The following is a 67789-nucleotide window of genomic DNA, read 5'->3' as shown; positions in this document are numbered from 1 at the left end:
AAAGGCCTAGATGGTCAGCTCCCTGCTCAACTAGTGTATCCAGTAGCTCCCCCCCCCCCCCCCCCCTTGGGGCTTCTTGTAGGTGTGTATCCAGTAGCTCCCCCCCCCCCCCCCCCCCTTGAGGCTTCTTGTAGGGGAGACTGGGGTTGGTTGTCTCACGGGTTGGTTGTCAGAGTGCTAATTATTCCCAATCTAAATGGCGCTGTGTAATATATTTAAGGTTCAAATGTGTGAATTCTCTGAGCTTTCGTAGCATTAAGATCATCGTTAGAACCTTCTTACGATGTCTCTTTAGTAGTCAAAGTGTTTCCCAGAGCCTTTGTTAGTAACGTGTCTCTTTAAAACCAAATGGTCTAACGATGCACCGTTTTCTCTACGTGCTTGTTTGGGAAACACTTAAAAAATTGGCTCGTAAAATAACGATGCATTTGGTGCGATCATCGCAATGCTCAAGTTACATCACACCTGGGAAACGAGGCCCTGGGCAATTCATGTGAGCATGACAAAACATTGATGTGAGGGGAATTTATGTTTTTTTGTAAATGTTCGAACTACGAGAGAATCCATCAATTATGTTTGTTGAAAAGAAGAAAGGGAGAGCTGTATTTCAAACCTATTTTCTGACTTCCTAGGTCAAGACATGGGGGGTATACAGTATTGTATAGAGTATACTGCCAGTATACATTAAATGCCAAGATAGAAATGTCATGCTTTTCTTAAAGCATAAAATTCTGCATTTTGTTAGGAATATTGTTCAATCAAAGAAAGACTTGGCTATTGCTAAGATTCTGTTTGCTCTATTGCATCACTTCCTCTTCCCAAAAGAAAAACCCCATACTGTGTGACATCATCAGTATTGTGGAATAATACTGCCCCTGCGATGGGGCTGGTTGTCACAAGTGGACAGAGTGTGTTTGATGACTCAAAACTCCATGATGGAATAAGATATGAGGATAAAAAGGGTTCCCATTTCAACCCAAGACATTGGTTTCCTCAAAAGATATTACTGGTGATGAGAAATACACACCAGAGTAAAAAGTGACAACCAACCCCGGTCTGCCCTACTAATGTGCTGGGTGGACACAGCACCCCAAACACACAGACATTGGTTTCCTCATAAGATATACTGGTGATGAGAAATACACACCAGAGTAAAAAGTGACAACCAACCCCAGTCTCCCCTACTAATGTGCTGGGTGGACACGGCACCCCAAACACAGGGTGTATTCAGGTGGTGAAAATGTAATGTAAATGTAAAGGAATCTGTTACTTTATTGTAACTATTCCCTATTCATTTTATAACAGTTTTACTGAAGCCAGCTCAGCTGCTAAGCGTTTAACCTCAGAGTGTAATAAATGTTTGAGACAGCTATATCGCTGTCAGCAATATGAGTGGATAAGATGTTTGAAATGCTGTACTGGTGAAATGTGTCATAAGAATCCTACTGGACCGTTTTAGCCAACTGAAATGTGAGACAAATAAAAGCGCCTCCAGAATCTTTTTAATAGATCATACTGTAGATAAATAACACATTAGATTTAACGGTTTTATAAGCTGTTATTGAAAGCCTAAATGTGTCCGTTATAGCTTTCAAATATTCATTTAATATGGTTCCACAGGGGTGATAAATCAAATTAAGCAAAGCACGAGGTAACGGCCAACTCCGTCACAAGCATGAGGTGAGGAGACAGTTCAGATGTGTTTACAAGCTAAATAATATAAATAATAGGTGAACATATATATAAAGTTGTTGATGAAGATTAATGCCACTAAAATGGAACTAAAAAAGGTCAGATTAGATTTAATGAAAACTATTTTAGTTCTAGTGGGGTAATATGGACTCATATGAGGTTCAGTAGAAGTAACATTGGGATGAATCAAACTTTTGATATTGTCATAATTATTATTAATGACATCTCTCATTTACGTAAATTCAGTGAAATTCAATTCAGAGACAAATATGACATTAAAAAGTAATGTCATGGGAGTGTGGTGCTCCTGGAAGTGGGAGGTGCTAGTGAGACACAGACACACAGAGGTCTCTCCTACAATCCATGTCCTTCCCCAGAGTGGTCCATAATTAACTTTTGCCTGGTTGGCACTTCCAACCAGATATAAGGAGGCTGAGGCCCCAGCATCCATAAGTCAGAAACCTTCTTCCTCTGTGGTAAGACCTCTCCACCTCCTTAGATTTGTATATTTGTCTCATCTTTACTCAGCAACTGAGGCAGCAGCTAACTGCACTGTTTGAATTGACTTCTGCATGTCTCTTAAGATTTGACAATATGCAATCAAGTGTAATCCAGTAAAAAGGGCTTTATAAATACATGTAATTAATTGATTGACGGCCATTGGTTTAAAAAAAGTTTTTAATTAGTTTTTCTTTAAATGTGTATTACTTCAAATCTGTAAGTTCCTTTTATGTCCAAAAGTGGTGTTTGTAAATGAAGGGAGAGGACAAGATTTTAACAGGGTTTTCAGGGGTATTTATTTCAATATATGACAGAATGTGTAGTAAAGTGAGATGCCACTAGGAAAATAAAAGTTGGCAGCTGCACCTGTAGTTGAATTTGACATGGCATTAATTATTTAGTTAAATGTTTTTTTTTAGACGTTTGGGCATTAAAATGGTAAGGCTTTAGACTTGTGCTTTTTCACAACACCTTACGTTTCACAGGGTCCTCCAAGAAGTACACATTCATCTGTAGGAGGGGAAAAAGAAGGTGAGACATGGTTTGAGTCTTCGGAGAGATACCGCTCACTTAACTCTGTTGACTGGGGAGGAAGCACCACAGAGTCAATCATGTTTCTTGTTTTATCTCTTTCCTAGTTATCCGTCACCATGAGTACGGACGCTGAGATGCAAATCTACGGCAAGGCTGCCATATACCTTCGTAAGCCTGAGAGGGAAAGGATTGAGGCACAAACCGCACCCTTTGATTCAAAGAACTCCTGCTATGTGACAGACAAGGCGGAGCTGTACCTTAAGGGTCTGGTCACTGCCAGGGCCGACGGGAAGTGTACTGTAACAGTCACGAAACCTGACGGCACTAAGGATGTAAGTCTGATCTGAAAAGTATTCAAGTTCAAGTGTGTGTAATTACTGTTTCATGAAAAATCATCAAAATGATCAAAAACATTTCAATAGACAATATGTCATCAGTAACAACAGATAGATTAAACATTTATTTGTTTTTGTAAGCAGAATATTACCTTCAAACACATGATGTTTAAAACTGCTATTTAAAATTGGCATGGAATTTCTGATATTGACTCGTCAAGAATCACCAGTTATGTGTCAGTGGGTGATAACTAAGTAGTGGATTAAATGTTGGATTGAACTGTAATATTAATGAGCAAAAAGCGATCAGTCATGTCCACTTTGATCAAATCAAACTTTATTTGTCACATGCGCCGAATACAACAAGTGTTGACCTTAGCGTGAAATGCTTACTTACAAGCCCTTAACCAACAGTGCAGTACAAGAAGAACTAAGAAAATATTTCCCAACTAAACTAAAGTAAAACAAATAATAAAAAGTAACACAGTAAAATAACAAGGCTATATACAGGGGGTACCGGTAACGAGTCAATGTGCGAGAGTACAGGTTAGTCAAGCTATATGTATATGTAGGTAGGGGTGAAGGGACTTTGCATAGATAATAAACAGCGAGTAGCAGCAGTGTACAAAACAAATGGGGGGGGGGTTAATTTTGAATAATTGTTCAGCAGTCTTATGGCTTGGGGATAGAAACTGTTAAGGAGCCTTTTGGTCCTAGACTTGGCACTCCGGTACCGCTTGCCGTGCGGTAGTAGAGAAAACAGTCTATGACTTGGGAGACTGGAGTCAATTGTTTGGGCTTTCCTCTGACACCGCCTATTATATAGGTCCTGGATGGCAGGAAGCTTGGCCCCAGTGATGTACTGGGCTGTGATCTGTGTGTAATCTATATTCCTGACTATTTCAGGAAGGAAAAGAGTTCAAAGATGCAGACATCTTCGAGATGAATCCCCCTAAGTACGACAAGATTGAGGACATGGCCATGATGACCTACCTGAATGAAGCCTCTGTGTTGTATAACCTCAAAGAGCGTTATGCAGCATGGATGATCTATGTAAGAAACCTGCATATACAAACTCACACATACATGAACATAAGAAATTCACACATACAGCACATAAATGAACGGTAGAAACCAAAACATACTGTATCAATACAGTAGACCCACATCAGTATACCAAAGTACACCCACATCCTCACATAAATCCAGGTAAAAGTCCATCTGACTTTACTAATACCCTAATTTAATCACTTTCATCCAGACCTACTCTGGGCTCTTCTGTGCCACGGTGAACCCCTACAAGTGGCTGCCAGTGTACGACGCAGAGGTTGTCAACGCCTACAGAGGGAAGAAGAGGATGGAGGCTCCACCCCATATCTTCTCTGTCTCTGACAACGCCTTTCAGTTCATGATGATTGGTACGAGCTCTCATGGATGGATGGAGGAATGCATGGTTGGATGGATGGATGGAGGAATGCATGGTTGGTTGGATAGTTGGATGGATGTCCATTAAGTGCTTATGCATAGATGGATGGATGCCTCAATGGAAATTGAAATATGCTTCAGAGAGGTATCTACTATTTTCTAGTCTAGGTAATAACAGTTTGCTGGGAATATCTGATTTCACTACCCTTGAATGGAAAATGTTCCAAATTGAAATTCGTGATGATGCTATGAATTAAATAATGTCCCCTGAATGTTGCTTGAGTATGATAAGCAATGTGCTTTGTGGTTCCAGATAAGGAGAACCAGTCCGTCCTGATTACGTAAGTTGTTTACTAAAATGTCACTTGAGAAAGTGTTCCTATTATAATAAGTTGGCCCACTTGGTGTGATGAAATATATGACATTATGAATGGATTTGAGCATTAGGCTATGTGTAATAACGAGTCGATGAGTGGAACTATTTGTTAAAGACTTATGTCAGAACACAGGTTAAGAGTGTATTTTTCTATGCTATTTCTTAGTGAAAGCCAATCTGACACTCGGACATGTAACTAAAAGCCCTCTTTCTCTGTCATATAAACCAGTGGAGAATCCGGTGCAGGAAAGACTGTCAACACCAAGCGTGTCATCCAGTACTTTGCAACAATTGCAGTGTCTGGTGCCAAGAAGGAAGCAGAACCTGGCAAAATGCAGGTAAGTTGTTCTTATGTTTGCCTTTTTAACACATTTCAGTTTGGTTGGCTGTGTAAACTGTTTTTCCAGTGGTGAATCCTGTTTCAAGCTATTGAGAAAAACGAACTTTACCAGCTTACCAGTTTTTGAGCAACTTTTGTTTGTCTCAATCAGGGGTCTCTTGAGGATCAGATCATTGCAGCTAACCCTCTGCTGGAGTCTTACGGTAATGCCAAGACAGTGAGGAACGACAACTCGTCTCGCTTTGTAAGTATGAAGGGCATACTGTGGAAGTTACCTTATATTGGAAAAATATATTTCAGTAGTTCCCTTTTGTAATTCAGATTTAAGACGTTATTTTGATCACTGTTTTGTTGCATAAAATGTGACATTCAAACTTGTAGTGTATTAGAGGTTTTAAAATGTGAATTTTCCTCTTTAAAATGTCAGACTTAATTTGCTGTAATATTTTTGTTTTATCAACCCAACAAAACAATGTCCATTATTTGTAATCCACATCATAATTCACATTTCCTCTGCTGTAGCAAACTGGATCCTACAACTGTGTCAATAGACCCAACATCAATCCAACAAACTGTAACATTTAAAGAGGTCTATCAAAATAAAATAAAATGTTAAGATTAATTTGTTGGCCTATTTCTAACCCCCATGCTCTACTACAGGGTAAATTCATCAGGATTCACTTCCAAGGTGGTAAACTGGCTAAAGCTGACATTGAGACCTGTGAGTTGGTTTTGATTGTTTCTCAATGCTTTCCTAAATTCACACAGATCATTTTTGAAATGTATCTCTTGCTCTCTCTCTCTCTCTCTCGTTCTCGCTCTCCTCTTCCTCTTTGTGTCATTCACTCTCTCTCTCTCTCTTTCTCTCCCCATCTCTCTCTCCTTCTCTCTCAGACCTGCTAGAGAAGTCCAGAGTGTCCTTCCAGCTGCCCGATGAGAGAGGCTACCACATCTTCTTCCAGATGATGACAGGCCACAAACCTGAGCTAGTTGGTACGACAAAGTAGAGGTTCAGGGGAAATTATTCCCACCCCCATCTATGGAATATATAAAAAATATTCATAATACACAGTAATAATACTATTACAATGAGTACATCCAAGGTAACAAGGCATCTAGACATTTGGAAGGTCTTTGGGAAATATCTATCAAGTAATGCACTGTGATGCACTAGTCCACAAGTCTCAGTTCCCTCTTTATGCTTTTTATTATATACTACATGTATCCTTGAGTCCATCAATTGAGTAGAGGAGGGACAGATACTGTTTTTATTTTTGTATTTAACCTTTATTTAACTAGGCAAGTCAGTTAAGAATAAATTCTTATTTACAATGACAGCCTACCCAGGCCAAACACTAACCCCGGACGACGGTGGGCCAATTGTGTGCCGCCCTATGGGACTCCCAATCACGGCCGGTTGTGATACAGCCCAGAATTGAACCAGGGTCTGTAGCACTGAGATGCAGTACCTTAACCCACTGCGCCACCCACCCAAAAAACTGTAAAGGTAGGACAGCAGAATTCTAAGAGATTAACTGACAAGCTGTTCTCTGTTGTCCCCAGAAATGGCGCTCATCACCACTAACCCCTACGACTTCCCCATGTGCAGCCAGGGACAGATCACTGTGGCCAGCATCAATGACAATGAAGAGCTGGATGCCACAGATGTGAGTCAAACAAAGGATTAACCAAACTCTAGTTAGGCATGTGCCTCAAGGAACTCTTCATGCCTTCCACAAGAGAGCACCACTAAGTGCCCTGTGGAACTGTGAAATGTGTTGGCCAAGCGTAATCATGTGGAATCATGTGGAACAGAGAAGCCAGTCAAATCTATCTATCTCATTTGTTCTGCAGTGAGCAGCACAGACCTGTAGTGTAACTGAGCAAACTACCGTTCAGTTCATCTCTGTTGTACTTCCTCTTTAATATCAGGATGCCATTACAGTTCTGGGCTTCACTAACGATGAGAAGATTGGCATCTACAAGCTGACAGGAGCTGTATTGCACCATGGAAACTTGAAATTCAAGCAGAAGCAGCGTGAGGAGCAGGCTGAGCCAGACGGCACAGAGGGTGAGTCCCACTCATAGATATACAATATGTAGAGCATTAGTCCCATTCCCCAACATAGAAATAGAACACCCAAGACAGACAGTGCCACATGAAAGTCAGACAGGAGATCATTTTTCGAGAACAAATTCCAACCTCCAGAAATGTGGGTGAATCAAAACCTAACCCACAAAGAAGTTAACCAAACTATTTTGTCAGTGTGAAATCAGAAACAAGTGATCTTGTGTCCCTGAGTCTGTTGTTGTTGGTTCTCTCTCCAGTGGCTGATAAAATCGCCTACCTGCTGGGCCTGAACTCAGCTGAGATGTTGAAGGCTCTGTGCTACCCCAGAGTGAAGGTCGGCAACGAGTATGTGACCAAGGGACAGACTGTGCCTCAGGTAAGGCGGCCAAACACAGCATCTACCATTTTCTGAGCACTGGATTTATTTTGGGGACGAGTGCATTGCTTTTGTTTTTCCCAAGCTTGTTTCACCTTATCACGAGACATGGTCAATATCTCATGTATTAATTTGAGGTATTATCATTGCAGGTTAATAACTCAGTCAGTGCTCTGGCCAAGTCCATCTATGAGAGGATGTTCTTGTGGATGGTCATCCGTATCAATGAGATGTTGGACACCAAGAATCCAAGGCAGTTCTATATCGGTGTGCTTGACATTGCCGGGTTTGAGATCTTTGATGTGAGTATGAGACCAGAACAAGACAATTAGATGTGATTGAGATGGATTACAGTCTTGTATGATGAAATGATCCCTTTTAAAACTCCATCAACAGTACAACAGCATGGAGCAGCTGTGCATCAACTTCACCAATGAGAAACTGCAACAGTTTTTCAACCACACCATGTTCGTCCTGGAGCAAGAGGAGTACAAGAAGGAGGGAATCGTCTGGGCCTTCATTGACTTCGGCATGGACTTGGCTGCCTGCATTGAGCTTATTGAGAAGGTAAGATGTCTGTGAGGATTATAATCAACCATTATAATGGACCATAACAGCAAAGCTCATATGGAGCGTTGTGTGAAATATTATCACTGTGGTACAACGTATACAGTATTAAAATCACTGGGGAAGCCAATCGAGTCAAAAAAATCCATATAACAACCAATGTGTTGTGATAATTGCGTTGTTTGCTCTGTAACCTGATAGTTTATATGCTTTGACACTGTGATATATAGGCCTAAGGCCGAGACAATAAGAAGACACAGTGGCAGAATAAATTCAACCACATCTTTGTTTCATCACAAAACCGGAGAGCAACATCTGTCTTGTGGAGTCCACAAAGCATAATGCATGTAACAAACAGTTACATGACCTACAGCATGGTCAGTCAAGTACATCTTTCTGCCATTTTCGGACCACTAAACATCTATTGATTTAGGACCACAGAGTGTTACCGCAAGTCGCAAAGATAACAAGAGCTGCCTCCCTCCAATATTCCAGCGCCATTTCAACATCATCAAATCACCTATGCTTAGTCTAATAGTGACAAAAAAAAAAAAAACTATTTTCGTCCAATCAACGTAAGCTAAATATCATGTGGCTGTCCATGGTACTAATTTATGTGTTTGTGTGAGTAAGTAGAAAATATATGGAAACGCCATCCTCCTCTCTTTCATGTTGCAAAAAACGCTTAGATTTTTTTTTGTCCTAGGCTACCTGGCTAAAATGCTTGCTCGCTATTCTAACTTCCTTTCCTGGGCAACGATTAGCTAGTAAACATTAGCCTACTACATCTAGCTACATTTTGAACTTCCATCCTCTCAGACCAAAAGCACAATGTATTAATTTATGGTTGGGTCAGAATTGGTGTTAGAATCATTGGCCAGGACGGGGAATTAAGTAAAACTATGAGTACAAGTCCCTATCTCCATCCATGGCCAATTTAGGAAAGGGCCCATTTTAGCTAGCTATCCTCCAGAGGAAAACAACACAATGAGATGCAACAATTGAAGTTTTTCTTTCTGTCAATGACGGTTGGCTTGATTTGGTGTGAAGCCAAATCCAAACTGGCTTCACTTGACACATTTTTTGGTGCACCAGGACCATTCACAGATTAGCTAACTCAGTTTAGCTCAACTCTGATTCGCTGTTATTGTATACAAAAAAATAATCAAGGGAGGCAAAATGCTCTCTGGCTTCTTTCGCATTCAATGCCACAATATCATACTCTTTTTGACCAGACAGTATCAGATAAAAGGGCTACACATACAGAGACAGAGGGGCGCAGTTTTGCTTTACCTGGTGAGATATATTCAGCCTATTGCTAAGAGAGACGAAAGATACATTATATTATATGTCAATTTTTGGGGAAACCTCACTTCCCTTGGCACCCATTAATATACGCCACTGACTGTTGAGAACTCAATATGTTTCCTATTATGTGTCCCTAAAGGAATATAATCCTATAATAGCATGTTCACCAAATGAATAAATGTGATCCTAAAGGGAAATATCACTAATTTGATATACATCTCTTTTCGTAAAGCCATTGGGCATCTTCTCCATCCTTGAAGAGGAGTGCATGTTCCCCAAGTCTTCAGACACTACCTTCAAGGACAAGCTGTATGCCCAGCATCTTGGCAAAACAAATGCATTTGAGAAGCCCAAGCCTGCCAAAGGCAAGGCAGAGGCCCACTTCTCCCTGGTGCACTACGCCGGAACTGTGGACTACAACATCACTGGGTGGCTGGAGAAAAACAAGGATCCCCTGAACGACTCAGTTTGTCAGCTGTACCAGAAGTCCGGAGTCAAAATTCTGGCTGCCCTGTATCCTCCTCCCCCTCCTGAGGGTAAGACTAGCATCACGTCACAATATTTAACTAAATACAAGTTATTACTCAGACACAAATGTTCTTTAAAGTCTTTCAATGTATCACAATTTCTCAGGGTTTATCTCTGGGATGATTTACTAATACACTCGGTTAAATTAATAAAACAAAAGCTGTTATTTTAAACAATCTCATTGGCAGCATTTGCCTCTAGCTAAGTGTGAAGTTAACCAGAGATTCTCTGGTTTATAATTAGTGTGCTTGCTGAAGACAAGACCACTCTAGATTTCTTACAAAATCGTGTTATTATTCTATTTATTCCACCTGCTCCAGGAAATGTACTTTTCTAGTTATCTTTTACTTTTCCCCATTTTAACAGATAAAGCCAAGAAAGGAGGCAAGAAGAAGGGTGGTTCCATGCAGACAGTGTCCTCCCAGTTCAGGGTGAGCTTTTGAAATGTGCTTATTCAGTCCTTCAAAAGGTGCATCGATTATCATAAATGAGAACATGGTTTGTAACCCTCTTACAGGAGAACTTACATAAGCTGATGACCAACTTGAGGAGCACTCATCCTCACTTTGTGCGCTGCCTGATCCCCAACGAGTCAAAGACTCCAGGTACAGGAAATATTGAGTTAAATATGTTATCTTATCAGTACAGTACCAGTAACCTTAACAATCCCAATCTTTAACCTGTTTATGAGTATTAAAAGAGACTTGTTTTGTTTTACCAGGTCTGATGGAGAACTTCCTGGTTATCCACCAGCTCAGGTGTAATGGTGTACTGGAGGGTATCAGGATCTGCAGAAAGGGCTTCCCCAGCAGAATCATCTATGCTGACTTCAAGCAGAGGTACATATGCACAAGCACGCACACACACACGCACTCCAAGGGTTTTCCCAGCATCAGAATAGTCTTAACTTTTCCGTAATATAACCAACATATTACAACTTATGTTATGTTAAAAATGTCTCCTCATTCAGGTACAAAGTACTGAATGCCAGTGTCATCCCTGAGGGCCAGTTCATGGACAACAAGAAGGCTTCTGAGAAGCTGCTTGGGTCCATTGATGTGAATCACGAGGATTACAAGTTTGGACACACCAAGGTCAGTCAAAAACCCCCAGTAAAAGCTGACAACAAAACACAACTTCAAAAATAATTTAAACACGTACCATATAAAATGTCTCCAGTTGATCTATCCATCCTTTTGTTCTTTCTTCTTCATGTAACTAATGGAGAAGTTGGAAAAACATTGGACTGTTTATTTTTTCAAAGTCATTCATCACAAGTATAGAAGAAAAACTAAACTCATTACCATGTGCATTGTGTTATAGTGGTATGGCTGCAGGTATCTGTATATTATTAATCTACAACTGTACAATAACTAACAACTTAGAAACAACAGATCCCATGGTATGTTTGTAACCATTGCAGAGTTAATGTTGTTTAAATCAATCAAGTGGTGTTGTTCCCCTCTTTTGATTCAACCCTTTCTATCTGTCACCATCTGTGGTTCCATTGACCATGTTAACCTGTGTCTCAGGTGTTCTTCAAAGCCGGTCTGCTGGGTGTCCTGGAGGAGATGAGAGATGAGAAGCTGGCCACTCTGGTCGGCATGGTCCAGGCTCTCAGCCGTGGATTCCTCATGAGGAGAGAGTTTAGCAAGATGATGGAGAGGAGGTGAGGAATAGCAGACATCTTGGCAAAGCTTTCTGTCAACCACCTGTATCTAATGCATTATGATTACATACTGTATATGCTGTGAGTTGTTCAGAATGAGAAAGTACATCTTATAATGGTCTACTAAAGCTTTTGGGTTCATTCATTTAGTCCAGAAATGGATGTAGCAACTAAGGATTCTAGCTTTATAGCTGGAGTTTAGGATTTGGGTGTTCAATTGTCAATTACATTTGTGGAATTTACCCATTCATTCTTGAAGTATATAAAATGCCTCATGAGCTTATTAGAACTGTCAGTACTTGCATCTAGAGTGCTGTCTATGAATTTAAGAGGGGTTACATTTTCCTAGCCCCATTCCTCAGCTGTAAACAAACATTGGTGGGGGGGTGGGGTATTTTGTTGTTCTTCGAGTCACAGACTGTAGCTTTAAGCATGTCAATCACCATGCCACTCTATCCTTTCTGTCGACCAGAGAATCAGTTTACGCCATCCAGTACAACATCCGATCATTCATGAATGTGAAAACCTGGCCATGGATGAAGTTGTACTTCAAGATCAAGCCCCTGCTGCAGAGCGCTGAGACTGAGAAGGAGCTGGCCAACATGAAGGAGAACTATGACAAGATGACGACAGACCTGGCCAAGGCTCTGGCCACAAAGAAGCAAATGGAGGAGAAGTTGGTGGCCCTGACGCAGGAGAAGAACGACCTGGCACTCCAAATAGCATCTGTGGGTGAAAAAACAACCCTCATTACTGTCAAATTTACATTCACATGAATACACCTTTTTATTGCCAATGTTATATACTTTATATATCTCATGAATTTCAATTGATTTACTCTGACCTTCAATACACAAAGTGAGGCCTCTGATTTTGTTTATCCTGTTCTGAAAACAGGAAGGAGAGAGTCTGAACGATGCTGAGGAAAGGTGTGAGGGGCTCATCAAGAGCAAGATCCAGACTGAGGCCAAACTCAAAGAGACGACCGAGAGGCTGGAGGATGAGGAGGAGATCAATGCTGAGTTGACTGCCAAGAAGAGGAAGCTGGAGGATGAGTGCTCTGAGCTGAAGAAGGACATTGATGACCTGGAGCTCACCCTGGCCAAAGTGGAGAAGGAGAAGCACGCCACTGAAAACAAGGTCTTGTGTCTTACCATAGACAGTCTAACCAAACAATAATCACCTCAAAACATAGCTTAACAGAAATGTAATTCACGTTGTACAATAGTAGAATTTCAGTTGTGGGGTACTCCCAACATTCATTGCATGTTCTGCTCATTTATGACTTCCATTCAGTACACTGGCATGGTGAACACTGACATCTAGTGTTGAATATATAGTACAGTAATTGTTGATGCAGTTCTAATCTAAATGAATTGAATGCAATATATAACAAACTATATCTCCCCTTTATGGTGAAGTGACCAAAGACGAATTATGTTGTGGCCATTTCCAGGTTAAAAACCTGACAGAGGAGATGGCGTCTATGGATGAGAGTGTTGCCAAGCTGACCAAGGAGAAGAAAGCCCTCCAAGAGGCCCACCAGCAGACACTGGATGACCTGCAGGCAGAGGAGGACAAAGTCAACACTCTGACCAAGGCCAAGACCAAGCTGGAACAGCAAGTGGACGACGTGAGTGGAGTTTGACATTTTGGCCATGATAGCATGTAAGATGATATTATCTTAGGTTGTTTAGATTTTAACAATATATGTGTTTTTATCTTCTAGCTTGAGGGTTCTCTGGAGCAAGAGAAGAAGCTCCGTATGGACCTTGAGAGATCCAAGAGAAAGCTGGAGGGAGATCTGAAACTGGCCCAGGAGTCCATAATGGACCTGGAGAATGACAAGCAGCAGGCTGATGAGAAAATCAAGAAGTAAACGCAAACAAATGACTACAGTATTACCTGCTATAATGATTGTTCTTGACTAATACTTGTTATTATGAATTAGCATTTGATTCTTAATAGCAAAGTGAATGGTATGATCCTCTCCCTTTACACAATCGAACCAAAACCAACTCTGCAATCAACGTGTTTGTGTTTCTTAGGAAGGAGTTTGAGACCACCCAGCTCCTCAGCAAGGTTGAGGATGAGCAGTCTCTGGGAGCTCAGCTGCAGAAGAAGATCAAGGAACTCCAGGTACAGTACAGGATATAAGCTCCAGTACAGAAAAGCACAGATTTGAATCATTTCCTTTAAAAAAAATACACTTTTTCTGGAAGCAGACAGTTTTCCAGGTGGCTTCTGATGGCTGAGTAGGTTGGAAGATGGTGTTTCTTGTTGGTGCTTCTTACCATCCCTACCCAGCCCTCAATGACAATATCCATGTTAAAATGGCTTATATCCATCTAGAGTCCTCTGTCTAACTTCTTACCTTTGAGGGGTTGGCTCCTGCATGGGACACTGTCTACTGAATATATTCGTGTAACTGGCTTTTATTAAACACATTTATGCAAAATATACATACTAGTATTATTTTGTGAGGTTCAATTGTTTCAACTGTATTGTAGTGTTCATCTCCCTGCTCCTGCCCCCTGTTCTAGGCCCGTATTGAGGAGCTGGAGGAGGAAATTGAGGCTGAGCGTGCTGCCAGGGCTAAGGTTGAGAAGCAGAGGGCCGATCTCTCCAGGGAACTTGAGGAGATCAGCGAGAGACTGGAGGAGGCCGGAGGCGCCACTGCTGCTCAGATTGAGATGAACAAGAAGCGTGAGGCTGAGTTCCAGAAGCTGCGTCGTGATCTTGAAGAGTCCACCCTGCAGCATGAGGCCACAGCCGCCGCTCTGCGCAAGAAGCAGGCCGACAGTGTGGCTGAGCTCGGGGAGCAGATCGACAACCTGCAGCGCGTCAAGCAGAAGCTGGAGAAGGAGAAGAGCGAGTACAAGATGGAGATTGATGACCTGTCCAGCAACATGGAGGCCGTCGCCAAGGCTAAGGTGAGTAGTAATGTTTTGATCAAGCAGTGTTGAGGATGGTCAACTACTGAAGTTGACAGGAGTCACATATATAAAGTAATGATGGAACATGTTTCACTAACAGGGCAATCTGGAGAAGATGTGCCGTACTCTTGAGGACCAGCTGAGTGAGCTCAAGACTAAGAATGATGAGAATGTTCGCCAGGTCAACGACATCAGCGGACAGAGAGCCAGACTCCTGACAGAAAATGGTACCTTCAACAATGATCAACAAGCCAATGCTTTCCTTCAGTAGAACACAACATGTATTAGGGGCTATATCCACATAGCTTCTACTGTACTATTCACCACCTAACATTGCCCTATGATACCTCAGAATCCATTTTCAATCTTAGAGAACAGAGACCCTATTAACAAGATGTTCCTCTGTCCCTGCAGGTGAGTTTGGTCGCCAGCTGGAGGAGAAGGAAGCTCTGGTGTCTCAGCTGACCAGAGGCAAACAGGCCTTCACCCAGCAGGTGGAGGAGCTGAAGAGGGCGATTGAGGAGGAGGTCAAGGTAAGGGACACAAAATGGAGAAGTTTAGAGCCATATCTTTACATAGACGGTGACTACACCATTCTCAGACTCCTACTGTCTCTCCACCCTCAGAGACTCCTACTGTCTCTCCACCCTCAGAGACTCCTACTGTCTCTCCACCCTCAGACTAGTGTAACCAGGAGGAGAGGCCTCATTTAACACAGTAAATTCATCAGGCTTAAGCCATGTTTCAGTTTGGCCAATCACATTATGACCAGTGATTAGTTAATTGACTATAACTGCCTTGGAATTGAGGAATCTAACATTACTATTTTGAGATGTGAGATATCACAATCTCTTTCAATAATGACAGGAATGGAGGAGGTCTTTATTCCAGTGAGATTGCTAGAGCGAACACCGCCATGTTTAGTTTTGCCCAACCTAGATCGAGGCACAGACACGGTCTCAATGGGGATAGCTGAGCTGACTACACTGACTGTGCTAGTGGCAGACTCCACTAAGCTGGCAGGCTGGCTAACAGCCTGCTGCCTGGCCTGCACCCTATCTCATTGTGGAGCTAGAGGAGTTAGAGCCCTGTCTATGTTCATAGATAAGATGAGAGCACCCCTCCAGCTAGGATGGAATCCGGCACTACTAAGCAGCCCAGGCTTGGTCTTGTTTGTGGGTGAGTCCCAGAAAGAGGGCCAATTATCTACAAATTCTATCTTTTGGGAGGGGCAGAAAACCATTATCAACCAGCGATTGAGTTGTGAGACTCTGCTGTAAAGCTCATCACACCCCTAACTGGGAGGGGGCCAGAGACAATTACTCAATGCCGACACATCTTTCTAGCTAATTTACACGCTGAATCTATGTTGCGCTTGGTGACCTCTGACTGTTTCATCCTAACATCGTTGGTGCCGACGTGGATAACAATATCCCTATACTCACCAGTTTAGCCTTAGCCAGCACCATCTTCAGATTAGCCTTTACGTCGGTAGCCCTGCCCCCTGGTAAACAGTGTATGATCGCTGGATGATTCTTTTTAAGTCTAATACTGCGGGTAATGGAGTCGCCAATGAGTAGGGGTTTCAATTTGTTAGAGCTAATAGTGGGAGGCTTCGGCGTCTCAGACCCCGTAACTGGTGGAGGAGAGACCAGAGAAGGCTCGGCCTCTGACTCCGACTCGTTGCCTAATGGGGAAAACCGGTTGAAAGTTTCTGTCAGCTGAATGAGCGACACCGGTTGAGCATTCCTACAGCATTTCCTTCCAGAAGCCATGAGAAATTGTCTGGCTGTGGGGACTGTGCGAGGGATTTATACTACTATCTGTACTTACTGGTGGCACCGACGCTGTTTCACCCTTTTCTACACTTAAATTACCCTTGCCTAACGATTGCGTCTGAAGCTGGGCTTGCAGCAAGACTATCCTCACCATAAGGCGATAGTTCTCCTGTATATTATGAGTACAGCGACTGCAATTAGAAGGCATAATGTTAATATTACTACTTAGCTTCGGCTGGTGGAGGTCGTGTAGAACCAAGTCCAGATAAAGCGTCAGGGGTGAAAAAGTTTAATGTAAAAAGTCGAGCGAGGGAAAAAATGTAAATACAAAACGGTAATTAAAAAGTAAAACCGTAATTTTGGCAGGTAGCAAAGTAACGTTAGCAACAAACTGCACCGCTTCGCGTAAAGAAGTCCACATAATTTGTTTGACTATCTCACTCATCTCTCCTTGTCCTTCTTTCTCACAGGCTAAAAACGCACTGGCCCACGGTGTTCAGTCTGCCCGCCATGACTGTGACCTCCTGAGGGAGCAGTTTGAGGAGGAGCAGGAGGCCAAGGCAGAGCTGCAACGCGGCATGTCCAAGGCCAACAGTGAGGTGGCTCAGTGGAGGACTAAATATGAAACTGATGCTATCCAGCGCACAGAGGAGCTGGAGGAGGCCAAGTGAGTCGAACGCAACAGAAAAACTCAAATATGGTGTGGATGGTGAGGGTGGTAGGGGGCTCTGAGAAAATGTTACATCAATATGTATTGTTTATCAAAATAAAATAAATACACCATTAAACCACCCTCTGTTGTCAAACAGGAAGAAGCTGGCCCAGCGTCTGCAGGAGGCCGAGGAGACCATTGAGGCGACCAACTCCAAGTGCGCCTCCCTGGAGAAGACCAAGCAGAGGCTGCAGGGAGAGGTGGAGGACCTCATGATTGATGTTGAGAGAGCCAACGCATTGGCCGCCAACCTCGACAAGAAGCAGAGGAACTTTGACAAGGTGAAAATGAATAAACCTATCTTTTTTATCAATTGTATAATTGTTGCACATTTCTAATTTAAAAACTCTTCATCTTCGATTTCTAATGAAAATCCCATGGATTTCCCTAGGTTCTGGCAGAGTGGAAGCAGAAGTATGAGGAGGGCCAGGCTGAGCTGGAAGGAGCTCAGAAGGAGGCTCGCTCTATGAGCACTGAACTCTTCAAGATGAAGAACTCCTACGAGGAGGCTCTGGATCATCTGGAGACTCTGAAGAGAGAGAACAAGAACCTGCAACGTGAGCATTTTACGGCAATCTATTTGGCTCATGTTTCATTAGCAATATTAATTGCTGTTAATAAATTCACTGTTATTATGATTCAATGTCAACTTCAGTGCATTGGCGATATCCACTGAAAATCTCCCAAGTGTAAACTGCTCCTGTGTGTGTGTGTGCAGAGGAGATCTCTGACCTGACTGAGCAGATCGGAGAGACTGGCAAGAGCATCCATGAGCTGGAGAAGGCCAAGAAGACCGTGGAGACAGAAAAGTCTGAGATCCAGACCGCTCTGGAGGAGGCTGAGGTACAAACTACAGTCCAATAATCCTTGTATTGGAGTTTATTGTAGTCATATATATTTAATTCCTACATCCAAATGTACTGAACACAATTGGCCTGACTGCTTCTGTTTGTCCAGGGAACACTGGAGCACGAGGAATCCAAGATTCTGCGTGTGCAGCTGGAGCTGAACCAGATCAAGGGTGAGGTGGACAGGAAGATCGCTGAGAAGGACGAGGAGATGGAGCAGATCAAGAGGAACAGCCAGAGGGTGGTTGACTCCATGCAGAGCACCCTGGACTCTGAGGTCAGGAGCAGGAATGATGCCCTGAGGGTGAAGAAGAAGATGGAGGGAGACCTGAACGAGATGGAGATCCAGCTGAGCCACTCCAACAGGCAGGCCGCTGAGGCCCAGAAACAGCTGAGGAATGTCCAGGGACAGCTCAAGGTAAAGGGACTGGGACAGCAGGCTCAAAAACCTGAACATGGAGAGGGATTTGTTTTGAAATCTGTAGAAAATAATAGAACAGAGGATTTGAATAGAGTGGTTTATGTACTAAAGGTAGCGATACTGGGGAAATTCTTACCATTGAACATTTCTATCACTGATCGATCCTATCACCTCTACTTTCACAAGTCCAAATGAACGTATGTCATTGTGAACCCCAGGATGCCCAATTGCACCTTGATGACGCCGTCCGTGTCGCAGAGGACATGAAGGAGCAGGCAGCCATGGTGGAGCGCAGAAACGGTCTGATGGTGGCTGAAATCGAGGAGCTGAGAGTTGCTCTGGAGCAGACAGAGCGAGGCCGCAAAGTGGCTGAGACTGAGCTGGTAGACGCCAGCGAGCGCGTTGGCCTGCTGCACTCCCAGGTATGGGTCAAAAGCCATTTCTAATGAAACTCAACCAGGCATACAATTTAAACACGCCTGGAATTTGACAGTGCTTGCCTTAGATTTTCATAATTTCAGTCTTGTGCCTTGCAAGTTCTCTTGAGAGTCAAACAAATCATCTTGTTTACTCCTTCAGAACACCAGCCTTCTGAACACCAAGAAGAAGCTGGAGACTGACCTCGTGCAGGTGCAGGGAGAGGTGGACGACATCGTCCAGGAGGCCAGGAATGCAGAGGAGAAGGCCAAGAAGGCAATCACTGACGTGAGTCCTTGAATTACATCAACTTGATTTGTCCCCAAGTGCCAATGGTAGCAGGGCTGGTTAAGAACAACAAAGACCTGAGGGGGACGTTATGATTGGTGCATAAATTAAACAAACTACTATTCCAGGCGGCCATGATGGCTGAGGAGCTGAAGAAGGAGCAGGACACCAGCTCTCACCTGGAGAGGATGAAGAAGAACCTGGAGGTCACAGTCAAGGACCTGCAGCACCGCCTGGATGAGGCTGAGAATCTGGCCATGAAGGGAGGCAAGAAGCAGCTCCAGAAACTGGAGTCCAGGGTGAGTTACCAGCAGGGTGGATTAGGGTGGATTGAAAGACTGATTGCTGGACATGTATTAAATCATATAAAAATACACAGGAGCATTGTTTAGTGACTTGTTCTCGATATAACCCACCTAGATCAGGGGTTCCCAAACTTCTTTGCATCGGGGACCACCCCTTTTGTGATAGCGAATTCATCAGGGACGCCCTTCATAACATCAGAACACAACTCCTACATTAAAGTGAGATAAAAATAGCATCCATGCAGATTTCCTATGACATCTTCAGTGCATGACTGGACTAATCAAGTCTCGGGCCCTGGGAAATAACATTTTTAAGTCCCCCCCTCTTTGCATCAGAGAGAAAATGTTGCTGTAAAGGTAATTTCCTGTCATTCTACACATTTAGCCTTCGGGCAAAAATAACATGTTGCAGTTTTAAAGCTTAAATTACAGTGAATTTATGATCATAACAAAACAAATTATAATAATTTTACACTTATTTAGTGGAGTTTATCCAAGACCTTTAAATAAATTCAAATGTATTCATCTAGTTGCTTCATTCAGGCTTAAACTGTTGTCTCAGCAAACTTCTTCTAATCTGCCATTTCATTCATAATAATAACAATTCACAATAAATATCAACACAGAATATAATATACATTCATCGAATTAATGTCATAGTAATAATTTCTCTCTCTATAGTCATGTCTCATTCACTGGCCGTTGCTAGGGAAGCTAGCGTTGCTATGCTGGGCTACCAGCTAGCAGGCTAATGGCTGAATTAGCTTGTAGGCTAGCGGACGTTAATAAGTTCATAAAACCTAAAAACACAACATAACATCTCAACAAACATATGTACATACTCCAGAAACATTACCGTCTTGAATATAGTGATTTTACACTCGCTTACCTTCAAAATAAAGATATAAAAATGTATTTATGTCGGTGCTTCTGTCTTGCTGTTGACTCAAATGGCGAACTTCTCTCAACTGCCATGGCGCGAGCCCCAAAATAGAAGCAATTAAAACATGCGAGTGGCGGCCTCTAGTCACCTTACTGGTACTGCACCATACACCACTAAACGCATGACAACATGGATAGTCATGTTACTAATACAAGAAGAATTGAGTTGTGAGCCTCCCAGACCAGTTGTTTATCTAAGAGTTAATAACATAAATTGTGGATGAATAATATTACATTGTACTGTATTGCACCCTCTAAACGTTTTCCAAAGATCCCTGGCTGTTTAATCTGTTCTTGCTAGAAATATACATAAACAAATATAAATGTAAATTCCACTTTGAGAACCACTGACCTAGATAATGAAAAGTTGTTGTTATTATTACAGACCCCTTCAATAAATGTTTTAAAAGAGCACATAGGAACAGATTACAATTGTGCCCCCTTGACTGGGTTGAAGACTATACCTGTTTTACAAATATTTGTTAAGCCTGATTTCACGACCTCCAACAAAATCCTACGTTTATTTCTTCCACAAAGGTGCGTGAGCTCGAGACTGAGGTGGAGGCAGAGCAGAGAAGAGGTGTAGACGCGGTCAAGGGAGTCCGCAAGTATGAGCGCAGAGTCAAGGAGCTCACTTACCAGGTAAGAGAAAGTGCATTCTTTACACACTTGACACTAACACAGACAGGTTTGTGTATAAAACTATACTGACATTGATTCTTTGCTCTTCTCCCACAGACTGAGGAGGATAAGAAGAACGTTAACAGACTTCAGGACCTGGTAGATAAGCTGCAGATGAAAGTGAAGGCCTACAAGAGGCATTCTGAGGAAGCGGTGAGTCACAGACTCTGAAAGCATACATTCGAAAATGTAGTTTTTCTCTACAAAACGCAATGTGCATATGGTTTAGTTGAAGTGTTGCTACAGCACGCCAGTCAACAATGAACGTTGATAGTGCAAGTAAATGCTGATGAAATTATACACATTTCTGAGTGCCTCCTATGCCTATGTGTTACCAACTTAAAGGAGAGGGGTTGAATATTAATTACCTGGTCCAGTGATCGTGCTGGAGGCAGCGGTTTGAGTTCTGCCACTCACTTTCTCTGCTGTATCATCTATCTCCCTGTATACATTGCTTTCCTAAATCTGCCAATATGTGTTTTGTTGAAAATAATATTTATATTTGCTACCTGAAGCTTCAAACTTTAAATGCTGATGTTCTGCTCTCCCTCCCTTTTCCTCACGTAGGAGGAAGCAGCCAATAGCCACATGTCTAAGTTCAGGAAGGTTCAGCATGAGCTGGAGGAGGCTGAGGAGCGTGCTGACATCGCTGAGACTCAGGTCAACAAGCTCAGAGCCAAGACCCGTGACTCTGGAAAGGTACAGAACTGCTGCTAAACCTGTACCTGACTCATGTTCAGATATGACCACATTATCACCACCTATGAATCAGTCTTCACAGAGGTCAATACAGACATTTTACACTCACTCAATAAGCACATTTCAGGGCATTTAAAAAAACATATATTTCAAGTTGGTAGTTCAAAATTGAAATTCCAAGCTGAGCACTGAGCATTAAATGCTTGATCCATTATATTCTATCAATATATTTATCAGGTTCATTGTTATTACTGATCCATTATATTCTATCCATATATTTATCATGTTCATTATTATTATTACTGATCCATTATATTCTATCCATATATTTATCATGTTCATTATTATTACTGATACATTATATTATTTATTTCTTCTTACAGGGAAAAGAAGTTGCTGAATAAACAAGACCAAAGTATTGAAGATCAAAGTCTTACCATTTTCCTGTGTTGCATAAAATATGTTTTTTCATGGTGAAATGTTGAGCATTGATTAAAAACTTGTAGGCCTACATACACTTCCTTTGTGACTGTGGACTTATTACTCAGCAAACAGCTTTTTAATACCATAAAATATATTGTTCTTTAATTAATGGAGCAATCTGGGATTTGAACAACAATAGTGGTCACCCCGACAAAGCAGTTTTTTTTTTGTTGTAAACAGCTGAGGGATGAGGCTGAAGAAATGTAACCAACCAAATTCTCAGACTGAGGTTTGGTTACAAGTTTGTTGTTGCTTAGCCTTACTTTTATTGAATTCAATGTAGAGCAGCCATCCTCTGTATTTAAGATGCTGCTTTTTTCAAGGTAATGCTGGTAGATTGCCATTGGAGAGAATGACTAGTGTGTAAAAATCAGACACGGACTAAATATGCTAAATATGCATGTCAATTTCTAGCCTTACACGCTAGTCATTCTCTCCGTTTACGGTGCGATGTCTGACAACACAAGGCAATTCAATGGCTGACAGAGACTGATTTAACTGATATCTTGACAGAAAAGTCAGTGAGAAGATACTTTATGTAATCAACATTTGTTCATCCAAATAAGACAGGAAGCAAATAGTCCTAGTATAAACTTTCTAAATTACATTTTACATCACAGTACCAGCTTTGCCATTATATGTGTAGCCATGAGTTCACCAGTCAAACTGCTAAGGTCAGAGGGTCCATGCCCATTCTAGTCATTCTATTTCTATGGTCATGCCACTGTCATAGGGCACCACAACACATACCATGCCTTCGGAAACTATTCAGACCCCTTGACTTTTTCCACATTTTGTTACGTTTGTTTCTCCCCCATCAATCTACACACAATACCCCATAACTTCTTATGGCTGCAGGGGCAGTATTGAGTAGCTTGGATGAAAGGTGCACAGAGGTTCCCATAGTAAACTGCCTGCTCCTCAGTCCCATTTGCTAATATATGCATATTATTATTCGTATTTGATAGAAAACACTCTGAAGTTTCTAAAACTGTTTGAATGATATCTGTGAGTATAACAGAACACGCAAAAACCTGAGAAAAAATCCAAACAGGAATTGAGAATTCTGAGGCTGGTCGATTTTCAACCAAGATCTTATTGAATTCACAGCGAGATATGGATGAGTTTGCACTTCCTACAGCTTCCACTAGATGTCAACAGTCTGTAGAACCTTGTCTGATGCCTCTACTGTGAGGAGGGCCGAATGAGAGGGGAATTAGTCAGGTCTGCCATGACCTGACCATGCTCTGACCATCCGCGTTCACATGAGAGGGAGCTCTGTTCCATCGCATATCTGAAGTCAAAGGGGCGGCAGGGGAGCCTAGTGGTTAGAGCGTTGGACTAGTTACCGAAAGGTTGCAAGTTCAAATCCCCGAGCTGACAAGGTACAAATCTGTCGTCCTACCCGTGAACAGGCAGTTAACCCACTGTTCCTAGGCCGTTATTGAAAATAAGAATTTGTTCATAACTGACTTGCCTAGTTAAATAAAGGTAAAAAAATAAAATAATAATTAATTCTCCGGTTGGCACGTTATCAAGATATATGTTAAAAACATTCTAAAGATTTATTCAATACATCGTTTGACATGTTTCTACTTACTGTTACGGAACTTTTGGACATTTCGTCAGCTTTTAGTGAACGCGCTTCCTGACGTTGGATTTGTTTACCAAACACGCTAACAAAAATAGCTATTTGGACATAAATGATGGACATTACCGAACAAAACAAACATTTCTTGTGGAAGTGGGAGTCCTGGGAGTGCATTCCGACGAAGATCAGCAAAGGTAAGTGAAGATTTATAATGCTTTTTATGAGTTTTGTTGACTGCACAATTTGGCGGGTAACTGTAAGGATTGCTTTTGTGGCTGAATGCTGTACTCAGATTATTGTATATTGTGCTTTTGGCGTAAAGCTTTTGAAATCTGACACAGCTGTTGCATTAAGAACAAGTGTATCTTTAATTCTATGTAAAACATGTATCTTTCATCAAAGTTTATGATGAGTATTTATGTTATTTGACGTGGCTCTCTGCAATTTCTCTGGATATTTTGGAGGCATTTCTGAACATGGCGCCAATGTAAACTGAGGTTTTTGGATATAAATATTAACTTTATCGAACAAAACATATATGTATTGTGTAACATGAAGTCCTATGAGTGTCATCTGATGAAGATCATCAAAGGCTAGTGATTAATTGTATCTCTATTTCTGCTTTTTGTGACTCCTGTCTTTGGCTGGAAAAAATGACTGTGTTTGTCTGTGATTTTGCGGTGACCTAACATAATCGTTTGTGGTGCTTTCGCTGAAAAGCCTATTTGAAATCGGACACTTTGGTGGGATTAACAACAAGATTACCTTTAAAATGGTATAAGATACATGTATGTTTGAGGAATTTTAATTATGAGATTTCTGTTGTTTGAATTTGGCGCCCTGCACTTTCACTGGCTGTTGTCATATATAAAATAACAGAAATTTCACGTTTACATAAGTATTCAGACCCTTTACTCAGTTCTTTGTTGAAGCACCTTTGGCAGCGATTACAGCCTTGAGTCCTCTTGGGATGATGCTACTGGCTTGGCACACCTGTATTTGGGGAGTTTCTCACATTCTTCTCTGCAGATCCTCTCAAGCTCTGTCAGGTTGGATGGGAAGTGTCGCTGCACAGCTATTTCCAGGTCTCTCCATTGATGTTCGATCGGGTTCAAGTCCTGGCTCTGGTCGAGACTTTTCCCGAAGCCAATCCTGTGTTGTCTTGGCTGTGTGCTTAGGGCCATTGTCCTGTTGGAAGGTGAACCTTCCCCCCAGTCTGAGGACCTGAGCGCTCTGGAGCAGGTTTTCATCAAGGATCTCTCTGTACTTTGCTCCATTCACCTTTCCCTCGATCCTGACTAGTCTCCCAGTCCCTGCCGCTGAAAACATCCCCACAGCATGATGCTGCCACCACCATGCTTCACCGTGGGGATGGTGCCAGGTTTCCTCTAGACGTGACGCTTGTCATTCAGGCCAAAGCGTTCAATCTTTGTTTCACCAAACCAGAGAATCCTGTTTCTCATGGTCTGAGAATCCTTTAGGTGCCTTTTGGCAAACTCCAAGCAGGCTGTCATGTGCATTTTACTGAGGAGTGGTTTCCTTCTGGCCACACTACCATAAAGGCCTGATTGGTGGAGTGCTGCAGAGATGGTTGTCCTTCTGGAAGGTTGTCCATCTGGAAGGTTCTCCCATTTCCACAGAGGAACTCTGGAGCTCTGTCAGTGTTACCACCAATGGTGGAAAAAGTACTCAATTGTTATACTTGAGAAAAAGTAAAGATACCTTAATAGAAAATTACTCAAGTAAAAGTTACCAAGTAAAATACTACTTGAGTAAAATTCTAAAGGTATCTGGTTTTAAATGTACTTAAGTACAGTGGTGTAAAAAGTACTCAATCATCATACTTGAGTAAAAGTAACAAAGTAAAAGTACATGTTATACATTAAATTCCATATATTAAAGCAGCGGTGGATGTATTTACGTTTCAAACTTTTACTTTTAATACTTAAGTACCTCCACCACTGCTTAATATAAGGAATTTAATTGGATACTTAGAGCTGTAAATCCAAAAAGCAAAATAGCCAGACCTTTCATTTGGTTTGAGTACAGGTCCAATGATCTGTGAGCTGCTCTGACAGCTGGTGCTTAAAGTTAGTGAGGGAGATATGAGTCTCCATCTTCAGTGATTTTTGCAGTTTGTTCCAGTCATTGGCAGCAGATAACTGGAAGGAAAGGCGGCCGGAAGAGGAATTGGCTTTGGGGGTGACCAGTGAAATATACCTGCTGGAGCGCGTGCTACGGGTGGGTGCTGCTATGGTGACCAGTGAGCTGAGATAAGGTGGGGCTTTACCTAGCAAAGACTTATAGATGACCTGGAACCAGTGACAGCATACAGGTTGCAGTGGTGGGTACTATATGGGGCTTTGATGACAAAACTAATGTCACTGTGATAGACTATTTAAATGTTCCTCATAGGCTGAGTCTCCTACTACACATCTGTACAAATATCGTTCTTTCCTGCTAGGCAGGACACTAAGTAATACGGGCCATAAACTTTTATTTCTCCCTTAACGTGACCTGACCTGATCTCAACCCCCCTCCATCACTAATCCATGGCTCTCTCCCAATGTCTGCCACGTGATCGCTTCCCTGCACTCAACACACGGCTGTCATGGTTCCTGCTACCAAACTGTGTCTCTTCTCCTCCCAGAGGATCCCTTCCATAGGATCCCTGATGGCTAACAATAACATATCCTGACATAATGTAAACGTCATACATTACCCTCTCTCCCTCAGTGACATGAATAAGTATATTTCATATTCTCAGACCCCAACAATATAAACCAAGCAACAGGGCTAAGTAGGCTACCCATTGGACTGAACCACAAAGTCAGGATTGTAGTTTAAATGGGTGTTTCTCAAATCTATTAAGTGTCAAAATGTATACTATACACAGTTGTTTATGAATAATAAAATACTGTTAATAAACCACATGTTGTCTTACTCATTCTGATGGTGGCGTCATCCTTTGTTCACGTTGTTATGAATTTGGGGAGAAGGGTTGCAGCTGCTATCAGCTCAGGGTCATGAAACATGTGGCTGAAGAGCTTCTTCAGTCCCAGTTGTAGCGCATCCACCAGAGGCTTACGGTACTTCAGGGACAACTTGATTCGGTCAAGTTTTGTGATCAGCAGGTTGATAGTTGGAAGTAGCCACCCCATCTGGACATTGGTTTCAGCCTGCAGGACGTTGATGACCTTTGCGACTGGGCTCATGGTGGCAGCATACTTTGTGAGGAAGGCGAGTTCAGCTGGATTGAACCAATGAAAAAAAAAGTATAATAATACTGTGTTTCCTAACCCTATACAAAGGGGACCACTAACCCTTTCACCTGATTTAACTACAGTAATCAATGGCTGGATGAGTAGTTGACTAACTGGATCAATGATAGTGTATGGCTACAACATGTGAAACAGTTATTAGTCCCCAAGCAAAGGGTCAGGAAACACCGCAACAGATTTGGACAACATTCAAGACCTTAAATGATGACAAAATAATACATCATCCTTACTTACATTGGAACCTCGAAGTCTGTACAGAGAACTCTGACGGCCGCACCTCCTCTGTCTTTGACGATCCTCAGGAGTCTTTCTACAGCCACGACCCAGGAGTTCCACCTTGTAGCATTCGGGCGCAGCAGCTGGAGGTCGCAAGCATCTTCAGCCGTTTCGGCTGCAAGTGTGGATCTTCCGCATGTGCTCCAAAGTGCTTGGCACTTGCCAAATGTTGAACGGGATACTTTTTTGTAAGCCTCACTGGATGTTGCTTTCAGGGCATCAACTGTAGATACTAAGTTGAGAAGGTGGCAAGCACAGCGCTGGTGCTTCGGCAGTTGGTACTCAAAACCATTATCTTCATTCAGGATCAACAGAATCCACTTCTTCCCTCTGTTCTTGTTCCTCTTCACCATCTCCCTGTCCTGGTTGAGCTGCTTCACCACCCACTGCTTCCACTGTCTTGTTGTTTTCATCTTCTCCAAAAACTTGGAAAGCTTTCAAGAAGTTAGAGCCGTTGTCTGTTGTTATTCTCACAATCTTAACCCGGATTTCAAACTCAGAATGAATGTCATTTCGGGCGGCTGCCAACATATCAAAGGTGTGTGATCCTCTCAACCGTTTACAGGCCAGGGCTGCAGAGCATCTGTTGAGACTGGCAGGGTCTATCCAGTGGGCTGTAACACCAAGCTCCGTCTTCTTGCAGACCAGCAGCCGGTGGTGGTGGCGATGTGTTCAACTCCTCTCATGGCCTCAGTCACCTTCTTAATTTCCTTGGAGGCTTCATCAATCCTGGAGCGCAGTGTGGGCCTTGATAAGATATTTGAGTTAGGCTGCAGATCCTGGACAAACTGTCTGAACGGTTCTTGTTCTACAACAGTGAATGGTTGGAGCCCTTGGACCACATACTTTACCACAGCCTTGTCAATGGATTTTTGAGACACTGTCTTCAGTAATGTGAGAAATTGGTCTACACGGACAAGTTCTGGCCTGGTTTAGATCTTATCTGTCGGAAAGATATCAGTTTGTCTCTGTGAATGGTTTGTCCTCTGACAAATCAACTGTAAATGTCGGTGTTCCTCAAGGTTCCGTTTTAGGACCACTATTGTTTTCACTATATTTACCTCTTGGGGATGTCATTCGAAAACATAATGTTAACTTTCACTGCTATGCGGATGACACACAGATGTACATTTCAATGAAACATGGTGAAGCCCCAAAATTGCCCTCGCTAGAAGCCTGTGTTTCAGACATAAGGAAGTGAATGGCTGCAAACTTTCTACTTTTAAACTCGGACAAAACAGAGATGCTTGTTCTAGGACCCAAGAAACAGAGAGATCTTCTGTTGAATCTGACAATTAATCTTGATGGTTGTAAAGTCGTCTCAAATAAAACTGTGAAGGACCTCAGCGTTACTCTGGACCCTGATCTCTCTTTTGACGAACATATCAAGACTGTTTCAAGGACAGCTTTTTTCCATCTACGTAACATTGCAAAAATCAGAAACTTTCTGTCCAAAAATTATGCAGAAAAATGAATCCATGCTTTAGTTACTTCTAGGTTAGACTACTGCAATGTTCTACTTTCCGGCTACCTGGATAAAGCACTAAATAAACTTCAGTTAGTGCTAAATACGGCTGCTAGAATCCTGACTAGAACCCCAAAAATTGATCATATTACTCCAGTGCTAGCCTCCCTACACTGGCTTCCTGTTAAGGCAAGGGCTGATTTCAAGGTTTTACTGCTAACCTACAAAGCATTACATGGGCTTGCTCCTACCTATCTTTCCGATTTGGTCCTGCCGTACATACCTACACGTTCGCTACGGTCACAAGACGCAGGCCTCCTAATTGTCCCTAGAATTTCTAAGCAAACAGCTGGAGGCAGGGCTTTCTCCTATAGAGCTCCATTTTTATGGAATGGTCTGCCTACCCATGTGAGAGACGCAGACTCGGTCTCAACTTTTAAGTCTTTACTGAAGACTGATCTCTTCAGTGGGTCATATGATTGAGTGTAGTCTGGCCCAGGAGTGTGAAGGTGAACGAAAAGGCTCTGGAGCAACGAACCGCCCTTGCTGTCTCTGCCTGGCCGGTTCCCCTCTCTCCACTGGGATTCTCTGCCTCTAACCCTATTACAAGGGCTGAGTCACTGGCTTACTGGTGCTCTTTCATGCCATCCCTAGGAGGGGTGCGTCACTTGAGTTGGTTGAGTGACTGACGTGATCTTCCTGTCTGTGTTGGCTCCCCCCCTTGGGTTGTGCCGTGGCGGAGATCTTTGTGGGCTATACTCGGCCTTGTCTCAGGATGGTAAGTTGGTGGTTGAAGATATCCCTCTAGTGGTGTGGGGGCTGTGCTTTGGCAAAGTGGGTGGGGTTATATCCTTCCTGTTTGGCCCTGTCTGGGGGTATCATCGGATGGGGCCACAGTGTGTCCTGACCCCTCCCGTCACAGCCTCCAGTATTTATGCTGCATTAGTTTGTGTCGGGGGGCTAGGGTCAGTTTGTTATATCTGGAGTACTTCTCCTGTCTTATCCGGTGTCCTGTGTGAATTTAAGTATGCTCTCTCTAATTATCTCTTTCTTTCTCTCTCTCGGAGGACATGAGTCCTAGGACCATGCCTCAGGACTACCTGGCATGATGACTCCTTGCTGTCCCCAGTCCACCTGGCCGTGCTGCTGCTCCAGTTTCAACTGTTCTGCCTGCGGCTATGGAACCCTGACCTGTTCACCGGACGTGCTACCTGTCCCAGACCTGCTGTTTTCAACTCTCTAGAGACAGCAGGAGCGGTAGAGATACTCTTAATGATCGGCTATGAAAAGCCAACTGACATTTACTCCTGAGGTGCTGACTTGTTGCACCCTCGACAACTACTGTGATTATTACTATTTGACCATGCTGGTCATTTATGAACATTTGAACATCTTGGCCATGTTCTGTTATAATCTCCACCCGGCACAACCAGAAGAGGAATGGCCACCCCTCATAGCCTGGTTCCTCTCTAGGTTTCTTCCTAGGTTTTGGCCTTTCTAGGGAGTTTTTCCTAGCCACCGTGCTTCTACACCTGCATTGCTTGCTGTTTGGGGTTTTAGGCTGGGTTTCTGTACAGCACTTTGAGATATCAGCTGATGTAAGAAGGGCTATATAAATACATTTGATTTGATTTGGCTACGGAGAGCGTGATCACACAGTCATCCGGAACTGCTGGTGGTCTCTTGAATGGTTCAGTGTTGCTTGCCTCGAAGTGAGCATAGAAGGTACTTACCAGCTCGTCTGGTAAGCTTGCGTCAATGGGCAGCTCACGACTGGGTTTCCTTTGGTAATCTGTGCTAGTTTGCAAGCCCTGCCACATCCGACAACCGTCAGAACCTTCATTAGAGGAACGTGATCAGAGAGGTGATTGATGAGAAGTGTAGTGACGATCTTGTAGAGGACTACTCTGGGAACCACCCTGAGTCATGTAGCCACTGGACTTCTCCTCCTTCACAATCTGTAGCACCCACGTGGGTGATTCCTCAGCAGCTCTGGGCGCCAGAAAGCTCTCCACACACAGTTCAAATTCAGAGTAGTAGCCAGTCATCCTCACTATGAGCCCTCTGCCTCAGCACTGCATCACTGTACTGCATCTTCCATTCCTCTCAAGCTTCAAATTATGTTTTCAAAAGATCAGGAAGCATCAGCCAGGTGAAACAAAAAAGCTGGCGCAGGGTCCAGATCAGGGGAGATCGATCTTCATGGTCAATCTTTGTGTACATTTTTTAAAAGACAATCATGGTACCAATAATTGTTTCGATGACACCAGATGTTTGTTAGGTTAACTCTTTATGGTGTGGCTGGCTAGCTAGCAAGCTGGCTAATTGTTTTTGTTTGAATGATGTATCTGGACCAATGACTGTATATACAGTACCAGTCAAAAGTTTGGGCACACCTACTCATTCAAGGGTTTTTCATTATTTTGACTATTTTCTTCATTGTAGAATAATAGTGAAGACATCCAAACTATGAAATAACACATATGGAATCATGTAGTAACTAAAAAAAGTATATATTTATATTTGAGATTCTTCAATGTAGCCACCCTTTGCCTTGATGACAGCTTTGCACACGCTTGGCATTCTCTCAACCAGCTTCAACTGGATGCTTTTCCAACAGTCTTGAAGAAGTTCCGACGTGTGCGCATCTTTTTTTTAGAACTTGTACCAGCATGCAATTCAAAGAGAAAATCTATATTTCATTCTATGCATAACATTATTCAGTGTTTAAATTAATACATCCGTGTCAACCACACCGTTTCCCCCATATGAATAGGGCAACGTAAGTATCTTTGCTAACACTCTGCAGCCACCACCAGACTAGCTAGCTATGTAAATAACTAATTCTGTGAACCATTGGTGTATTAAAAGGAGCAGAGAGCATGTGACGCAGTGGCAGCCGCAGGAATATCTCACAGAAGGTGGCTTGGTTGTTGCGTAGTGGTGCTTGCAATAATTCAACAATATATTATTAGACAAGCAGTAGCAAGTCTTTACCCGTTTAGGAAAAAAGCATTTCATGTATTCGGTAATGTTACACTTATCCACATTTACCAGAGGGTTCAAATTGCAATGAGTTGGGGGCTAGATCACTTTGTCAGCATAGGTTTACCAAACACATAACTGGGGCTTCACAGTTTTATGAGAAGGCTAAAAATAGAATCCACAGTGGCGGGAGAGGTTGGAATGAAGGCCCAACAGTCAGTCAACACAGACTAGATACATGGTGTCAGAAGGCAGTTTTTGAAGCAGTGAGCAGTTACCTACTCTGTAAGCTTACATTATTTGCAGGCTAGATGGGATACAGCTTATGTCAAATTGACATCAAAAGTTTAAACATTTTGCATTTTAGCTAACCCTAACCATTTTCCTAACCTTAACCTAATTCTCCTAACCTGCTGTGTAAATTCAAAAAACTCAATTCTGACGTAGAGCTGTATACCATCTAGTCAAAACCAAAGAGAAAGGTCCAGGACCATGGAGTGCAAGGGGAAGTTGATCAGACACATTGGTCCCACACTAATGTCACTTCAATGTGATTTTGACCACATTTAGCGTTCAACATGTAAAAATGAAGTGGATTATGAATAGGTTCTGAAAGAGGAAACAATAACTACTTGAGAAAGGGAGGTTAGCTAGAAAGTCAGTCTGTATGCCACATTATTGTAGCTATTAGAAAGCTATTGGGGTGATTCCTCACCAAACTAGAAGAAAAAAAAGATTTGGGGATTTTCACATTTAATCCATAGAAGGTTCCTATGGAAGAAAGATTGTTGACATATACAATGGGGAGAACAAGTATTTGATACATTGCCGATTTTGCAGGTTTTCCTACTTACAAAGCATGTAGAGGTCTGTAATGTTTATCATAGGTACACTTCAACTGTGAGAGACGGAAAATCCAAAAATCCAGAAAATCACATTGTATGATTTTTAAGTAATTAATTTGCATTTTATTGCATGACATAAGTATTTGATACATCAGAAAAGCAGAACTTAATATTTGGTACAGAAACCTTTGTTTACAATTACAGAGATCATACGTTTCCTGTAGTTCTTGACCAGGTTTGCACACACTGCAGCAGGGATTTTGGCCCACTCCTCCATACAGACCTTCTCCAGATCCTTCAGGTTTCGGGGCTGTCGCTGGGCAATACGGACTTTCAGCTCCCTCCAAAGATTCGCTATTGGGTTCAGGTCTGGAGACTGGCTAGGCCACTCCAGGACCTTGAGATGCTTCTTACAGAGCCACTCCTTAGTTGCCCTGGCTGTGTGTTTCGGGTCGTTGTCATGCTGGAAGACACAGCCACGACCCATCTTCAATGCTCTTACTGAGGGAAGGAGGTTGTTGGCCAAGATCTTGCGATAAATGGCCCCATCCATCCTCCCCTCAATACGGTGCAGTCGTCCTGTCCCCTTTGCAGAAAAGCATCACCAAAGAATGATGTTTCCACCTCCATGCTTCACGGTTGGGATGGTGTTCTTGGGGTTGTACTCATCCTTCTTCTTCCTCCAAACACAGCGAGTGGAGTTTAGACCAAAAAGCTCTATTTTTGTCTCATCAGACCACATAACCTTCTCCCATTCCTCCTCTGGATCATCCAGATGGTCATTGGCAAACTTCAGACAGGCCTGGATATGCGCTGGCTTGAGCAGGGGGACCTTGCGTGCGCTGCAGGATTTTAATCCATGACGGCGTAGTGTGTTACTAATGGTTTTCTTTGAGACTGTGGTCCCAGCTCTCTTCAGGTCTTTGACCAGGTCCTGCCGTGTAGTTCTGGGCTGATCCCTCACCTTCCTCATGATCATTGATGCCCCACGTGGTGAGATCTTGCATGGAGCCCCAGACCGAGATTCCGTCTCTCACAGTTGAAGTGTACCTATGATAAAAATTACAGACCTCTACATGCTTTGTAAGTAGGAAAACCAAAATCGGCAGTGTATCAAATACTTTTTCTCCCCACTGTATTTGACATTTGCATCTTAAAACATAATTTAATAAATAAACCATTTCAGTTGGAACATTTGTGACATTTAAGGATCCTGTTTATAAATCTGGTACGTGGTTCTCATAATGGCTGAACAGAACATGAGAGGTGGGCAGTGTTTTGTGTAACTCCATACAGGTTCATTTGCTACATTTCATTGAAATTGTTGACATATTGGCTTAGATGTGATGGTATAAAGATTTTTTATTTAACATTGAACAATGCCTTATTAAGAAGCCGGTGGCCACCAGCTTCCTAATGTTTTGCTACACTGTACCTAATGAACACAACCCTGATTCTGATCCAACAAGTTGAGTACAACATTATTTATATAATTGCAATATTAAAGTTGACTGTTATTATGACTGTTTGAAATGTTATGACTTTTTGGTTCATAAATTGCAGGACTATAAAGCAGGGGCTCCTATCATCAGGTCTTCAGTCATTCCAGATATAACAGCTGCCATAGAGATCAAGGCTATTACCAAAGCAGCAGTTAAACTGGACAACTTTCCATTCAACACTTTCTATTCAACTCATTCACCGGCAGACAGGAACACTTCCCATTTTCCCCATGGTTTAAATCAGTCTTCCAATTGTGCGACTGGATGTGAAGGGTTTAACTTCTAAACAGTGATCTTTGATGGGGTCATCTAGTGGATTGGACTGTCACTTGTCTTTTCTGTTCCAAAAGGCTTGGCTAGGACGAGTCCCCTGCTCTCCCAGAGACGCTTGTGTTCCAACAGCTGCAGCTGAAGGGAGGGTGTGGGATTCCCAGTTTTATTGATGATCTCTGTTATGGACTTTACTTATATTGTCATTGACTGTGTTTTCCTGCAATCTCTGTTGTTTTTACATTTGAAATTCTAAAAATAAAGCTGTCCAAAAAGAAGCAGGTATTTGACTGGTCTGTTTACTAATGGCCATATCAGTTATAAGTCTGTTTCTTATATGGTCATATCCTCTGGTGTACGGCTCAAATGGCAGCAGATCTAAATAAACCAAAGCCAAATTACCTTAGATATATTGCTGTGGAAGCTGGATGTATTTCTGACACACCCACTTCTGAACATGTCCATATTGGGCTTGTAAATGATCTGTTGCTTCTGTACGCTTCTTGTAACTTTGCCATCGACTGCATGGGATCAAATTGGAGTTTCAAGAACAGCTCAGCAGGTATCATGAAGCAATCCCAGAGGGTCATAAAGCAATCCCAATTGACTTCAGGCTGCATGTATTTCTGACACGCAGTTTCATATCATGGCCATGGTTGGAGGTCACTGAAAGGGGGTTATAATTTGAAGAATTTGGACTAAAGATCTGTACAGCTTGCTGAAAAACCTAACAGCTCCCCATTTGATCCAAGTGTTTCTTCATGTAAATGTATTCGATTAATATTACATTGAGCCCTCCATTGACTTCACACTGCATGCTGAAAGGTGAACACCTCATACCTATACTGTGGACCACAGAGAGATCTGATACAGTCCAGCACATTATTCTGACCTTATTAGTCAACCATAAGGTCCTCACATTGCTGACACCGTAATAGATTTATAGTGAGTTATGTGACCTGGAAAATAAGATCTCAATTAACCGAGCCAAGATTGGTTGTTTTGTGGATCCATGCCACAAGCATCTGACATTTCATGTCCAGATTTAGATTTTTACTGGCTGTGGCATTTTAATGGATTGATTCATGTAAAAGAAATGCTGACTTGACCCAAGGCGCCGGGGTGTCTCAGCCAACTCCTGTATGTGGTGATAAAACTACTTTGCAAGCACAGACTGATAATTAAAGCACCCTTAAAATGTATTGGATCAAGAGTTACTATTCGATTCCCCCATGGGCCAATATGTACAAAACAGTTATATAACGACAGTTTACTCAACTGCTTAATGATATCTGGCAGTTAATAACAGTATACCAGGGGCCTGCAACTCTTGTTCTGGACAGCCTATCCACATGGTTTGCAGGCTCTTGTTCCACCCCAGCACTAACTCATCGGGTTCAGCTAAATAAACTTGTTGTGAAGGGTCATCCCACTGGGCACACCACGTCATTTCAACGTGGATAATTGGGTAATATTTGGTTGAGATGTTAATCAATGAGATTACAACCTATATTCACCCACTCATAAAGACAGCCAAAAGATAGTTGAATTTCCAATGTGTGATCATGATGCTTAAAGCATAACCAAATTCAAATGAAAAAATGATATCAGATTTTTGGTTTAATGTCACCCAAATGTCTATCACTGCACTTTCAATCAAAGTTCAAATTTGGTTTATTTCCCGGAGGGTAACTTCTGCCCAGAGCAAGTTTGGAGCTCATGCCGGGTGTACACGACAGGTCATATATCATGCAAGATCTTTGTACATTAAAATAACTTAATCTCATAAACATTTAGTTTGCATGGTGCTAATGTTCTCTCCAACCACAAACACGGCAAGTAAATATCTTGTCTAATAACAGTGGCATCAGTGCCAGAATTAGGCTGCATTGGCAGATATATCAAACAATAAATCTTGGCTGCAATGAAGATGAGAGCACAGTCCAAGAAATGAAAAGGCCTTGATGGGATTCTTCCAGATGGTCAGCTCCCTGCTCAACTAGTGTATCCAGTAGCTCCCCCCCCCCCTTGGGGCTTCTTGTAGGGGAGACTGGGGTTGGTTGTCTCACGGGTTGGGGTTCAGAGTGCTAATTATTACCAATCTAAATGGGGCTGTAATATATTTAAGGTTCAAATGAGTGAATTCTCTGAGCTTTCGTAGCATTAAGATAATCTTTAGAACCTTCTTACGATGTCTCTTTAGTAGTCAAAGTGTTTCCCAGAGCCTTTGTTAGTAACGTGTCTCTTTAAAACCAAATGGTCTAACGATGCACTGTTTTCTCTACGTGCTTGTTTGGGAAACACTTAAAAAATTGGCTCGTAAAATAACGATGCATTTGGTGCGATCATCGCAATGCACCTTGGTCCTCTCCTTCCAACAGCCGTTACAATTGTATAGAGTATACTGCCAGTATACATTAAATGCCAAGATCAAAATGTCATATGCTTTTCCTAAAGCATAAAATTCTGCATATTGTTAGGAATATTGTTCATTCAAAGAAAGACTTGGATATTGCTAAGATTCTGTTTGCTCTATTGCATCACTTCCTCTTACCAAAAGAATAACCCCATACTGTGTGACATCATCAGTGGAATAATACTGCCCCTGCGATGGGGCTGGTTGTCACAAGGGGACAGAGTGTGTTTGATGACTCATAACTCCATGTTGAAATAAGATATGAGGATAAAAAGGGTTCCCATTTCAACACAAGACATTGGTTTCCTCATAAGATATTGTCACGTTGGTATGAAGGATCGGGAGACAGGCGCAGGAATGCGTAATAGGGGATTTTAATTTCCCAAATTACACCGTGCCGTATAAAGGCACGGGGACGAATACCAAACAAACACGTATACAAAACACAGGGTTGAGACCCAAAACAAAAGAGAGAGGAGTACCTTCAATAAATACAATGGAGCGAGACCCGTAACACACACACAATGATTCTACACCAGATGAGACCCGTAACACACACACAATGATTCTACACCAGATGAGACCCGTAACACACACACAATGATTCTACACGGGACGAGACCCACAACAGACACACAATGATTCTACACGGGACGAGACCCGTAACACACACACAATGATTCTACACGGGACGAGACCCGTAACACACACACAATGATTCCACATGGGACGAGACCCGTAATCATCTGCACAATCCACAATGGCACGAAAGCCAACACAACATAGCACAGGTACTCACACGCACCAACGGACATTGTAACAATAATCGACCGGACAATGGTGAATAAAGGGCACATTTATACAATTACAAATCACTGGGAATAGGAATCAGGTGTGCGTGATGACAGTTCCCGGAGAGATCCGTGACAGATATACTGGTGATGAGAAATACACACCAGAGTAAAAAGTGACAACCAACCCCGGTCTGCCCTACTAATGTGCTGGGTGGACACAGCACCCCAAACACACAGACATTGGTTTCCTCATAAGATATACTGGTGATGAGAAATACACACCAGAGTAAAAAGTGACAACCAACCCCGGTCTGCCCTACTAATGTGCTGGGTGGACACAGCACCCCAAACACACAGACATTGGTTTCCTCATAAGATATACTGGTGATGAGAAATACACACCAGAGTAAAAAGGGACAACCAACCCCGGTCTCCCCTACTAATGTGCTGGGTGGACACAGCACCCCAAACACAGGGTGTATTCAGGTGGTGAAAATGTAATGTAATGTAAAGGAATCTGTAACTTTATAGTAACTATTCCCTATTCATTTTATAACAGTTTTACTGAAGCCAGCTCAGCTGCTAAGCGGTTAACCTCAGAGTGTAATAAATGTTTGAGACAGCTATATCGCTGTCAGCAATATGAGTGGATAAGATGATTGAAATACTGATATGTTGTTATGTAAGTCATAAGAATCCTACTGGACCGTTTTAGCCAACTGAAATGTGAGACAAATAAATGCGCCTCCAGGATTCATTAGATCATTCTGTAGATAAATAACACATTAGATTCAACGGTTTTATAAGCTGTTATTGAAAGCCGGAATGTGTCCGTTCTAGCTTTCAAATATTCATTTAATGTGGTTCCACAGGGGTGATAAATCAAACTCAGCAAAGCACGAGGTAACGGCCAACTCCGTCACAAGCATGAGGTGAGGAGACAGTTCAGATGTGTTTACAAGCTAAATCATAGAAATAATAGGTGAACATATATAAAGTTGTTGATGAGGATTAATGCCACTAAAATGAACTAAATAACGTCAGACTAGATTTAATGAAAACTATTTTAGTTGTAGTGAGGCAACATGGAATCAATCCATTACAGTATATGAGGTTCAGTGGAAGTAACATTGGGATGAATCAAACTTTTGATAATGTCATAATTATTAGTAATGACATCTCTCATTTACGTAAACTCAGTGAAATTCAATTCAGAGACAAATATGACATTAAAAAGTAATGTCATGGGAGTGTGGTGCTCCTGGAAGTGGGAGGTGCTAGTGAGACACAGACACACAGAGGTCTCTCCTACAATCCATGTCCTTCCCCAGAGTGGTCCATAATTAACTTTTGCCTGGTTGGCACTTCCAACCAGATATAAGGAGGCTGAGGCCCCAGCATCCATAAGTCAGAAACCTTCTTCCTCTGTGGTAAGACCTCTCCACCTCCTTAGATTTGTATATTTGTCTCATCTTTGCACTCAGCATCTGAGGCAGCAGCTAACTGCACTGTTTGAATTGAGTTCTGCATGTCTCTTAAGATTTGACAATATGCAATCAAGTGTAATCCAGTAAAAAGGGCTTCATAAATACATGTAATTAATTGATTGAATGCCATTGGTTTAAAAAAAAATGTTTTTAATTAGTTTTTCTTTAAATGTGTATTACTTCAAATCTGTAAGTTCCTTTTATGTCCAAAAGTGGTGTTTGTAAATGAAGGGAGAGGTCTAGAATTTAACAGGGTTTTCAGGGGTATTTATTTCAATATATGACAGAATGTGTAGTAAAGTGAGATGCCACTAGGAAAATAAAAGTTGGCAGCTGCACCTGTAGTTGAATTTGACATGGCATTAATTATATAGTTAAATGATTTTGTTTTTTTAGACGTTTGGGCATTAAAATGGTAAGGCTTTAGACTTACCAGGCTTTAGCCTCCACTGGTTTAGACATGTGCGTTTTCACAACATCTTATGTTTCACAGGGTCCTCCAAGGAGTACATATTCATCTGTACGAGGGAAAAAGGTGAGAAATGGTTTGAGTCTTCGGAGAGATACCGCTCACTTAACTCTGTTGACTGCGGAGGAAGCACCACAGAGTCAATCATGTTTCTTGTTTCATCTCTTTCCTAGTAATCCGTCACCATGAGTACGGACGCTGAGATGCAAATCTACGGCAAGGCTGCCATATACCTCCGTAAGCCTGAGAGGGAAAGGATTGAGGCACAAACCGCACCCTTTGATTCAAAGAACTCCTGCTATGTGACAGACAAGGCGGAGCTGTACCTTAAGGGTCTGGTCACTGCCAGGGCCGACGGGAAGTGTACTGTAACAGTCACGAAACCTGACGGCACTAAGGATGTAAGTCTGATCTGAAAAGTATTCAAGTTCAAGTGTGTGTAATTACTCTGTTTCATGAAAAATCATCAAAATGATTAAAAACATTTCAATAGACAATATGTCATCAGTAACAACAGATAGATTAAACATCTATTTGTTTTTGTAAGCAGAATATTACCTTCAAACACATGATGTTTAAAACTACTATTTAAAATTGGCATGGAATTTTTGATATTGACTAGTCAAGAATCACCAGTTATGTGTCAGTGGATGATAACTAAGTAGTGGATTAAATGTTGGATTGAACTGTAATATTAATGAGCAAAAAGCGATCAGTCATGTCCACTTTCATCAAATCAAACTTTACTTGTCACATGCGCCGAATACAACAAGTTTTGACCTTAGCGTGAAATGCTTACTTACAAGCCCTTAACCAACAGTGCAGTACAAGAAGAGCTAAGAAAATATTTCCCAACTAAACTAAAGTAAAACAAATAATAAAAAGTAACACAGTAAAATAACAAGGCTATATACAGGGGGTACCGGTAACGAGTCAATGTGCGACAGGTTAGTCAAGGTATTTGAAAATGTAGGTAGGGGTGAAGTGATAATAAACAGCGAGTAGCAGCAGTGTACAAGACAAATGGGGGGGGGGGGGTCCAATTGAAATAGTCTGGTGGCCATTTGATGAATTGTTCAGCAGTCTTATGGGGTAGAAACTGTTAAGGAGCATTTTGGTCCTTGACTTGGCACTCCGGTACCGCTTGCCGTGCGGTAGGAGAGAAAACAGTCTATGACTTGGGAGACTGGAGTCAATTGTTTGGGCTTTCCTCTGACACCGCCTATTATATAGGTCCTGGATGGAAGGAAGCTTGGCCCCAGTGATGTACTGGGCCGTGATCTGTGTGTAATCTATATTCCTGACTATTTCAGGAAGGAAAAGAGTTCAAAGATGCAGACATCTTCGAGATGAATCCCCCTAAGTACGACAAGATTGAGGACATGGCCATGATGACCTACCTGAATGAAGCCTCTGTGTTGTATAACCTCAAAGAGCGTTATGCAGCATGGATGATCTATGTAAGAAACCTGCACATACAAACACACACATACATGAACATAATAAATTCACACATACATTACTACACATAAATGAACGGTAGAAACCAAAACATATCAATACAATAGACCCAAATCAGTTTACCAAAGTACACCCACATCCTCACATAAATCCAGGTAAAAGTACATCTGACTTTGTTAATCTCCTAAATGAATTATGCTTTCATCCAGACCTACTCTGGGCTCTTCTGTGCCACGGTGAACCCCTACAAGTGGCTGCCAGTGTACGACGCAGAGGTTGTCAACGCCTACAGAGGGAAGAAGAGGATGGAGGCTCCACCCCATATCTTCTCCGTCTCTGACAACGCCTTTCAGTTCATGATGATTGGTACGAGATCTCATGGATGGAGGAATGGATAGTTGGATGGTTGGATGGATGGATGGATGGATGGAGGGATGGACGGACGGAGGGATGGATGGTTGGTTGTTTGGATAGATGTCCATTAAGTGCTCATGGATAGATGGATGGATGCATCAATGGAAATTGAAATATGCTTCAGAGAGGTATCTACTGTTTTCTAGTCTAGGTAATAACAGTTTGCTGGGAATATCTGATTTCACTACCCTTGAATGGAAAATGTTCCAAATTGAAATTTTTGATGATGCTATTAATTAAATAATGTCCCCTGAATGTTGCTTGAGTATGATAAGCAATGTGTTTTTTGGTTCCAGATAAGGAGAACCAGTCCGTCCTGATTACGTAAGTTGTTTACTAAAATGTCACTTGAGAAAGTGTTCCTATTGTAATAAGTTGGGCCACTTGGTGTGATGAAATATATGACATTATGAATCGATTTGAGCATTAGGCTATGTGTAATAACGAGTCGATGAGTGGAACTATTTGTTAAAGACTTATGTCAGAACACAGGTTAACAGTGTATTTTTCTATGCTATTTCTTAGTGAAAGCCAATCTGACACTCGGACATGTAACTAAAACCCCTCTTTCTCTGTCATATAAACCAGTGGAGAATCCGGTGCAGGAAAGACTGTCAACACCAAGCGTGTCATCCAGTACTTTGCAACAATTGCAGTGTCTGGTGCCAAGAAGGAAGCAGAACCTGGCAAAATGCAGGTAAGTTGTTCTTATGTTTGCCTTTTTAACACATTTCAGTTTGGTTGGCTGTGTAAACTGTTTTTCCAGTGGTGAATCCTGTTTCAAGCTATTGAGAAAAACGAACTTTACCAGCTTACCAGTTTTTGAGCAACTTTTGTTTGTCTCAATCAGGGGTCTCTTGAGGATCAGATCATTGCAGCTAACCCTCTGCTGGAGTCTTACGGTAATGCCAAGACAGTGAGGAACGACAACTCGTCTCGCTTTGTAAGTATGAAGGGCATACTGTGGAAGTTACCTTATATTGGAAAAATGTATTTCAGTAGTTCCCTTTTGTTATTCAGATTTTAGACATTATTTTGATCACTGTTTTGTTGCATAAAATTTGACATTCAAACTTGTAGAGGTTTTAAAATGTGAATTTTCCTCTTTAAAATGTCAGACTTAATTTGCTGTAATATTTTTGTTTTATCAACCCAACAAAACAATGTCCATTATTTATAATCCACATCATAATTCACATTTCCTCTGCTGTAGCAAACTGGATCCTACAACTGTGTCAATAGACCCAACATCAATCCAACAAACTATAACATTTAAAGAGGTCTATCAAAATAAAATAAAATGTTAAGATTAATTTGTTAACCTATTTTTAACCCCCATGCTCTACTACAGGGTAAATTCATCAGGATTCACTTCCAAGGTGGTAAACTGGCTAAAGCTGACATTGAGACCTGTGAGTTGGTTTTGATTGTTTCTCAATGCTTTCCTAAATTCACACAGATCATTTTTGAAATGTATCTCTTGCTCTCTCTCGTTCTCGCTCTCCTCTTCCTCTTTCTGTCATTCACTCTCTCTCTCTCTCTCTTTCTCTCCCCATCTCTATCTCCTTCTCTCTCAGACCTGCTGGAGAAGTCCAGAGTGTCCTTCCAGCTGCCCGATGAGAGAGGCTACCACATCTTCTTCCAGATGATGACAGGCCACAAACCTGAGCTAGTTGGTACGACAAAGTAGAGGTTCAGGGGAAATTATTCCCACCCCCATCTATGGAATATATAAAAAATATTCATAATACACAGTAATAATACTATTACAATGAGTACATCCAAGGTAACAAGGCATCTAGACATTTGGAAGGTCTTTGGGAAATATCTATCAAGTAATGCACTGTGATGCACTAGTCCACAAGTCTCAGTCTCCTCTTTATGCTTTTTATTATATACTACATGTATCCTTGAGTCCATCAATTGAGTAGAGGAGGGACAGATACTGTTTTTATTTTTGTATTTAACCTTTATTTAACTAGGCAAGTCAGTTAAGAATAAATTCTTATTTACAATGACAGCCTACCCAGGCCAAACACTAACCCCGGACGACGGTGGGCCAATTGTGTGCCGCCCTATGGGACTCCCAATCACGGCCGGTTGTGATACAGCCCAGAATTGAACCAGGGTCTGTAGTGACACCTGTAGCACCGAGATGCAGTACCTTAACCCACTGCGCCACCCACCCAAAAAACTGTAAAGGTAGGACAGCAGAATTCTAAGAGATTAACTGACAAGCTGTTCTCTGTTGTCCACAGAAATGGCGCTCATCACCACTAACCCCTACGACTTCCCCATGTGCAGCCAGGGACAGATCACTGTGGCCAGCATCAATGACAATGAAGAGCTGGATGCCACAGATGTGAGTCAAACAAAGGGTTAACCAAACTCTAGATATGGAATGGATAGGACCACCATACACACTGAATGTACTGTGCAATTCCAACTTGGTGGCAGCTGGGAATGTTCATGTATGTTTTTGTTTGATTCTAAATGCCTTGTTAGTTAGGCATGTGCCTCAAGGAACTCTTCATGCCTTCCACAAGACAATACCACTAAGTGCCCTGTGGAACTGTGCTGCCATCTACTAATGTGTTGGCCAAGCACAATCATGTGGAACAGAGAAGCCAGTCAAATCTATCCATCCCATTTGTTCTGCAGTGAGCAGCACAGAACTGTAGTGTAACTGAGCAAACTACCGTTCAGTTCATCTCTGTTGTACTTCCTCTTTAATATCAGGATGCCATTACAGTCCTGGGCTTCACTAATGAAGAGAAGATTGGCATCTACAAGCTGACAGGAGCTGTATTGCACCATGGAAACTTGAAATTCAAGCAGAAGCAGCGTGAGGAGCAGGCTGAGCCAGACGGCACAGAGGGTGAGTCCCACTCATAGATATACAATATGTAGAACATTAGTTCCATTCCCCAACATAGAAATAGAACACCTAAGACAGACAGTGCCACATGAAAGTCAGGCAGGAGATCATTTTTCGAGAACAAATTACAACCTCCAGAAATGTGGGTGAATCAAAACCTAACCCACAAAGAAGTTAACCAAACTATTTTGTCAGTGTGAAATCAGAAACAAGTGATCTTGTGTCCCTGAGTCTGTTGTTGTTGGTTCTCTCTCCAGTGGCTGATAAAATCGCCTACCTGCTGGGCCTGAACTCAGCTGAGATGTTGAAGGCTCTGTGCTACCCCAGAGTGAAGGTCGGCAACGAGTATGTGACCAAGGGACAGACTGTGCCTCAGGTAAGGCGGCCAAACACAGCATCTACCATTTTCTAAGCACTGGATTTATTTTGGGGACGAGTGCATTGCTTTTGTTTTTCCCAAGCTTGTTTCACCTTATCACGAGACATGGTCAATATCTCATGTATTAATTTGAGGTATTATCATTGCAGGTTAATAACTCAGTCAGTGCTCTGGCCAAGTCCATCTATGAGAGGATGTTCTTGTGGATGGTCATCCGTATCAATGAGATGTTGGACACCAAGAATCCAAGGCAGTTCTATATCGGTGTGCTTGACATTGCCGGGTTTGAGATCTTTGATGTGAGTATGAGACCAGAACAAGACAATTAGATGTGATTGAGAGGGATTACAGTCTTGTATGATGAAATTATCCCTTTTAAAACTCCATCAACAGTACAACAGCATGGAGCAGCTGTGCATCAACTTCACCAATGAGAAACTGCAACAGTTTTTCAACCACACCATGTTCGTCCTGGAGCAAGAGGAGTACAAGAAGGAGGGAATCGTCTGGGCCTTCATTGACTTCGGCATGGACTTGGCTGCCTGCATTGAGCTTATTGAGAAGGTAAGATGTCTGTGAGGATTATAATCAACCATTATAATGGACCATAACAGCAAAACTGTAACGGCAGTCTAAGTCGTCCTCCTCATCGGACGAGGAGAGGCGAGAAGGATCGGAGGACCAATGTGCAGAGTGGTAAGTTTCCATGATATTTAATGTACACGAAAACAATACACGATATAAAACAACAAACGAACATACCGTAACAGTCCCGTGTGGCGAAACACTAACACATGAACAATCACCCACAAACAAACAGTGTGAACAGCCTACCTAAATATGGTTCTCAATCAGAGGAAACGTAAAACACCTGCCCCTGATTGAGAACCATATCAGGCTAGTTAACAACCCTAAACATAGAAACAAATAACATAGACTGCCCACCCCAACTCACGCCCTGACCATACTAAACAAAGACAAAACAAAGGAAATAAGGTCAGGAACGTGACAAAAGCTCATTTGGAGCGTTGTGTGAAATATTATCACAGTGGTTCAAGTATTAAAATCACTGGGGAAGCCAATCGAGTCAAAAAAATCCATATAACAACCAATGTGTTGTGATAATTGCGTTGTTTGCTCTGTAACCTGATAGTTTATATGCTTTGACACTGTGATATATAGGCCTAAGGCCGAGACAATAAGAAGATAAATTCAACCACATCTTTGTTTCATCACAAAACCGGAGAGCAACATCTGTCTTGTGGAGTCCACAAAGCATAATGCATGTAACAAACAGTTACATGACCTACAGCATGGTCAGTCAAGTACATCTTTCTGCCATTTTCGGACCACTAAACATCTATTGATTTAGGACCACAGAGAGTTACCGCAAGTCGCAAAGATAACAAGAGCTGCCTCCCTCCAATATTCCAGCGCCATTTCAACATCATCAAATCACCTATGCTTAGTCTAAAACAGTGACAAAAAAAAAAAAAACTAGTTTCGTCCAATCAACGTAAGCTAAATATCATGTGGCTGTCCATGGTACTAATTTATGTGTTTGTGTGAGTAAGTAGAAAATACATGGAAACGCCATCCTCCTCTCTTTCATGTTGCAGAAAACGCTTTAAAAAAATGTTGTCCTAGGCTACCTGGCTAAAATGCTTGCTCGCTATTCTAACTTCCTTTCCTTAGCCTACTACATCTAGCTACATTTTGAACTTCCATCCTCTCTGACCAAAAGCACAATGTATTAATTTATGGTTGGGTCAGAATTGGTGTTAGAATCATTGGCCAGGACAGGGAATTAAGTAAAACTATGAGTACAAGTCCCTATCTCCATCCATTGCCAATTTAGGAAAGGGCCCATTTTAGCTAGCTATCCTCCAGAGGACAACAACAAAATGAGATGCAACATTTTAAGTTTTTCTTTCTGTCAATGACGTTTGGCTTGATTTGGTGTGAAGCCAAATCCAAACTGGCTTCACTTGACACATTTGTTGGTGCACCAGGACCATTCACAGATTAGCTCACTCAGTTTAGCTCAACTCTGACACCCACATCCTCACATAATTCGCTGTTATTGTATACAAAAAAAGAATCAAGGGAGGCAAAATGCTCTCTGGCTTCTTTTGCATTCAATGCCACAATATCATACTCTTTTTGACCAGACAGTATCAGATAGAAGGGCTACACATACAGAGACAGAGGGGCGCAGTTTTGCTTTACCTGGTGAGATATATTCAGCCTATTGCTAAGAGAGACGAAAGATACATTATATTATATGTCAATTTTTGGGGAAACCTCACTTCCCTTGGCACCCATTAATATACGCCACTGACTGTTGAGAACTCAATATGTTTCCTATTATGTGTCCCTAAAGGAATATAATCCTATAATAGCATGTTCACCAAATGAATAAATGTGATCCTAAAGGGAAATATCACTAATTTGATATACATCTCTTTTCGTAAAGCCATTGGGCATCTTCTCCATCCTTGAAGAGGAGTGCATGTTCCCCAAGTCTTCAGACACCACCTTCAAGGACAAGCTGTATGCCCAGCATCTTGGCAAAACAAATGCATTTGAGAAGCCCAAGCCTGCCAAAGGCAAGGCAGAGGCCCACTTCTCCCTGGTGCACTACGCCGGAACTGTGGACTACAACATCACTGGGTGGCTGGAGAAGAACAAGGATCCCCTGAACGACTCAGTTTGTCAGCTGTACCAGAAGTCCGGAGTCAAAATTCTGGCTGCCCTGTATCCCCCTCCCCCTCCTGAGGGTAAGACTAGCATCACGTCACAATATTTAACTAAATACAAGTTATAACTCAGACCCAAATGTTCTTTAAAGCCTTTCAATGTATCACAATTTCTCAGGGTTAATCTCTGGGATGATTTACTCATACACTCGGTTAAATTAATAAAACAATAGCTTTTATTCTACACAATCTCACTGGCAGCATTTGCCTCTAGCTAAGTGTGAAGTTAACCAGAGATTCTCTGGTTTATAATTAGTGTGGTTGCTGAAGACAAGACCACTCTAGATTTCTTACAAAATCGTGTTATTATTCTATTTATTCCACCCGCACTAGGAAATGTACTTTTCTAGTTATCTTTTACTTTTCCCCATTTTAACAGATAAAGCCAAGAAAGGAGGCAAGAAGAAGGGTGGTTCCATGCAGACAGTGTCCTCCCAGTTCAGGGTGAGCTTTTGAAATGTGCTTATTCAGTCCTTCAAAATGTGCATTGATTACCATAAATGAGAAAATGGTTTGTAACCCTCATACAGGAGAACTTACATAAGCTGATGACCAACTTGAGGAGCACTCATCCTCACTTTGTGCGCTGCCTGATCCCCAACGAGTCAAAGACTCCAGGTACAGGAAATATTGACTTAAATATGCAATCTTATCAGTACAGTACCAGTAACCTTAACGATCCCAATCCATAACCTGTTTATGAGTATTAAAAGAGACTTGTTTTGTTTTACCAGGTCTGATGGAGAACTTCCTGGTTATCCACCAGCTCAGGTGTAATGGTGTACTGGAGGGTATCAGGATCTGCAGAAAGGGCTTCCCCAGCAGAATCATCTATGCTGACTTCAAGCAGAGGTACATACGTACACACACGCACACACACCACATTAAATATCTGCTCCAAGGGTTTTCCCAGCATCAGAATAGGTTTACCTTTTACAAAATATAACCAACATATTACAACTTGACATGTTAAAAATGTCTCCTCATTCAGGTACAAAGTACTGAATGCCAGTGTCATCCCCGAGGGCCAATTCATGGACAACAAGAAGGCTTCTGAGAAGCTGCTTGGGTCCATTGATGTGAATCACGAGGATTACAAGTTTGGACACACCAAGGTCAGTCAAATACCCCACAGCAAAAGCAGACAACAAAACACAACTTCAATGATAATTTAAACCCATACCATATAAAATGTCTCCAGTTGATCTATCCATCCTTTTGTTCTTTCTTCTTCATTTAACTAATGGAAAAGGTGGAAAAACATTGTACTGTTTTTTTCTTCAGTCGTTCATCACAAGTATAGACGAGAAACTAAACTCATTATCATGTGCATTGTGTTAGAGTGGTATGGCTTCAGTTATCTGTATCTGTGTACATTATTAATCTACAACTGTACAATAACTAACAACTTAGAAACAACCTATCCAATGGTATGTTTGTAACCGTTGCAAAGTTAATGTTGTTTAAATCAATCTAGTGATGTTGTTCCCCTCTTTCGATTCAACCCTTTCTATCTGTCACCATCTGTGGTTCCATTGACCATGTTAACCTGTGTCTCAGGTGTTCTTCAAAGCCGGTCTGCTGGGTGTCCTGGAGGAGATGAGAGATGAGAAGCTGGCCACTCTGGTCGGCATGGTCCAGGCTCTCAGCCGTGGATTCCTCATGAGGAGAGAGTTTAGCAAGATGATGGAGAGGAGGTGAGGAATAGCAGACATCTTGGCAAAGCTTTCTGTCAACCACCTGTATCTAATGCATTATGATTACATACTGTATATGCTGTGAGTTGTTCAGAATGAGAAAGTACATCTTATAATGGTCAACTAAAGATTTTGGGTTCATTCATTTAGTCCAGAAATGGATGTAGCAACTAAGGATTCTAGCTTTATAGTTGCAGTTTGAGACTTGGCTGTTCAATTGGCATTAAAATGTGTGGTATTTACCCATTCATTCTTGAAGTATATAAAATGCCTCATGAGTTTAGCATGCACGACCTGTCAGATCTTGCATCTAGAGCACTGTCTATGAATTTAAGAGGGGTTACATTTCCCTGGCCCCATTCCTCAACAGTGGCAGTTGGTTCTGTTTTGTTGCTCTTCGAGTCACAGAATGTAGCTTTAAGCATGTCACTCACCATGCTACTCCATCCTTTCTGTCGACCAGAGAATCAGTTTACGCCATCCAGTACAACATCCGCTCATTCATGAATGTCAAAACCTGGCCATGGATGAAGTTGTACTTCAAGATCAAGCCCCTGCTGCAGAGCGCTGAGACTGAGAAGGAGCTGGCCAACATGAAGGAGAACTATGACAAGATGACGACAGACCTGGCCAAGGCTCTGGCCACAAAGAAGCAAATGGAGGAGAAGTTGGTGGCCCTGACGCAGGAGAAGAACGACCTGGCACTCCAAATAGCATCTGTGGGTGAAAAAACAACAATCATTACTGTCAAATTTACATACATATGAACACACCTTTTTATTGCCAATGTTATATACTTTATATATCTCATGAATTTCGATTGATTTACTCTGACCTTCAATACACAAAGTGAGGCCTCTGATTTTTTCCCCCCTGTTCTGAAACCAGGAAGGAGAGAGTCTGAACGATGCTGAGGAAAGGTGTGAGGGGCTCATCAAGAGCAAGATCCAGCTGGAGGCCAAACTCAAAGAGACGACCGAGAGGCTGGAGGATGAGGAGGAGATCAATGCTGAGTTGACTGCCAAGAAGAGGAAGCTGGAGGATGAGTGCTCTGAGCTGAAGAAGGACATTGATGACCTGGAGCTCACCCTGGCCAAAGTGGAGAAGGAGAAGCACGCCACTGAAAACAAGGTCTTTTGTCTTACCATAGGCAGTCTAACCAAACAATAATTCAATCAATAATCAACTCAAAACATAGCTTTACAGAAATGGAATTCACGTTGTACAATAGTAGAATGTCAGTTGCGTGGTACTCCCAACATTCATTGCATGTTCTACTGCCCCTCATTTATGACTTCCATTCAGTACACTGGCATGGTGAACACTGCCACCTAGTGTTGAATCTACAGTACAGTAATTGTTGATGCAGTTCTAATCTAAATGAATTGAATGCAATATATAACAAACTATATCTCCCCTTTATGGTGAAGCGACCAAAGACGAATTATGTTGTGGCCATTTCCAGGTTAAAAACCTGACAGAGGAGATGGCGTCTATGGATGAGAGTGTTGCCAAGCTGACCAAGGAGAAGAAAGCCCTCCAAGAGGCCCACCAGCAGACACTGGATGACCTGCAGGCAGAGGAGGACAAAGTCAACACTCTGACCAAGGCCAAGACCAAGCTGGAACAGCAAGTGGACGACGTGAGTGGAGTTTGACATTTTGGCTATGATAGTATGTAAGATGATATTATCTTCAGTTGTTTAGATTTGAACAATATATGTGTTTTTATCTCATAGCTTGAGGGTTCTCTGGAGCAAGAGAAAAAGCTCCGTATGGACCTTGAGAGATCCAAGAGAAAGCTGGAGGGAGATCTGAAACTGGCCCAGGAGTCCATAATGGACCTGGAGAATGACAAGCAGCAAGCTGATGAGAAAATCAAGAAGTAAACACAATAATAATAATAATACTACAGTATTACCTGCTATAATGGTTGTTCTTGACTAATTCTTGTAATTATGAATGAACATTTACATGGTATTCTTAAAAGCAAAGTGAATGGTATGATGCTCTCCCTTTACACTATTGAACCAAAACCAACTCTGCAATCGACCTATTTGTGTTTCTCAGGAAGGAGTTTGAGACCACCCAGCTCCTCAGCAAGGTTGAGGATGAGCAGTCTCTGGGAGCTCAGCTGCAGAAGAAGATCAAGGAACTCCAGGTACAGTACAGGATATTTGTATTTTTTTTTATTTCACCTTTATTTAACCAGGTAGGCTAGTTGAGAACAAGTTCTCATTTACAACTGCGACCTGGCCAAGATAAAGCACAGCAGTTCGACACATACAACAACACAGAGTCACACATGGAATAAACAAACATACAGTCAATAATACAGTAGAAAAAAGAAAAATCCATATACAGTGAGTGTAAATAAGGTAAGATAAGGGAGGTAAGCCAATAAATAGGCCATGGTGGCGAAGTAATTACAGTATAGCAATTAGACACTGGAATGGTAGATGTGCAGAAGATGACTGATACTGGGGTGCAAAGGAGCAAGATAAATAAAAAAATACAGCATGGGGATGAGGTAGTTGGATGGGCTGTTTACAGATGGGCTATGTACAGGTGCAGTGATCTGTGAGCTACTCTGAGAGCTGGTGCTTAAAGCTAGTGAGGGAGATATAAGACTCCAGCTTCAGAGATTTTTGCAGTTCGTTCCAGTCATTGGCAGCAGAGAACTGGAAGGAAAGGCGTGTGCTACGGGTGGGTGCTGCTATGGTGACCAGTGAGCTGAGATAAGGCGGGGCTTTACCTAGCAGAGACTTGTAGCTGACCTGGAGCCAGTGGGTTTGGTGACGAGTATGAAGTGATGGCCAGCTAACGAGAGCATACAGGTCGCAGTGGTGGGTAGTATATGGGGCTTTGGTGACAAAACGGATAGCACTGTGATAAACTGCATCCAATTTGTTGAGTAGAGTATTGGAGGCTATTTTATAGATGACATCGCCGAAGTCGAGGATCGGTAGGATGGTCAGTTTTACGAGGGTATGTTTGGCAGCATGATGCTTTGTTGCGAAATAGGAAGCCGATTCTAGATTTAATTTTGGATTAGAGATGCTTAATGTGAGTCTGGAAGGAGAGTTTACAGTCTAGCCAGACACCTAGGTATTTGTAGTCTTCGGTTCTAAGTCAGAACCGTCCAGAGAAGTGATGCTGGACGAACGGGCAGGTGCGGGCAGTGATCGGTTGAAGTGCATGCACTTAGTTTGACTTGCATTTAAGAGCAGTTGGAGGCCACGGAAGGAGAGTTGTATGGCATTGAAGCTCGTCTGGAGGTTAGTTAACACAGTTTCCAAAGAAGGGCCAGAAGTATACAGAATGGTGTCGTCTGCGTAGAGGTGGATCAGAGAATCACCAAACTCCAGTACAGAGAAGTACAGACTTGAATCATTTCCTTAAAAAAAAAAAAAAACTTTTTCTGGCAGCAGACAGTTTTCCAGGTGGCTTCTGATGGCTGAGTAGGTTGGAAGATGGTGTTTCTTGTTGATGCTTCTTACCATCCCCACTCAGCCCTCAATGACAATATCCATGTTAAAATGGCTTATATCCATCTAGAGTCCTCTGTCTAACTTCTTACCTTTGAGGGTTTGGCTCCTGCATGGGACACTGTCTACTGAATATATTAGTGTAACTGGCTTTTATTAAACACATTTATGCAAAATTTACATACAAGTATTATTTTGTGAGGTTCAATTGTTTCAACTGTATTGTAGTGTTCATCCCCCCTGCTCCTGCCCCCTGTTCTAGGCCCGTATTGAGGAGCTGGAGGAGGAAATTGAGGCTGAGCGTGCTGCCAGGGCTAAGGTTGAGAAGCAGAGGGCCGATCTCTCCAGGGAACTTGAGGAGATCAGCGAGAGGCTGGAGGAGGCCGGAGGTGCCACTGCTGCTCAAATTGAGATGAACAAGAAGCGTGAGGCTGAGTTCCAGAAGCTGCGTCGTGATCTTGAAGAGTCCACCCTGCAGCATGAGGCCACAGCCGCAGCTCTGCGCAAGAAGCAGGCCGATAGTGTGGCTGAGCTCGGGGAGCAGATCGACAACCTGCAGCGCGTCAAGCAGAAGCTGGAGAAGGAGAAGAGCGAGTACAAGATGGAGATTGATGACCTCTCTAGCAATATGGAGGCTGTCGCCAAGGCTAAGGTGAGTAGGGATGTTTTGATCAAGCAGTGTTGAGGATGGTCAACTACATTACCATTCAAGTGAACTGAAGTTGACAGGAGTCACATATATAAAGTAATGATGGTACATGTTTCACTAACAGGGCAATCTGGAGAAGATGTGCCGTACTCTTGAGGACCAGCTGAGTGAGCTCAAGACTAAGAATGATGAGAATGTTCGCCAGGTCAATGACATCAGCGGACAGAGAGCCAGACTCCTGACAGAAAATGGTACCTTCAACAATGAACAACAAGCCAATGCTTTCCTTCAGTAGAACACAACATGTATTAGGGGCTATATCCACATAGCTTCTACTGTACTATTCACCACCTAACATTGCACTACGATACCTCAGAATCCATTTTCAATTTTAGAAAACAGTGACCCTATTAACAAGATGTTCCTCTGTCCCTGCAGGTGAGTTTGGTCGCCAGCTGGAGGAGAAGGAAGCTCTGGTGTCTCAGCTGACCAGAGGAAAACAGGCCTTCACCCAGCAGGTGGAGGAGCTGAAGAGGGCGATTGAGGAGGAGGTCAAGGTAAGGGACCCAAAATGTAGAGTTTAGAGCCACATCTTTACATAGACAGTGACTACACCACCCTCAAACTCCTACTGTCTCTCCACCCTCAGAAAATAGTGTAACCAGGAGGACTATCTGTAATTATTGGTGGCACAGACGCTGTTTCACCCTTTCCTACACTTAAATGACCCTTGCCTAACGATTACATCTGAAGCTGGGCTTGCAGCAAGACTATCCTCACCATAAGGCGATAGTTCTCCTGTATATTATGAGTGCAGAGACTGCAATTAGAAGGCATAATGTTAATGTTACTACTTAGCTTCGGCTGGAGGAGGTCGTGTAGAACCAAGTCCAGATAAAGTGTCAGGGGTGAAAAAGTTTAATGTAAAAAGGAGGGAAAAAATGTAAATACAAAACGGTAATTAAAAAGTAAACCGTAATTTTGGCAGGTAGCAAAGTAACGTTAGCAACAAACTGCACAGCTTCACGTAAAGAAGTCCACATAATTTGTTTGACTATCTCACTCATCTCTCCTTGTCCTTCTTTCTCACAGGCTAAAAACGCACTGGCCCACGGTGTTCAGTCTGCCCGCCATGACTGTGACCTCCTGAGGGAGCAGTTTGAGGAGGAGCAGGAGGCCAAGGCAGAGCTGCAACGCGGCATGTCCAAGGCCAACAGTGAGGTGGCTCAGTGGAGGACTAAGTATGAAACTGATGCTATCCAGCGCACAGAGGAGCTGGAGGAGGCCAAGTGAGTCACACGCAACAGAAAAACTCAGATATGGTGTGGATGGTGAGGGTGGTAGGGGACTCTGAGAAAATGTTACATCAATATGTATTGAAACATATCTTTCACTCTATAAAACCGACCTCTGTTGTCCAACAGGAAGAAGCTGGCCCAGCGTCTGCAGGAGGCCGAGGAGACCATTGAGGCGACCAACTCCAAGTGCGCCTCCCTGGAGAAGACCAAGCAGAGGCTGCAGGGAGAGGTGGAGGACCTCATGATTGATGTTGAGAGAGCCAACGCACTGGCCGCCAACCTCGACAAGAAGCAGAGGAACTTTGACAAGGTGAAAATGAATAAACCTCACCTTAGGCTGATATTTACTGTCTGCTATATGATCAATTGCAGTATAATTGTAGCATATTTATAATTCAAAACTCTTCATCAATGACTTCTGATGAAAATCCCATGGATTTCCCTAGGTTCTGGCAGAGTGGAAGCAGAAGTATGAGGAGGGCCAGGCTGAGCTGGAAGGAGCTCAGAAGGAGGCTCGCTCTATGAGCACTGAACTCTTCAAGATGAAGAACTCCTACGAGGAGGCTCTGGATCATCTGGAGACTCTGAAGAGAGAGAACAAGAACCTGCAACGTGAGCATTTGACAGCAATTCTATTTCATGTTTCATTAGCAAAATTAATTGCTGTTAATTAATTCACTGATATTATGATTCAATGTCAACTTCAGTGGATTGGCAATTTCCACTGAAAATCTCCCAAGTCTAAACTGCTCCTGTGTGTGTGTGTGTGTGTGTGTGTGTGTGTGCAGAGGAGATCTCTGACCTGACTGAGCAGATCGGAGAGACTGGCAAGAGCATCCATGAGCTGGAGAAGGCCAAGAAGACCGTGGAGACAGAGAAGTCTGAGATCCAGACCGCTCTGGAGGAGGCTGAGGTACAAACTACAGTCCAATGATCCCTGTATTGGAGTTTATTGTAGTCATATATATTTAATTCCTACATCCAAATGTATTGAACACAATTGGCCTGACTGCTTCTGTTTGTCCAGGGAACACTGGAGCACGAGGAATCCAAGATTCTGCGTGTGCAGCTGGAGCTGAACCAGATCAAGGGTGAGGTGGACAGGAAGATCGCTGAGAAGGACGAGGAGATGGAGCAGATCAAGAGGAACAGCCAGAGGGTGGTTGACTCCATGCAGAGCACCCTGGACTCTGAGGTCAGGAGCAGGAATGATGCCCTGAGGGTGAAGAAGAAGATGGAGGGAGACCTGAACGAGATGGAGATCCAGCTGAGCCACTCCAACAGGCAGGCCGCTGAGGCCCAGAAACAGCTGAGGAATGTCCAGGGACAGCTCAAGGTAAAGGGACTGGGACATCAGACTCAAAAACCTGAACATGGAGAGGGATTTGTTTTTGAATCTGTAGAAAATAATAGAACAGAGGATTTGAATAGAGTGGTTTATGTACTAAAGGTAGCGATACTGGGGAAATTCTTACCATTGAACATTTCTATCACTGATCGATCCTATCACCTCTACTTCCACAAGTCCTAATGAACGTATGTCATTGTGAACCCCAGGATGCCCAATTGCACCTTGATGACGCCGTCCGTGTCGCAGAAGACATGAAGGAGCAGGCAGCCATGGTGGAGCGCAGAAACGGTCTGATGGTGGCTGAAATCGAGGAGCTCAGAGTTGCTCTGGAGCAGACAGAGAGAGGGCGCAAAGTGGCTGAGACTGAGCTGGTAGACGCCAGCGAGCGTGTTGGTCTGCTGCACTCCCAGGTATGGGTCAAATGCCATTTCTAATGAAACTCAACCAAGCATACAGTTTAAACACACCTGAAATTTGACAGTGCTTGCCTTAGATTTTCATAATTTCAGTCTTGTGACTTGCAAGTTCTCTTGAGAGTCAAACAAATCATCTTGTTTACTCCTTCAGAACACCAGCCTTCTGAACACCAAGAAGAAGCTGGAGACTGACCTGGTGCAGGTGCAGGGAGAGGTGGACGACATCGTCCAGGAGGCCAGGAATGCAGAGGAGAAGGCCAAGAAGGCAATCACTGACGTGAGTCCTTGAATTGCATCAACTTGATTTGTCCCCAAGTGCCAATGGTAGCTGGGCTGGTTAAGAACAACAAAGATCTCAGAGGGACGTTATGATTTGTGCCAATTGGTGCATAAATTAAACAAACTACTATTCCAGGCGGCCATGATGGCTGAGGAGCTGAAGAAGGAGCAGGACACCAGTTCTCACCTGGAGAGGATGAAGAAGAACCTGGAGGTCACAGTCAAGGACCTGCAGCACCGCCTGGATGAGGCTGAGAATCTGGCCATGAAGGGAGGCAAGAAGCAGCTCCAGAAACTGGAGTCCAGGGTGAGTTACCAGCAGGGTGGATTAGGGTGGATTGAAAGACGGATTGCTGGAAATTTATTTGATCACATAAAAATACACAGGAGCATTGTTTAGTGACTTGTTCTCGCAATAACCCACCTAGATCAGGGGTTCCCAAACTTCTTTGCATTGGGGACCACCCCTTTTGTGATAGCGAATTCATCAGGGACGCCCTTCATAATATCAGAACACAACTCCTACTTTAAAGTGAGATAAAAATAGCATCCACGCAGATTTCCTATGACTTCCTCAGTGCATGACTGGACTAATCAAGTCTCGGGCCCTGGGAAATAACATTTTTAAGTCCCCCCCTCTTTGAATCAGAGAGAAAATGTTGCAGTTTTAAAGGTAATTTCCTGTCATTCTACACATTTTGACGCGGGGCAAAAAGAAAATCTTGCAGTTTTAAAGCTTAAATTACAGTGAATTTACGATTATAACAACAAATTATAATAATTGTACACTTATTTAGTGGAGTTGATCCAAGACCTTTAAATAAATTCAAATGTATTCATCTAGTTGCTTCATTCAGGCTTAATTGTCTCAGCAGACTTCTTCTAATCTGCCATTTCAATCATAATAATAATAATAATAATGCACAATACATATCAACACAGAATATAATATACAATCATTCAATTAATGTCATAGTAATAATTTTCTCTCTCTATAGTTATGTTTCATTCACTGGCCGTTGCTAGGGAAGCTAGCGTTGCTATGCGGGGCTAGCAGCTAGCAGGCTAATGGCTGAATTAGCTTGTAGGCTAGCGGACTTGAATAAGTTCATAAAACCTGAAAATACAACATAACATCTCAACAAACATATGTACATGCTCCAGAAACATTACCGTTTTAAATATGGTGATTTTACACTCGCTTACCTTCAAAAAATATATATAAAAATGTATTTATGTCGGTGCTTCTGTCTTCATGTTGGCTCACTTGGCAAACTACTCTCAACTGCCATGGCGCGAGCTCCATAATGGAAGCAATGTCACAACATTAAAACATGAGAGTGGTAACCTTTAATTGCCGTACTGGTACTGCACCATACACCACTAAACGCATGACAAAATGGTTAAATAGTCATATTTCAAATACAAGAAGAATTGAGTTGTGAGCCTCCCAGACCCGTTATTTATCTAAGAGTTAATAACATAAATTGTGGATTAATAATATTACATTGTACTGTATTGCACCCTCTAAACTTTTTCCAAATATCCCGTGCTTTTTAATCTGTTCTTGCTTGAAATATACATAAACAAATTTAAATGTAAATTCCACTTTGAGAACCACTGACCTAGATAATGAAAAGTTGTTGTTATTATTACAGACCCCTTCAATAAATGTTTTAAAAGAGCACATAGGAACAGATGACAATTGTGCCCCCTTGACTGGTTTGAAGATTATACCTCTTTTACAAATATTTGTTAAGTCTGATTTCACGACCTCCAACAAATTCCTACGTTTATTTCTTCCACAAAGGTGCGTGAGCTCGAGACTGAGGTGGAGGCCGAGCAGAGAAGAGGTGTAGACGCAGTAAAGGGAGTCCGCAAGTATGAGCGCAGAGTCAAGGAGCTCACTTACCAGGTAAGAGAAAGTGCATTCTTTATACACTTGACACTAACACAGACAGGTTTGTGCATAAAACTATTGTGACTTTGATTCTTTGATCTTCTCCCACAGACTGAGGAGGATAAGAAGAACGTTAACAGACTTCAGGACCTGGTAGATAAGCTGCAGATGAAAGTGAAGGCCTACAAGAGGCATTCTGAGGAAGCGGTGAGTCACAGAGGGCATTCATACATTGCTATCCATATACATTGCTATCCTAAATCTGACAATGTGTTTTGTTGAAAATAATATTTATAATTGCTGCCTGAAGCTTCAAACTTTAAATGCTGATGTTCTGCTCTCCCTCTCTTTTCCTCACCCAGGAGGAAGCAGCCAATAGCCATATGTCTAAGTTCAGGAAGGTTCAGCATGAGCTGGAGGAGGCTGAGGAGCGTGCTGACATCGCTGAGACTCAGGTCAACAAGCTCAGAGCCAAAACCCGTGACTCTGGAAAGGTACAGAACTGCTTCTAAACCTATACCTGACTCATGTTCAGATATGACCACATCAACACCACCTATGAGTCAGTCTTCTCAGAGGTCAATACAGACCTTTTACACTCAACTGTATTGAAGATCTCTAAGAAGAACATTTCAGGAAGGGCTAAACAATCTAATGAGAGTTATTCAGTTAGTACTTCAACATCTAAAATCCAAGCTGAGCACTGAGCACTAAAGACTTGATCCATTATATTCTATCCATATATTTATCATGTTCATTATTTTTACTGATCCATTATATTATTTATTTCTTCTTACAGGGAAAAGAAGTTGCTGAATAAACAAGACCAAAGTATTGAAGATCAAAGTCTTACCATTTTCCTGTGTTGCATAAAATATGTTTTTTCAGGGTGAAATGTTGAGCATTGATTAAAAACATGTCGGCCTACATACACTTCCTTTGTGACTGTGGACTTATTACTCAGCAAACAGATTTTTAATACCCCATAAAAATATTGTACTTTAAATAATGGAGCAATCTGGGATTCCAACAAATCAAATCAAATCAAATTTGTCACATACACAACAACAAAAGCTGACAAAGCAGTCAGTTTTTTGGGTAAACAGATGAGGGATGAGGCTGGAGAAATGTAACCACTCTCAAATTCTCAGACTGAGCTATGGATGCAACGACTGGAAGTTTATTCTTGCTTAGTCTTACATTTATTGAATTCAATGAATTCAGCCAGCCTCTGCATTTAAGCTGCTTCTTTTTTCAAGGTAATGCTGGTAGATTGCCATTGGAAATAATGACTCTAGTGTGTAAAAATCTGACACTGGCTAAATATGCATGTCAATTTTGAGCCTTACCCCCAGCTGTTTATTTTGTACTTGTATATATTATGGATCCCCATTAGTTCCTACCAAGGCAGCAGCTACTCTTCCTGGCATCTGTCAAAATTAAGGCAGTTATATATTTTTAAAACATTACAATACATTCATAACAGATTTCACAACACACTGTGTGCCTTCAGGCCACTACTCTACTACCACATATCTACAACACAAAATCTATTATCATGTGTCTGTGACAATGTTTGTGTTGCTTCACAGTCCCCGCTGTTCCATAAGGTGTATTTTTATCTGGTTTTTTTCATCTGTTATTTTAAATACTTTCTTGACACTTATTTTTCTTAAAACTGCATTGTTGGTTAAGGGCTTGTAAGTAAGCATTTCACTGTAAGGTCTCTACACCTGTTGTATTCGGCGCATGTGACAATTAACATTTGATTTTGATTTGTTTTTTGCCATTGTATGTGCAGCCATGAGTTCACCAGTCAAACTGCCAAGGTCAGAGGTTCCAGGACCGCTCTAGTCATTCTATTTTGATGGTCATAACACTGTCATAGGGCACCACAACACACATATATTGGTCCTGCATGTAACATTTGATCTCTTAATATGGCTGAGATCCCGCTAACGGGATCGATATGACAACAGCCAGTGAAAGTGCAGGGCGCCAAATTCAAACAACAGAAATCTCATAATTAAAATTCCTCAAACATACAAGTATTTTACACCATTTTAAAGATACACTTCTTGTTAATCCCACCACAGTGTCCGATTTCAAATAGGCTTTACGGCGAAAGCACCACAAACGATTATGTTAGGTGAGTGCCTAATCACAGAAAAACACAGCCATTTTTCCAGCCAAAGAGAGGAGTCACAAAAAGCAGAAATATAGATAAATGAATCACTAACCTTTGATGATCTTCATCAGATGACACTCATAGGACTTCATGTTACACAATACATGTATGTTTTGTTCGATAAAGTTCATATTGAAATAAAAAAATCTCAGTATACATTGGCGCATTATGTTCAGTAGTTCTAAAAATATCCGGTGAATTTGCAGAGCCACATAAATTTACAGAAATACTCATCATAAATGTTGATGAAAATACAAGTGTTATACATGGAACTTCAGATAAACTTCTCCTTAATGCAACCGCTGTGTCAGATTTCAAAAAAGCTTGACCAAAAAAGCACACCATGCAATAATCTGAGTACAGCACTCAGAGACCAAAACAAGACAAACAGATATCCGCCATGTTGTGTAGTCAACAGAAGTCAGAAATAGCATTATAAATAGTCACTTACCTTTGATGATCTTCATCAGAATGCACTCCCAGGAATCCTAGTTCCACAATAAATGTTTGATTTGTTTGATAAAGTTCATCATTTATGTCCAAATACCTCCTTTTTGTTCGCGCGTTTAGCCCAAATTCATGACGCGCGAGCAGACGAGCAGACGAAAAGTCAAAAAGTTCCGTTACAGTCCGTAGAAACATGTCAAACGATGTATAGAATCAATCTTAAGGATGTTTTTATCATAAATCTTCAATAATGTTCCAACCGGAGAATTCTTTTGTCTGCAGAAATGCAATGGAAAGCAAGCTAACTTTCACGTGAACGTGCGTGGTCAGCTAATGGCACTCTGCCAGACCTCTGACTCAATCCCCTCTCATTCGCCCCCACTTTACAGTAGAAGCATCAAACAAGGTTCTAAAGACTGTTGACATCTAGTGGAAGCCTTAGGAAGTGCAATACGACCCCATAGACACTGTGTATTCGATAGGAAAAGAGTTGAAAAACTACAAACCTCAGATTTCCCACTTCCTGGTTGGATTTTTTCTCAGGTTTTTGCCTGCCATATGAGTTCTATTATACTCACAGACATCATTCAAACAGTTTTAGAAACTTCAGAGTGTTTTCTACCCAAATATACTAATAATATGCACATCTTAGCTTCTGGGACTGAGTAGCAGGCAGTTTACTCTGGGCACCTTATTCATACAAGCTACTCAATACTGCCCCCAGCCATAAGAAGTTAACAGACTGAAAGGTTACATCAACACTTCTATCCACATGCCATTGATTAGATGTCCATTAGTACCTGTATCTTGTTGAAGTACTGCCAAGCCTCGAAGGGCACTATGTTGTAGGTGGAGATCCCAATAACAGGTTTGTCTGTATGGTTCTTGGCTCTGTAGAAGGACAGGGCAGTCTCTCCTGGAATCCCCTGTATGGTAACACAACACACAACATAGACAATAACATACCTGTATGGTAACACAACATAGACACTAGGATACCTGTATGGTAACACAACATAGACACTAGGATACCTGTATGGTAACACAACATAGACACTATGATACCTGTATGGTAACACAACATAGACACTAAGATACCTGTATGGTAACACAACATAGACACTAAGATACCTGTATGGTAACACAACATAGACACTAAGATACCTGTATGGTAACACAACACACAACATAGACACTAGGATACCTGTATGGTAACACAACATACAACATAGACACTAGGATACCTGTATGGTAACACAACATACAACATGATTTGATTCTGGACCAGTCGACCTCCGATATCCTATGGAGCAGCAGGTTCCATATACTTTTCTACTCCGACCCTGCACTCTGGCTCAGTAATGGGATGTGGCGGCCTATTCTTCCAGCAAATGTTTTGTAAAACCACCGTGGCATCGATAACGGTGTAGGTCCTTTTGGTTGTCATCCTCATCTCTCCTTATAGGCAGTGGAACCTAGGGCTCTATTCAGGCTGTATCGCTGAAGCATTACAGATTGACCGATAGAAATTCGAAGGTAATTTCCTATTGAGCCGACATAAGCAGAGAACTATATATTCCAGAGAACTCGGCTCCGTAGCCACTCCGATAATAATGTAAGTATGTAAGAAATCTAGTGGTCTTGCCTTCTAATTATTGTTTTCCATTGCAAAATGATTGAAGATCTGTTTCGTTGCATGCCCTAATGAACATGACCTAGCTCATGGGCCTTATTTAGGTCAGTGCTATCCAGGATCCTTGGGACTTCCCTAACCCTGACCTTGACCCCTACCATTACCCTTACCTTGACCACAGCCCTAAACCCTGAGCCTTAAACCTCAACTTAAAGGGATACTTTAGAATTTTGACAATGAAGCACTTTGTCTACTTCCCCAGAGTCAAATGACTCATGGATACCATTAATATGAATATACATCCAGTATAAAGGAACTTAGCATTGTCTTGCGAAACTCTAACTAGCATTAGCGCAATGACTGGAAGTCTATGGTATCTACAAGTATGCAATTTATTGCATATCTCCAAACACCTGTAGTATAACTATTCTCCAATAGAGGGCACTAAACACCAAGGTTAGAAGAAGCTACATGACGGGCCTTTTTTTGCCTGCCACTTCAAAGTTTCTGGAGGTATCTGAAAGAGATCCTGGAGGGGAATCGGAGAAGCATAAAGCATTGTGGAATCAGAGGAGCCTAAAGCATTGTGGAATCGGAGGAGCCTAAAGCATTGAGGAATCGGAGGAGCCTAAAACATTGAGAAATGGGAGGAGCCTAAAGCATTGGGGAATGGGAGGAGCCTAAAGCATTGAGGAATGGGAGGAGCCTAAAGCATTGGGGAATCAGAGGAGCCTAAAGCATTGGGGAATCAGAGGAGCCTAAAGCATTGGGGAATCAGAGGAGCCTAAAGCATTGGGGAATCAGAGGAGCCTAAAGCATTGGGGAATCAGAGGAGCCTAAAGCATTGAGGAATCGGAGGAGCCTAAAGCATTGTGGAATGGGAGGAGCCTAAAGCATTGCCAACACAAACAGTTAAAAAATAACCACAGTTAACCTCTCCACCCTGACCATCTGTGAGTCAGCATGTAGTGAGGGCTTTCCCTGACAGTTGGTTGGCTAGCATATTTATAGACAAGGTATGTGAGTGTTTTAGGAAACTGGGGATCATGGCTGTACTCAGCAAGGGCTTCCCCTGGGCTGACTGGCAGTATTTATGGACTACCGTGGTGTGTGTGTATGTGTGTGTGCTCTTTAAGAAACAGACGGGATCACCGCTGTACATATGTGTGTGTAGAAGGAAATTGAATTATTTTCCCACACAGTTTTTTAAAATCTTAATTAGCATGAGCAGTGCAAACGGGTAATAATTATTAATAATAATAATAATATATTAAACTTCTATAGCGATTTTTCAACAGAAAGAAATCTTAAGGTGCTTCAAGAGCAAGAAACAAACAACCAATACACCGTCATGAGTAGCTTAGCTATAGATAGCTAGGTCAACCAATACATCATCATGAGTAGCTTAGCTATAGCTAGCTAGGTAAACCAATACATCATCATGAGTAGATTAGCTATAGATAGTTAGGTTAACCAATACACCGTCATGAGTAGCTTAGCTATAGATAGCTAGGTCAACCAATATATCATCATGAGTAGCTTAGCTATAGATAGCTAGGTCAACCAATACATCATCATGAGTAGCTTAGCTATAGCTAGCTAGGTAAACCAATACATCATCATGAGTAGATTAGCTATAGATAGCTAGGTCAACCAATATATCGTCATGAGTACCTTAGCTATAGATAGCTAGGTCAACCAATACATCATCATGAGTAGCTTAGCTATAGATAGCTAGGTCAACCAATACATCATAGGTAGGTCAACCAATCATGAGTAGCTTAGCTAAAGCTAGGTAGGTCAACCAATACATGATCATGAGTAACTTAGCTATAGATAGCTAGGTCAACCAATACATAATCATGAGAAGCTTAGCTATATATAGCTAGGTCAACCAATACATAATCATGAGTAGCATAGCTATAGATAGCTAGGTCAACCAATACATAATCATGAGTAGCTTAGCTATAGATAACTAGGTCAACCAATACATCATAGGTAGGTCAACCAATCATGAGTAGCTTAGCTATAGCTAGGTAGGTCAACCAATACTTCATCATGAGTAGCTTAGCTATAGCTAGCTAGGTTAACCAATACATCAACATGAGTAGTTTAGCTATAGCTAGCTAGGTTAACCAATACATCAACATGAGTAGCTTAGCTATAGCTAGTTAGGTCAACCAATACTTCATCATGAGTAGCTTAGCTATAGCTAGCTAGGTTAACCAACACATCATCATGAGTAGCTTAGCTATAGCTAGCTAGGTCAACCAATACTTCATCATGAGTAGCTTAGCTATAGCTAGCTAGGTTAACCAATACATCATCATGAGTAGCTTAGCTATAGCTAGCTAGGTCAACCAATACTTCATCATGAGTAGCCTAGCTATAGCTAGCTAGGTTAACCAATACATCAACATGAGTAGCTTAGCTATAGCTAGCTAGGTCAACCAATACATATTCATGAGTAGCTTAGCTATAGATAGCTAGGTCAACCAATACATCATAGGTAGGTCAACCAATCATGAGTAGCTTAGCTATAGATAGCTAGGTCAACCAATACATCATCATGAATATCCTAGCTATACATAGCTAGGTCAACCAATAGAGGCCAAGTCTTTTCGTGCATGCATGTAGACGGACAGTTCCTGGCTTGATCAGAGGAAAGTGGTCAGAGAGATGGTTGATGAAGATGGAGTCTAGTGACGATCTTGTAGAGGGCTACTCTGGGAACCAGCCTGAGTCATGTAGCCACTGGAATTCTCCTCTGCAATGTGTAGCACCCACTTTGGTGATTCCTCAGCAGCTCTGGGTGCCATAAAACTCACCACATATACAGTTCAGAGTAGTAGCCAGTCGTCCTCACTGAGCCCTCTGCCTCAGCAGCTCTGGGTGCCAGAAAGCTCTCCACATATACAGTTCAGAGTAGTAACCAGTCGTCCTCACTGAGCCCTTTGCCTCAGCAGCTCTGGGCGCCGGAAGCTCTCCACATATACAGTTCAGAGTAGTAGCCAGTCGTCCTCACTGAGCCTTCTGCCTCAGCACTGCATTCCTACTGGATCTCCTATTCCTCTCAAGCTTCAGGTGACTCCTCAAATGAAGGAACCAGCAGCCAGGTGAAACAAGAAGCTGGTACTGTGTCCAGATGCATCATTCAATCAAAAACATAAGACAGCTTGTTAGCAATAAAGAGTTAACCTGCCAGACAATCTGCAAATCTGTGGGTGAAAACCACCAGATATATGCAATAAAAACTACATGTTACCAAAAACAAAATACCTAAACATATAACTATTAAAAACACTTAAACATCCTGAGTGGTGTAGCGGTCTAAGGTGCTGCATCTCTGTGCAAGAGGTGTCACTTGTAGTCCCTGGTTCAAATCCAGGCTGCATCACATCTGGCTGTGATTGGTAGTCCTATAGGATGGCGCACAATTGTCCCAGTGTTGTCTGGGCTAGGCTGTCATTGCAAATAAGAATGTCTTCTTAACTGATTTGCCTAGTTAAATTAAGGTTACACATGTAAATATTTACAGAGATTGTGCAATTCAATGAGAAAATATATATTTCATGATATGCATAACATTACTCAGTGTTTAAATTCATGAATCAGTGATGACTACACAATTCAGCACAGATATGGGGAAACCAGTATCTTCGCTCACACCCTGCAATCAGGTTATCACACCAGTAGACTAGCTAGCTACGTAAGCAACGCCTTCTGCGGACATGTGATGATGGTTACAATGCAGTGCATATTTAAATTTGTTAAGCTAATATTTTTAATACGTTACCATTGGTGTATTAAAAGGAGCAGAGAGCGTGTGACGCAGTGGCGGCACCAGGAATATTTCCCTGAGGGTTGGCTTGGTCATTGAGTAGGGGTGCTTAAAATAATTCAATAATATATTATCAGACAAGCAATAACAAGTCCATATCCATTTAGAAAAAAAACTGTTAATGTATTCGGTAATGTTACACTTATCCACATTTACCAGAGGGTTCAAATTGCAATGAGTTGGAGGCAAGATAGCTTTTTCAGCATAGGCCTATCAAACACGTAACAGTGGCTTCACAGTTTTATGAGAAGGCTATAAATATAAATTACAGTGGCCGGAGAGGTTGGAATGAAGGCCAAACAGTCAGTCAACACAGACTAGATACATGGTGTCAGAAGGTCGTTTTTGAAGCAGTGAGCAGTTACCTACTCTGTCAGATTACTTTAGTTGCAGGTTTTGTGAAATCTGTGGTTCTGAAACACAATGGCCACCCTCCATGCTGACTACATTGCAGACGAATGACAGATCCCAGAACGCCTGGATTGATGTTCATTAACATATCAGCTAACCACATCATATGGTTTAGCAATCTGACGTGGCACGCAACCATATGTTGATGCAATGCAACCAATAAGAGACTTCTGGAATCATGATCCTATATGACCTAAAGAGAAAGGTCCTGTCCCAGGGCCATGGAGTGTGAGGGAAAGTTGATCAGACACATTGGTTCCACACTGATGTCATTTCAATGTAGTGAATTTGAACAGACTTAGTGTTCAACATGTAAATAGGAAGAGGGATATGAATAGGTTCTGAAAGAGGAAGCATTAACTATTGGAGGAAGGGAGGTTAGCTAGAAAGTCAGTCTGTATGCCACATGATTGTAGCTATTAGAAAGCTATTGGGGTGATTCCTCACCAAACTACAACAACAAAATACAGATTTGGGAGTTTTAAAATCATAGAAGGGTCCTTTGGAGGAACGATTGTTGACAGATATTGGACATTTATATTTTTATACATCTTAATATACATCTTATACATCTTAAAATACATCTTAAAACATAATTAATTAATTAAAGTTGGAACATTTGTGACTTTTAACAACCCTGTTCTAAACATTGATCATTGGTGGGGCCATCTAGTGGATTGGGCTGTTA

General features: G+C 42.0%; 2 protein-coding genes across 2 annotated transcripts; both read left to right on the top strand.

Moving 5' to 3' along the window:
- Window positions 1-2686: 2686 nt before the first annotated feature.
- Window positions 2687-22267, top strand: LOC120019388 (myosin heavy chain, fast skeletal muscle-like). Its single transcript, XM_038962680.1, has 40 exons — window positions 2687-2724; window positions 2832-3059; window positions 3969-4115; window positions 4324-4480; window positions 4801-4828; window positions 5093-5201; window positions 5355-5447; window positions 5864-5924; window positions 6098-6196; window positions 6767-6870; window positions 7136-7274; window positions 7532-7650; window positions 7803-7952; window positions 8047-8217; window positions 9758-10061; window positions 10420-10484; window positions 10571-10658; window positions 10775-10892; window positions 11024-11147; window positions 11586-11722; window positions 12195-12450; window positions 12620-12862; window positions 13179-13355; window positions 13452-13597; window positions 13771-13861; window positions 14266-14655; window positions 14759-14885; window positions 15073-15191; window positions 16907-17103; window positions 17246-17429; window positions 17540-17705; window positions 17867-17991; window positions 18106-18414; window positions 18636-18839; window positions 18997-19122; window positions 19251-19421; window positions 20907-21011; window positions 21108-21203; window positions 21618-21749; window positions 22133-22267. Exons 2-40 carry the CDS (start codon window positions 2844-2846, stop codon window positions 22151-22153), a joined length of 5814 nt encoding a protein of 1937 aa, XP_038818608.1. The 5' UTR covers window positions 2687-2724; window positions 2832-2843; the 3' UTR covers window positions 22154-22267.
- Window positions 22268-39794: 17527 nt separating this feature from the next.
- LOC120019367 (myosin heavy chain, fast skeletal muscle-like) lies at window positions 39795-59515 on the top strand. The gene is made up of 39 exons (XM_038962660.1): window positions 39795-40014; window positions 40927-41073; window positions 41284-41440; window positions 41785-41812; window positions 42077-42185; window positions 42339-42431; window positions 42840-42900; window positions 43066-43164; window positions 43747-43850; window positions 44228-44366; window positions 44624-44742; window positions 44895-45044; window positions 45139-45309; window positions 47222-47525; window positions 47884-47948; window positions 48035-48122; window positions 48239-48356; window positions 48496-48619; window positions 49065-49201; window positions 49665-49920; window positions 50090-50332; window positions 50667-50843; window positions 50940-51085; window positions 51271-51361; window positions 52951-53340; window positions 53462-53588; window positions 53776-53894; window positions 54430-54626; window positions 54762-54945; window positions 55082-55247; window positions 55424-55548; window positions 55663-55971; window positions 56193-56396; window positions 56554-56679; window positions 56818-56988; window positions 58492-58596; window positions 58693-58788; window positions 58944-59075; window positions 59381-59515. The coding sequence occupies exons 1-39, from the start codon at window positions 39799-39801 to the stop codon at window positions 59399-59401; spliced, it is 5814 nt and encodes a 1937-aa protein (XP_038818588.1). The 5' UTR covers window positions 39795-39798; the 3' UTR covers window positions 59402-59515.
- The last annotated feature ends 8274 nt before the right edge of the window (window positions 59516-67789 follow it).

This window comes from Salvelinus namaycush, chromosome 2 (assembly GCF_016432855.1).
Source record: "Salvelinus namaycush isolate Seneca chromosome 2, SaNama_1.0, whole genome shotgun sequence".
NCBI lineage: Eukaryota > Metazoa > Chordata > Actinopteri > Salmoniformes > Salmonidae > Salvelinus > Salvelinus namaycush.
The sequence above is the reverse complement of the archived record's forward strand: the minus strand, read 5'-3'. Positions and strand labels throughout refer to the sequence as shown.

Coding starts and splice junctions, on each gene's coding strand:
- LOC120019388 (XM_038962680.1), top strand. CDS start 2,844: ATGAGTACGGACGCTGAGATGCAAATCTACGGCAAGGCTGCCATATAC. Junction 19,123..19,250: donor CCAAGAAGGCAATCACTGAC/GTGAGTCCTTGA, acceptor CTACTATTCCAG/GCGGCCATGATGGCTGAGGA. Junction 19,422..20,906: donor TCCAGAAACTGGAGTCCAGG/GTGAGTTACCAG, acceptor TCTTCCACAAAG/GTGCGTGAGCTCGAGACTGA.
- LOC120019367 (XM_038962660.1), top strand. CDS start 39,799: ATGAGTACGGACGCTGAGATGCAAATCTACGGCAAGGCTGCCATATAC. Junction 49,202..49,664: donor AGCAAGATGATGGAGAGGAG/GTGAGGAATAGC, acceptor TCTGTCGACCAG/AGAATCAGTTTACGCCATCC. Junction 53,589..53,775: donor CAGACTCCTGACAGAAAATG/GTACCTTCAACA, acceptor CTGTCCCTGCAG/GTGAGTTTGGTCGCCAGCTG.